A 53,528-nucleotide genomic window follows, 5' to 3' on the forward strand; every position below is an offset into this window, starting at 1 on the left:
ATAAGATGGAACGAGGCTGCTGCTTAAGGTGCCACGATGGAGCAGTGCAAGCCAAATGTTTGTCAGTGTTGGCGTGCCCACCTGCTCTGCTGTGCCTCGCAATAGCATGTGCAGATGTATGTGTGGGTTATCTGACTCTGTAAATGGTATGATTGATTTCCATTACACGAGAGTAGATGTTAAAACTTCATGCTGATTTGTACTCGGCTTTCGCCAAGATAAGCACCAACTAAGACGTAGCTTTACAGTAACCTATGCTTCTCCATCCATTTACGCTTCTTTCCATATGGTGATGTAAATCTCCTTCTGTCTGGTGTTAACACGCGTCAGCACACACAACGGCTGCAACCACAGTGCGGTCCCCCCATGACAACCCTCTGGATTGGCTGAGTAGGGAACATCTCTAGGGTCTTCAAGTGGGCACCTTCCGTCCTCAGTGTTTCATCGACTAGCCCACGACACCTCAAGAGGGCTCGACAGTGACTCTGGCGTCCCAGAGTCACCCCCCTCCGTCCCCCACTCAACTAAGTTCAGTGGCAACGGTTCCGTATGGCATACCACCTACCGCACAACACAATATCTGCCCAACCACCCGTCATTCACGCAATATACACAGGAACGTAATGACTGTAAATACTATACAACCTATACAAATAAACCAACAGACTCTTCAAGTTTTTAAGAATCCTACGAAACCGTAGCATGGCGGCCTGTACACAGCCAGCTAGAATCTTTCCGTCTCAACCACAGCCAGTTGCTGCTCCTTTCTGCTGCTTCAGATAAGTTCTTTACTGTGCGACTCAACTCTTGGCCACTGAATCCAACGTCACTGAGGAACCGGGTTGTAGAGTGTGCCACAAAAACTCAACAACCCGCTTCCACAGGATAAACCTGGACTCTCCATCCTCGCTGTTCTGCTTCAGTGGCCAGATGAGCATGCCGCAGTTTCTTCCTCTCATATGCCTCATCTACCGCATCCTCCCATGGCACTATTTTAACACTGATGAACCAAACACAAACTTCAGTCAGGTGTTTCTCTAGTATGTGGAACCATTGGCATTTTAGCCTATAAATATGTGATATTGTGGATTCTGTCTGTTTTTTGTTTCTTTTTGTATTTGTATTGGTATGTTTTATTGTTTGTGTTTTTTGGTTCCACATGTGTCCAGCTTTGATGATGATGATGATGATGAAATACTTGTGAAATGCAAAGATTAGAAAAAATAAATGAAGGAATAAAAAGGCATATCATCCATTACACCATACACGGAATATCAAAAAACATCTGCTATAGACTTCCTTGCCTCTAAATGCATTAATGTGACAGAATATCATGGCGAGAAATAGAGGGTTTATAGAAGGCAATATTATACCTTCATAATATTGCTCTAGTATAATAGCCTATCCCAATTTCACAATGGAATTTATTTTTAATTATATTAAATTATTTGATTTGAACCTATATTTATCAGTATATAACGCCATCCCTTATGCTACTTTGTCAGCTACCTAGCCCTACAGCTTATTTGAGAGAGAGAGAGAGAGAGAGAGAGAGAGAGAGAGAGAGAGAGAGAGAGAGAGACATTGTGATACACAGTCATGCTAGTTAAGCTCCTTTGAAATTTTAAAATTGAGAGACTTCAACTACAACGTCCATAATCCAATACGCACGCACACGTCATAAAGACGCGCCGACCAGTTTGGTTTGAAGTGCAAATTTGAAACGGTATGTTGTATTCAGTTTATTTCAAAGTCATAATTAGTAGTGTTTTGTCTGATTTTTTTTTCGCAAAGGTGAAAACACAATTAACGAAATGTTGTTATTTAGCGCTATTGCCAGTTTAGCAGTTTGATAATAAGTTGGGAATAGACAACTGGAGTGAACTGAGACCCAAATAACACATGTCATTTGCACGGTGCTTTTTGATATCACTTTTTTTTCCCGTACTTGGTATATTGTGCATTACATTGTATATTTTAGAGCGTTTTAACCACTCCCAGACTGCATAATTATTTGAATATATTTCTTTTTCGTGTAACATTGTTATTGTTATTTAGATATAAACAGGATCCATTATGGCTCTGACAGGAGTGCGTGTAATTGAGCTGGCAGGACTAGCCCCTGCACCCTTTTGTGGGATGATACTTGCGGACTTCGGCGCAAGGGTGATCCGTGTAGATCGGACAAAGGTGTCAATGACTGTAGATACTCAAGCCCGAGGCAAACAATCAGTGGCCTTGAATCTGAAGAGTCCCAAAGCTATCGCAGTTTTGAAAAGACTGTGTGTCCAATCAGATGTGGTTCTGGAGCCTTATCGTAAAGGTCAGTGCCTAGTTAAAAGAAGCAAACATGGATCCACATTTCTTGACACATTGGCATTTTTTTTTTTGCCAATTAATCCTTTTCTAGCTAGACGGCAGTGTGTATTTTATTTCTTGAATGTAAGTTAGTATCTTTTTGATCCTGACACAACAAGATGTATAATAGCATAAAGAGCATATATAGCACGTATATAGAGCATGTCTTTATCTATATTCCTATATTGTAATATAACAAATAAAAAATATATAGGCCCATTTGTTTTATTTAGTGGTTTTTTGTTGTTGTAATTTAGCAGCTTTTTATTTTTTGTACATTTTGTAATCTTAATTATTGTGACAGCTCTGATAAACTGTAATTACAAAATCAACTTAATAATAATGGTTAAACACATCTAAAAATAAATTCAGTAATAATGCGCTTAGTTTTTAATGCAAGCTAGCAAAGAATGTTGTTTCAGAATCATTTTTGTTTGCAAATTAATTTACCATTCACTTATATTATTCTCTAAATAATTTCAGCTGTTTCAATAAAAGCATTGTTGAAAAAATGTGTTCTTGATTTGAATGTGTGATTGCCATTTCTTTCCTGATTTTAAATCCAAACAAGAATAGTCCTCTAAATCCACATTTATTTGCCTTCACGTTTTTTTTCCTTCCGTGCCTTATTTTTAAATCTCTCTGGTATAATTAAGGAGTTATGGAGAAGATGGGATTAGGACCTGAAGACTTGCTAAAAGAGAATCCGCGCCTGATCTACGCTCGACTCACCGGCTATGGTCAGAGCGGATCCTACGCCAAGGCTGCTGGGCATGATATCAACTACCTGTCCTTGTCAGGTAAAGATCACTGTTTAACAGGTGCAAAGGATTCTGGCTAATATTCATTCCCAGAATGCCCTAGGCACAGTGGTTTTGAAGCTGAGGAGATGAGAGAGATGGAGCTTTGTGTAGTCCAAAATGTCTTTGGTGCAAACTTGTACAAGAAGAGTTTAACTTTTGTTTCCTCCTCAATGAGGAACCAGCACTTGTCTGGTTGCAGACTGAAGCCATGGAGCAGTTTGGTAGAGCTGTTATATAATGGCTAAAATCATAATCACAATTGTTTTTGGTCACTATTGTAATCGATATTATTTAACAGAATTAGGAGTGGGTGATATGATCAAAATATAATGTAATTTTTTTATTACCAATTTCAGTACCATAACAAAAACTCATAATAGGCTAATAAAGTCCTTAAACAATTATTGAAGACAAGTAAACAGTCAGTAATACAATAAAAACACAGAAGAAAAGTATAAACAATAGGAAAAATGTAGTCACAAGCGGCAATTATCCTAAGCACAATGGCCCATTAGCGATCCAATTTGAAACTATTTTATGATTGGGTTTTTATAGCAAAGTCCATCTTGAATAGGGTTTGATGAAATGGGTTATAGCAACACAGTTGTCAAAAGGGCTAACTGCCTTTCAAAAGAAATCACTCCCTCTTATTGTTACATTGAAGTGCCCCAATTATGTTTTTTAAAATGTTTCCTACAATGGATTTACTTGAATCAAAGGTCAAAAAACGCTTGAATCTTTTCTAGTGATATACACGTCACATCACCTCATTTCTCAAAGAGTCTAAAAATGGTTCATTTGAAGATTTCATCTCTGTAAAATCCTCCCTCTCGCGAGTGTACTCTGCTCTGATTGGTCAGATGACCCAGTCTGTTGGGATTTACAGTGTTTGAGGGCGGGTCAAAAAGTAGACAATGTTCCTGGGCGGCCATTGAAGACCATAAGGTTTGGGTCATTGTCAAAAGAATGACAATGGAAATTATGCTGTATTAATCTTTTTAAAGATATTTTATATGAATTCTCTTTTTCAATATTTTACATACTTTATCTAAAATGTTTATATTTTATAATATTTTATTTATGATTTTTACCTATTCACATCTTTTATTCTTTTAACATTTAAATAAGACATTAGAATTTAAAGTCGGCATGAAACGGAAGTAGCAATATTCTTTTCTTTCCCTATTGTGATCTATATCTGAGTGAAACGGCTTCTCGAACAAAATGAATGTATGACGGGACTTGATTTTGTCTATCTGGAATTGGATGGTTAGATTGTTGTTGTTGTTGTTTGCTATTGCTATTGCTGTGATCTCATGTCATGTGAGTGACAGGTCCTTCCCTCATGCCCCAACATCGACCGCACCCCCCCCCCCCTTACTTATTTTGCTTAAGTTATATTAATTTTCAAACCTGATGTGCACAGATAAATATTTTAATAAACACAACAGTATTCCATAAGTACTCCATAGTATTCCATAAAAAAAAGAAAAAAGAATTGTCACTTTTGATTTCATGGTAACTTTAAGGAAACTATTGTTATTACATGTTATTACATGACTTATTTCTTGTGTACTGTTGTTCATGCTATCTTTCTTTAAATAAAGGACACTTAAATTGGTATATTATTATTATTGTAGGCTAGAGCATGGCGCTAGCAACACCAAAGGCATGGGTTTGTTTCTCAGGGAATGCATGAACTGATACAATTTAATTGAATTCAATTCAAGTCACTTTGTATCAAAGTGTCTGCCAAATGCAGAAAATGTTACATTAAAGTATAAATGTAATATAATCCTGGCAGCTGCATTTCAATGTTGCGTTCATGCTTTCATGCAAATCAACAGTGCTAGATTTAGATGGTGTCTTGAACCATTGATGTTTCAAACAACAATTATTTTACATCAATGAGCATTGCCACACATGTACTTATAAACGTATTATGCATTTATATTGTGCTTTTTTTATCAACACCAACTACTTTGCATTTCCATGGCACTGCTGTGTTCTTTTCATTCAGGTGCTGTTAATGTGTTGTGAAGGTCTAGAATGGTGCAATTGACGGATCTAGCACAAAGACCAATTTACTGCATAATGCACAAGTTTGTTTACATTTTTACAGTGCCTTGGGTGTCTATGTGCTGTGACCTTATATGTGCTAACAGACAGTACAATACACATTTGTAAGCTTATTATCTGTAATTACAAAGCTTTTCTTGGAAACTGGCCTTCGGTAAGTGTATGCATGTTAAATACATGCTATCACTTAATGCCTGAAGAACAATAATGCCCAATGTTCTTTTATTTTCGTTTTTTCTCTACAATTTTCTTTACAACACTATTCAGGCTTAAATATTAAAAATAGTTTGAAAGCACAGAGGGCTGAAACAAATGCTAGCTTGCAAGAGGCTTAATTGGTGACATTTTTAGCTGACCTTCAACAATGATTTAAAAATAACTTTTACAGTACATTATTTAGCCATTCTTCTATTCTCAGCATGTCTCTGTCCTTCTCTCTGTGTAATAGGGTTACTGTCCATGCTGGGCCGTAGCTCAGAGAAACCATACGCTCCATTGAATTTAGTGGCAGACTTTGCTGGAGGAGGTCTCATGTGTGCATTTGGGATTGTGTTGGCTCTCCTGGAGAGGAGCCGGTCGGGACAAGGCCAGATCATTGATGCCAGCATGGTGAGATACTGCATCTCATCTTAAAATTGGTTTCTACTGATTTTGTTTTTATTAACTTCTCTTTAAAAAAAACAGTAGAACAATTTCCTGTTTCCTACATTCTCTTTTGATTGTTTCCAGGTCCGGCTAGCTAAGATGTGTGCTACTCATTTTAAAGCTAACTAACTATTGGAAAAAGCAGCACTTGTACTGGCTTGCTTTCATTTCAGTCTTGTATTGTTTATTCCTTTACCTCTTCCTCTATCTGTTTTGACCAATCACTACATGGAATGAGGCAATTTCAAAACCTTGCTTATCTTAGCACGACCGACCCATTTTCTGACCAGCCTGTCAATAGTTTTCTGCAATCTGGAATTTCCAATAATTGCTTGGTTTTCTTTTCGAGTTGCTTATACTGGCACTATCTGTTTTCATTGCCACAGCTATGTGTGAATACTGTTAGAGTGGTTATTTTCCAAGTAAGGATATCATGGTCTTGCACGTTCTCCATTGGGTGCTTGAGAGCCTAAATGTTCCTCCAAATCTGTGCACTGTAAATAAATAAAATTTTCTAGCTACTTACCGTATTCACAGATATCATACATTTGAATTTAGACCTGTGGTTGAAACTATGATCTATTTGGCTGCAGAAACCCTTGCAAACCGCTAAAGTATGAACCCTGTGAAGCTCAACCATGAGAACATGGACAAGCTGAGGAAAATGTTTCCTTGTGCATATTTTTACAAAAATAATATAATTGACAGTACAGAGGAAATGTAAAACTGTGAGGGTTTAATAATCAACCACAATGATGGTTTGTTATATATAGTTACTATAAAACTTTAATAATGATTGATTTTGCCCGTATTGTGTTCTTAAGCCAGGGACACACTTGACGACAGTAAGGCCGGTTATGAATGTAATCTGATACTTGCGACTGATTGACTCACTTGCGTCAGTGTTTAAAAACAGTCTGTAAGTGTGTTCAGTTCAGTCTTAGAATGTTTCAGCTACTCGTTAAGTGTGTCCCCGGCATTAGTGTGATTCCATATGAAAGTGTCTCATTGGCTTGTAAAATTCCTAAATCAGCTGTATATATCCACTGGTGATAAGAAAGAGGATCATGATGTAGCTTTGAATGCTAAAAAACATTTATTGGGTCAATATAAAGTTATGTGGTTAGTTAATGTCATGTATCAGTTTAGCAGACACAACAAATTTGTTGGGCAGCAATTACAAATTGTGCTCTTATGACTACAATATAAGGATAATATTACAATATAAGACAGTTTTGTTTGTCAATCAAGTTGGTTCTGAATCCTTTGCAGAATGACTTCGCAAGCAAAATAATAAAGGAGTATATATTTTTATCCAAAGTGACTTTGCATTCAAGGTATACAATTGTATCGAACCCATGAACTTGGTGTTGCTGCCACCATGCTCTACTGTTTGGTCAGAAGGGCTGTAATATTACAATATGTTTTAATATTTATTAATAGCTTCTCTTTAACAATTATAATAATATATTAATAATAATAATATATATAATTATATAATATAATATATAAATATATAATATATAATATAATAATAATAATAATAAGGTGTGTTCTCATATTATCACCTGTCTTGGTTTTTCATGTTGAATAGACTAGTACAAATAAAGTCTAATTATCACTGCCCAAGTCTAATTCACACTTGTTTTGTTGCGCTGAATCTGCGCGTTAACCCAGTTGGTGTTTGTTGGAGCAGTTGGACAAAAAATATTTTAAGGTTTGTTGGCACATTGTTCATTAAAGTCCCCCTGTTTTGTTCACTCTGCACTAGGTTTTCTCTGCTGGAAGATAATGACGATTAACAACTGCTACTCTGCTTGTTAATTAAATTTGACATTTCACTTAGCCCTGAGTACATTTTAATGCATTAGAAGACCTCATCTAGACAATGGAGCTCTGATTCGACTGAGGTTATGTAATTTGCTCTATGACAGTCTGATCTCTGCCACTTTAAGCCCTTAAGGAAATAAACAGTGTAAATATAAAGCTTACTATGTGACAATCCAATATTAAAGAACATTTTACATTAGACATTCAGACCTGGAGCAAAGCTGCAGTGCTAGTGAAGAGGTTCTCATGGTAGCCGTGTGCGCGGTGTAGCTATATGTCAATGTGGGAGCTGTGGTAATGATGATTAGATGTTTGCCTGTTAGGCAGTAAAGATATCTCATGCTCCCGTGAGAGTCACTTTGCCACTCTTTGATAAGACCTGCCGTTTGATACTGACAGCAGCTTTTGGCAACGTTAGTGTTATTAACCTGTTTGGCAAGCTAATACGGTTTCTTAGACTTGCTTGTCAGTTTGGATGTATTATACCCTGTAAAGTGCAAACATTACTCTTTCAATGTTTTTTTTTTATTTAAGTACTCATTGGAAATTTAAGAGGCAGTCTGTGTGTTTCATTAGCATTTCAGAATTGTGTTACGCAACATTTTGTTTGGGGCTACTTACTGTACGCTGTCGGTTAAAATCCCAAATAGTGTTTGACTACTATAATCTTGACATCCAGTAAACAAGCGAGTCGAAGAATGAGAACACAATAACTCATTATTGTTTCACAAAACCAGAGCTAAATATTCCACATTAATATTTCTCTGAACTATATGAAAGAAAGAAGTGTGAAGAAATCGCATTTTGAGTCATAACATAACACATTCAGTACTAGGCCATCCGGCAGTGATCTTCTGGGAGTGTGACTTCTTGGTGGTCAGGTCAATCATGTGCTCAAATAGAAACCCAGATTGTCAACATCTCTTTGAAGGCTGTGTTCACTGGGAAATATATGAAGTATATCCATATTGAAGTCAATCTTGCAAGGTCACAGTCTTTGAAATGCATGTATATTTATTTTATGCATCAATTGGGAGGATTTGACCTATAAAAATGTTCCTTTTCATCTGTAAAAATGTTTTTTTAGAAGACTTGCCACACACCCTTTAACTTCAGCCTTGATGCCAACTTTGTCGATCAAAAGTAATATATTTGTTTAGATCTGAGTGCTATAATTCTTTAAAAGGGTCATATTATACATATTTAACTTATTATTTGTCAGACAGCCATATTCTAGTTTTTCGTGGCCATTTTCACCCTTTCTCTAGAAGTAAACGGCCTGTTTTTTTTACTGCTGCCCATTGAGAAAGGTCCCAATTGCATGTCAAATTAACAGCATGATTTGCTTTCTCTGACATTGTTCGCACAGCCTTTTTTTGGTTATTGTTGTGTCGGATAAATGTTTACCTGCCCCATCCTTTAATTACAGCCTTTGTGAAGACTGTACTACATTGTGACTGCTTCACAAAATCAGTGCTGAAATGTGCCACACAAACTCTTTAAATCAGAAAAGCTTAGGATTTTTTCCAAATTTTGTTTTTTTTACTTCAAAATTGTTGAAAGTCGTGTTTGATTAATTCTGTATAGTGTCATAAAATGTAAAAAAAAGAGAGATTTTAAATGTTACTTTTGGATTGAGAAGGAAATATCTGCAAGTTACATTGTTTTTATTGATGGACATCAGGCTTTATTATGCATTAAAGATCAAATACCATTTTATTACTAATGATATGGCCCCTTTAGAGTCCTACTGTGCCGTAATGTGGAACTCACACTACTGAAAACCTCTATAGAACGGTAGGCTGCTTCACTGTGGCATGCTTGTATTACCAAGCTGTTTAAATCTTCCCCTGTCGTATCATATTTCCATCTTGCTTAATGCATTCATGCATGTAAATATGTGATTATCTGCACAGGTTTTTGCATATGAATTTATTGTAAACTTAATTACGTGACCTTTTGAATATGAATAACTCCTGCATCTCAGCACTCTGTAGCCCTCTGTAATGTTTCCTCATCAATGACCTCTTTGCTTTATGCCAAACATTCTGTTCAGCATGGAAGAATTATGGCAAATAATAATGAAAAGACCTCTCTGGGTTTGTGCAGGTGGAAGGTGCAGCATATGTCGGCTCCTTCATGTGGAAGTCCCGTAGCATCGGCCTGTGGAATCGTCCTCGTGGGGAAAACATGCTGGATAGTGGCGCTCCGTTCTATGATACCTACCGTACTTCTGATGGAAAGTATGTGGCAGTGGGGGCGATTGAGCCTCAGTTCTATGAACAACTTGTTCTGGGTTAGTGTCTTATATTTCCTCTCAGTATGGCCTATACTGTTATTTTCTTGATATGATTGATGTTCTCATGCTCTGAAATGCGATGTGAATGCATGCTGTCTAATTCAGAATAGATTATGTAATTTTAGTAGTTTTGTTCATTGAAAAGTATTATTCCCATGTAAGCCTGCTGGCAGCTAAACTTGCTAAAGAATCTAGCTCTATTTTTTCATATGTATTTGTCTTAATAGCGACTGGCATATTTGTAGACAACCTTAGGAAGAGCTTTTGACATCTTACTGGATGTTGTGCCATGTGGTGTTTAACTCATGCTGCCTGACATGCACCTGGCGACTTCAGTGGCTGGAGCACAAAACACACATAAAATTTGCAAAAGAACTGCACATTATGTTCATAGTAAAAACTTATGTGCAAATAGATAGATATTTTCCCTAGGCATCAGTTTAGCATTTTTTTTACTACTTATTCTACTTATTTTTATTAATTATTTTTAATTTTATAAATTATTATTATTTTAGCTTTTATTTCATATTCTTTTATATTTTATTTATTCTCTTTTCATTTAATACTTATATTATTTTTATCTTGTTTTTGCATTTTATTTTCAATTAGAAATATTCTTTTTTGCATTTTATGTTCTTATTGTTTCTATTATCTCTCTACATCTCTATTTCATTTTATGCATTTTTTATTATTTGTAATCTTTTATTTTCTTATTTTTGTTCTTATTTTTTGCATTTTAGATTTTTTTGTATATTTTTTTTTATTTTATTTTTTACATATAGTATACATCTAGCTGCTTTCAATTCACCTGAAATAAATCTGTAACCTGAAGGATGTCTGAGTACAATTGACATGTTTAACCACAAGATTCCCAGGGTCACATTGGTCTGGCTATATGATTGTCAATTTTGCCCAGGCATACAAAGATTATGGAGAAGCCACAGGATGCTTTATTAGTATGTGCACAGGGATTCACCCCACATCTTGATGACCCAAGTGCAAATGCAGCATACTTAATCTTGCTTTGGAACCACAATGACTCTATTGCCATTCAACCTTCAAAAGAAGAACATTTCCTTATAAGTCACCAACTGTGGCCAGTGTTGTGTTTAATGGATTCTGGAATCATAGTCCTTTGTGATGTCTTTGGTCCTTGTCCTCTAAATTCCTTTATTGATTTCTTTCCACTTTTGTATCTCCTTTGTATCTACTTAACTTTCTTTCACTACAGGTTTGGGCTTGGACGATGCTGACCTGCCCTCACAAATGAGTGTATCTGATTGGCCGCAGCTCAGGCAGACGTTCACCCAGGTGTTTGCCACTAAAACGCAGGCTGATTGGGGTCGGATCTTCGATGGGACAGATGCCTGTGTCACCCCTGTGCTGTCACTGGATGAGGTACTCTCTCATCCCCACAACCAGGCAAGGGGATCGTTCTTCAAGGACTCTCAGGGGGAAATTAGCCCCCGACCTGCACCCGTTCTGTCCCGCTCCCCTGCGGAGGCCTGCCGCTCCCGTGACCCCTTTATCGGAGAGCACACTCGCACTGTGCTGAAGGAGTACGGGTTTGAGCAAGCGCAAATAGAAGAGCTCCTGTCTGCCGGTATCATAGAGTGTAACGAAGCTAAAGCACGCCTATAAACCGAAGAATCTGACTGGAGAATCATTAAACTTTGTGGCCAATGATGCGGCGCTGGAATCTGAGCACTTGAACTCCCTTTCTGTCTTGAGTGAGTGAGTGTGAGGGGGCTTTTCAGAACAAAATGACCCTCTCCCTCGTGAATCACTGGTGCTTCAGTCGAGGTGGACTAAATGATTCTGGGATTTTAAGTTGATATGTCCAACACATCCAACTCTCATTTGTAATTGCTGTAGGGAAGGTCTAGTGGGATTCAATTAAAGTCTATTGCAAATATACTGTAATAACCTCAACATCCCTCTTTGTGTTAGCAGCCACATCCGTAATATGTCTTTTAAAAAGGATATTCGATATCGAATTATTGTTTAAGACTGTTTTGAATTATTAACTGAAGTTTTGGTGAGGGCATTTTAGTAATAGTTGATTAAAATGTTCCACTTTTGGTTGTAAATTGAAAACCTTGACTAATAAGTGCCTTTAGCAAGAATAGCTGAGTGTGTCGTAGACTACTTGACTGACTGAAGTTTTTGCCTTTGAATCTTCCTTATCAAAATGTTTGGCAGAACTGATGACCTAAGATAATGGTATTGGGATAAAACCAATGAATGACCTGGTTTAAGATGAATATTATCTGTTGTCATTATTACATTACTACTATTAAATTTACTTGTATACAAATTTGGGATCGGTAAGATATTGAAAATGTTTTCGAAATAAATCTTTTTGTTCACCAAGGTGCAAGACTGTAAAATCAGTAATATTGTGAAATATTATTAAAATTTAAAATAACTGTATTCTATTTTAGTTCATTTTACAATGTAATTTATTTCTGTGATGGTAAAGCTGAATTTTCTGCATCATTACTCAAGTCTTCAGTGTCACATGATCCTTCAGAAATTATTCTATAATGATCATTTGGTGCTCCAGAAACATTTCTGATTGTTATCAATGCTCAAAACAATTGTCCAGCTTAATGTTTTTGTAGAAACCATGATACATATTTTTCAGGATTCTTTGATGAATAGAAAGTTCGAAACAACAGCATTTATTTGAAATAGCAGTCTTTTGTACAATTATAAAAGTCTTTACTTCATTTAATGCAGTATCCAAAGAACTGCCATTCATTTAATGCATCCTTGCTGAATAAAAGTATTGATTTTTTTTTAAAATCAATAAGACCCCAAACTTTTGAATGGTGGTGTATTTTCAAAAACAGAACGAAATCTTACAGATTAAGGAATGTTTTCTTATGCTTGAAGATTGATGAAATCATGATCAATGTGTAAAACGGTAATTAAAACTTTAAAAGTGTCTGGCTTCAAACAAAGTATATTCTCTTGATAACATTCTGCATCATCTTTTCTCGAGGCAAATCCTATTAGTAAACCAGAGGAAGGAGTTACATAAAAATATTTCCTAACTACTCTAGCCTGAAATCGTTTCTCATTCACATAGAGATATGTGTGGAATGTGGCATTTTAATGCACGTGGCACCATCTGACCGGTTGCTTGTGATCCACAGCTTGACCTCTATAGATTAAGTCCAAGATAGAGTGGATGATGTTCCGTGAGCTCACATGATTGTTGAACAGACTCTGTGAATATCTCATGACACATTTGAGTCAGCAACAGAGGTTAGTCGTGTGAATGGAGAGGGAACATTGCATAGGGTGCTAAGCTTTGATTCGTTGACTATAAATACGTTGCCGCCTTTTTCCAACCCCATTGAAGCCGTCTGCATAGGAATCACATGGTATGTCACTTGATTTACCTAATGGGCAATCCCAGCATGCAAGACCACAAAAATGCTTGTTAAAACTACATTTTTCATAACCTTTATATTTCCACAAACACTCTAATGTTCCCTTTATCTGATAGCCATTTGCTATTACGTTAACTATGTTTTGTTTGTTCTGTCTTGCACTTAACTTCTAACCTCTTGTAACCCACGAGGAAGAGAAGAACATAGCTCATAATCTTTGTCACGTGCTTACAACCAACCAAACCAGCGGCCTTTGGCAACAAAGACGGGGGAGAAAGCAAGGCTTACTTCCTTCATCCCAACAAGATCGCCACCTTCTTTTCTTCCCTGCTCAGCTCACATTGTGAATACTAGTGTTGAGCTTTATCGCTCAGCTATGCAGTAGGAATTAAGAGTTTCAACACAGAACCATGACTCTCCTAACCGAGGACCAGCCTTGCAGGTTCTCTGCACCGGGCACCCCACTCACATCCATGGAGCACTACCCGGTGGACTCGGGACAGAAAGAGGACTATTTGGACAGCATGGAACCGGCTGTTTTTGGAGCGGTGGAGCCTCCCAAGCGCTCAAGAGGAAGGCTTATCATGCATGGCATGGTCATGTTCGGAAGGGAATTCTGCTACGCTGTTGAGGCGGCATTTGTCACGCCGGTGTTGCTGAGCGTGGGACTTCCCAAAAACCTGTACAGCCTGGTGTGGTTCATCAGCCCTATTTTGGGATTTATCCTACAGCCTGTCATTGGCTCGGCAAGCGACTACTGTAGATCACCATGGGGTCGAAGGCGACCGTACATACTCTTACTGGGGATTATGATGTTAGTGGGCCTTACTTTATTTCTAAATGGAGATGCTGTTACATCAGGTAAGTGTTGCTAAAGTAAACATGATGGGTCTGTCTAGAATATCAAACTGGGAGCTACTTGTGTCCAGTAGTTACAATTTGCTGTAATATTAGACAGTGGCAATGTAATTTTAAAAACAGTAAGCAAAGTTGATCTGTTTTCGCTTGACCGTTGAATATGTTGTTAGGTTGGAATGTAAAAAGATGAGAATGAACAGAAGAGAAACAGATATAGGAACAGCAAATGATTTAAAATGCTTTTTTGAAAATGTGACTCAAAATTTGTCTATCCAGAAATTAGACAAAGGGAAATAACACACCATTTTGTACAGCGTTAGGGGTGTCTGTTTTTGTTTATTCCTGTTTACAATATTTCCTATTAAATAATACAAATCTAGAGTTCTAATTATTTAAGAAAAGTGCACTTTTTTATTTTACTAAGCACTTAGGTGTCCTTTAGCTAAATTGAAAATTGAAACAGACTCACACTTTTATTTATTTAGTTTATACATTAATTTATACACTGCAAAAGACTAAAAGAATAGGAACATAACTGAAAAAAACAGTTATTTTTTCATCATTTTTTAATAATGCAATAACTAATTTTTGCCTTCTAATTTATGTCCTGACCTTAAGTTTTAAAATCTATAAGAAGTCATATTTAATTTATTACCATTTAATGTATAATGAGCTTTTGATTAAACTAAGCTTGATGTTGTTTCTCCCCTCCAGCTATACTAGAGGATAGAAATGTTAAAAGGACATGGGCCATCGTGGTCGTTATGTTTGGAGTGGTGATGTTTGACTTTGCTGCGGACTTCATTGACGGACCCATTAAAGCCTATTTGTTTGATGTGTGTTCTCATCAGGATAAGGAGCGAGGTCTTCATTATCATGCCTTACTCACAGGTAAAGAGTAACAATAAATGGTTTGCTTGGCCTTGCTTTGTATGATAAAAATAAAGATAAAAGATAAAAAAATCTTTTAAAAAAATCTTTAAAAAAATCTTAAAAAAAAGATTAAAAAATCAGCAAAACAATCTAGCTTCTAAACGCAAAAAAAATACATTTGTCTCATTAAAAGCTGGTTGTAGTTACCTTGACAGTTCCATAGATGTTCTGAAGCATTATGAATCATGGCATTATGCCAGTTTGAAGTACATATAGCACTTTTTTTAATTAAGTGAGTGCTATTGTGAAGGACTACTGCGTTTATTTTTAGGTTGACTTTCATTTGTGACTTTACTTGGTGTCATGTTTATTTTCATTATAGATTGAAGTAATAAAATGTCATCTAGATGTCATCCACTGCAATGACATTCATAGATTTTTAAGATTTTACATACTGCGCAGCAGCGCATACATACATTTCCAAGTACTTTTTATGGCCACTGTGCATCTGAAACATATATTATATGTCTTATGCCATTTTGAAACATATATTATATGTTTTATGCCAGATCGTTCTATAATATGAATCTGACAGGCAACATTTTTCATAGGAGCGTTTTTTAAATCAGACCCTTGTTTAAAATTGGCTGGCACTATGGCAACAGTCTGTTTCCTCTTTCATCATCTTTAACGTGGTCGTTTGAGTGCTTTGGTGCCATATTGCTGATGTAACTAAACATCTTGCTTTCTGTATGGCAGCAGTAAAGCAAACAGCAAAACTTAAGAAATGCTGCATGTGTCTTATAAACTCTCTGTAAAATCTGTGTTGTTTACTGCTTGAAATCTTAATATCTTTGGAGGAATTTGTTTCTGCATGTTTCATCACAGTCACACATGAACTTGCACGATCTGAATACACGATACTTAGATGACAGTACAAATCTCTTCAGAAAAAAAAGGAAAACAACATATTACTCAGGCTACTAGAGACACGTGAGCTTTCAGTCTTGTGTGGAGAGCATCTACAAGACAAAAGATATCTGTGTTTTTCACTGTTTATTAGGAAGTGTGGAATGTACTGTACACTAAATAATAAATCAAACAAAGTCATTTAATAACCAGGGTGCTGTTGTCTATATAATCGATTTGATGTGTTCTTATACACTAAAATCATCACAGAAAAATAGCTTGTATGAACGTCATGAGGTCTGTTATCCAGTTATAGTAAAGCCTGGTTGTGTCGGTCAGGCACCGAGGGGTCTGTGTGCACTCAGGGTATCCTAATCCAAACAGGCCCAGTCATGTGTTGAGATCATGGGTTGGAGCTGAGGGCTTCAGAGCCACATGACTGGGTCGTTTCTGTGGCTCAGGGGTGTTTGTGTGGAATTGCGCATAACCCTGTGTTGAAATAGAAAACAGAAAGTATTGCCAAATATTACTGTTTTTACTGTATTTTTGATCAAATAAATGCAGCCTTGGTGGTCATAAGACACCGCCAAAATTTGAGTATCCATTGTAACTTTTGGTAGTGTATCTTTTAAAAGAAAATGACTGCTATGTCCTGGCAGAAGGAAGAGGTTAATTTTGAAAAATATACTTTAAATGATTTACAGCCTATTGTATTTTTATGTAAATATATGTATTTTTTTTGTCAGTATCATCGGATATTTATAAATCATTTCTAAAATAAGGGCGTTTCAAAGTCAGTCTTTATCATGAGGGGTTCTTTTCATGTTTCACCAGCTAAACAATGTTGCGTAGGTTCAGATTTTTTTTTTTTAAATGGCACAGCAATGTTATGTCAACCCTGTCACCCCATATAGCAGCCCCACCAGAAAAACACAATAGCTCTTGTTTTTAACATGTGAGATGTGCAAATGGTTATTTTGGTAACATGGTCAGATTTCCTGCTGTTTAGCTTTTAGTCGATGCTTAGTTGCTCAGAAAATCGGGCGTGACCTTTTTTTTCTTCTTTTTTTCTAAGCATTCTGCTGTGCTTCCTTTCAGGTCTGGGTGGAGCCTTTGGATACCTGATTGGAGCCATGGATTGGGGTCACTCTGCTCTTGGATTTGCACTGGGTTCAGAGTACCAAGTTATCTATTTTTTCTCATCTCTAGCCTGGGGCATTTTTCTCACCATGCACCTTTTCAGCATCCCAGAGAAACCCTTGATTAAAGATCACGGTTCGGACTCTTGTCCAACCGCTTCACTGCTCCTGGAAGGCCCTCATCATAATGGCTATGGCGCAGTATCCAAAGATCTGCCACCTCTGCCTGAAATGAGGCAGCGCTCGTTCTCTGCCCTGAGTGAAGCCAATGCAGTCACGCCCAGTGCCAAGCAGCCTAACAGTGAGGTTGGTCATTTGTGTTACTTTAAATCCTTTTCATGTGGCTTTTATTCTTGGCTTTAGTCTGCACCCAATTTCCCTTCACATTTTAATGACCTGTTTCAGACCACGGAGCAACAGCCTTTGTGAGCTGTAATTAGGTTGGGTATTGTTCATGCTCCTCACAGAAACAGTTCCCCGTTTAGTTGATAATGAAAATCAGCACATGCTTTTTTAGTTTATTAAAAATACAACAAATAATGGCGTATTAAAATGTCTTTGCATTGATTTGTTGTACTCATTATGGCCATATGTGTGACTTGATTGTGAAATTCAAAATTTACACCGTTTTCAAAGTTCTCACTATATTTTATTAGTTCATTAAGTGTTAAACCAGTCTCAGGTTTACCATTTAAAATAGTTGCATTATATAGCAGGGATTTTAGACATCTGAATCTCATTATACTGTGAGGTACAAAATCCTGAGACTACTATAATGCTTATACAAGTAAAAGATTATGCTTTTTTGCATTTGCATTAGTAAAAAAATATTTTCAGCCTAACAATTTCAGCAAAATTTTGAACATTGATTAACCATGTAAAATAGTGCTGAATCTTAAATATTTCTTGTTTATTTTATGTAATACTCGCCTCTTAAAAAAAAAACTCCATGGATGGTAAACCACATATTTTTAATTTGGTCTCAGGCTTTTGGACCACAGATTTCAGATGATCATTAATGTCTCAAATCATGTTTCAGATCATCATTGGAATGCTCCTTTAGAATCATGAAATTTGGCATGTTCTTTATAAAACCTCCGTATGTGAAACTTAATCTAGACTGAAATGTGTCATGCCAGTGAGTCACACCAAGTGATCCTTTAATGCAGCTTATCTTTAGATCTGTAAAATGCTTTCCCAGATTTCTACTATGCACTCTACCACCCAAATTTATGCTTTACTAATGGTATATATCTGTATAATCAGAATATAGGGTCAAATATATTTACCCTGTGTTTTAGTTTTATACCCATAACAGCAAAGCTCTTTACTTAACCTTTAAAACACCTCAGACCCCAGAGGGTTAATGTTCATATCAAATTGTTAATGGCACTAAGGTAAAAGGAATTGTACATCTCACTAATCATGTCAGTCTATACTCCAACACAGTCAGAGTCTCGCAACCATTAACCTGCTACAAACCTCACATATCTGCCATCTGTCCCTGAGAAAGAGTTCTATTCCACCAAACCCTGGAAAAATGATGGTCAAAATGTTAGAACATATAGTTTTTGTTAATGTACGGAAGGGATGGGAGGCTTGTTTCACTGGCTGACAGATATTACACTGATAAATGTCTCGAATGAAACACAGAGAGGTAAAAGTACCTCGGGTTCAATTGTATTGAAATTATGGAAGACATCAGGTGCATTTCATGCATGAGTGTGTAAAATTTCATTTTGGTAGATAGTAAAAGCCATGAAGGTTTTTTTAGGTTTTTTTTTTATGTCCATCCCTAAAAATGTCCTGTAAATTAAATATATTAAAATATACGTGTGTGTGTGTGTGTGTGTGTGTGTGTGTGTGTGTGTGTGTGTGTGTGTGTGTGTGTGTGTGTGTGTGTGTGTGTGTATTCATAATTATAATGTATTCAATGCATGTGAATAGTGATGAGTTACTGATTTTAGCCCTTCAGTCTTAATATTAATTACAAGACCAATTCAACAACTCTGTTCATAAGAGGAATCATTTAGTTGTTTCTCCCCATTGGCCAACCAATATATTTTTTTCCATCAGCATTTGAGTTTTGGCATCAAAAGGAATTTAAGAATTTTTTTCTTCACAAAGATCACCTCTTGACTAGAGATATCACATTAATAAGCAGCCCTTTGTGGTTATGGAAATCTTTTATTCAATTCTTAATAACATTGTCTTGAGCAAGTCACACCGATATAAGGGTTTCTATGATTCGTAAATGTTGTCTGGTAAGTGTTGTTGGCTTTGAGCTTTTGAACCTTTCAGAAGACATTATTGACCTGTGTGCATAACTGTGTTTCAGGGACAGAAGAGGTTGAGCCTGAAATCTCTGCTGTCAGCTATGATCAGCATGCCCAGCCATTACCGCTGTCTATGTGTGACTCATCTGTTGGGATGGACAGCCTTCCTGTGCAACATGCTTTTCTTCACTGACTTTATGGGGCAGGTGAGGGAATGAGTTTTATTTTTATTTTTATGGAATTTGATTTTCCCAGTCGTGCTTAGTTTGCACATCCCTATCTTTAAAGGGAGGGATCAGTACAGCCATAAAATACATATGCTGACACTCCTAATGTTAGCGCATTACAGTCCAGCCTTCAAATGAAACCCCTGGCCTATACTGAATGCAGTCAAGCATAAAACTGAGTTTCACTTTTGTGATTGGGGGGGCACCTACCGACAGACCGGGGGTTATAACGTAATAAATAATAATAATAATAAAGGAATTAAAGGATTAAAAGGGATTTAAGGGAATAAATAAATAAGAATGGTAAAAGAAGTTCTAGTTCTAATTGTAGTTATGAAGTAATCAATTGAAACTATTTGAAAATAAAATTTTATTTTAAAATGTGCACGTTCACTCTTATTCGTATGTCTAACATGTCGCAAACGTTTCTTGTCTTGTCACATTTATGTATGAATTGCATGCATATTTTAAATTCAAAACAGCCAAATTTAATATAAAGGTGATTAGTTTGCATCATTAGATTGCATCACTATTACTGTTGGTCGCTTGATATTTCTATCATAAAACAGTTGTCTAATATTTGCATACACTTACATCTTTTCACAAACTCTCGTTGCGTTAAAACAGTAAGGCCCCGCCGCCTTTGATTTGTTTGGTCATCTCGATCATTTTGACATTGATGAGTGCTGTTCGACTACTGAGGTAGAAGCAGCCTTAAAAATGTAACTTTTAAAACTTTTTGTCATTCTACACTAAAATGATAAGATAATACAAATAAAATGAGAAAATATGAATTTTATTATTATTATTATTTTTTTTCATAGCTCAGACAAAATCATTGGCTCTGGTCGAACTACCACCGCTTGAAACATTCTTGGATGTAAAGTTATTTTGGTTTTGTTTTAAAATCACTTATATTCTTGAATTTTTTGTTTGTTTTCACAATTTGAAGAGTAGTTACATTACAGTTCAAATGTTTGGGGTTGGTAAGATTTTGTAATATTTTTGAAAGAAGTCTTTAATGCTCATCAAGGCTGCATTTATTTGAGTAAAAATACAGTAAAAACAGTAATACCGGTATTGTGAAATATTATTACAACTTAATAACTCTGGTTATGTGATGTATTCACGACGTGATGAACAAAGCAAGCTCTATTTTCAGCATCCTTTTTCCAGTCTTCAGTGTCACACGATTCCTCAGAAATCATTCTAATATGCTGATTTGGCACTCAAGATATTTCTAATTATTATCAATGTTGAAAAGTGTTTTGTTGCTTAATATGTTTGTGGAAACCATGATACATTTTCCCTCAGGAGTCTTTGAGAATTAGATAGTTAAAAAGAACAGCATTAATTTGAAATATAAATCTTTTGTAGCTGAGTGTGCTGAGGAATAACCAAAAATGTGTTGGAATGCGTGTCCAAATGAATGAATTCACTAAAATTATTCAGTTTATGAAAATTAGTATTTTCAAAAAGAAATGTGAGAGAAATGCTAGAAATAATCAGACAGTTATATATTTTATTAATAGATATTGGTTCTTTTAACTTGTTTTTTTGTGTATATGACTATATTAAATGCTACTAAAATTAAGTAGCTAAGTAGGTTGTCAAAACAAAAACAAAAAACAAAAAAAAAATACTTCATATCTCCTAAACGTTATCATCAAATCTCTAACCAAGTACATAGCCATCATTCAGAAGTATGGGGGACAGAAATGTCAAATGTAATAAATTTGATCTCTTATCTCTTACTTTTAACTGGCTAAGAAATCAAATACACTGCTGAACAATATACAATAACTTTTATTCTATAATATTACATTTTTACCTTTGTTGTCCTAATGACAAATTTATGATTGGTTTGTGTGCTACAAACACTTGTGCATTAAGCCATCATGGATTTTATGAAAAAAATAATTTTTTTATTATAAAATAAGGTAGAAAATATATTTCTGTTTCTATACCATAATAAAGATTGTGTGTTTATTGTTAAGTTCCATCAGTCAAAATTTGTTTTATTCAGCTACAGTGATAGCTGGATGCCTTTGTCCATATAAGGGATTTCCTGGAACGTCATAAATACCTCTATCAGTCCGTTTTGGACTTTCTGCACGATGACTATCTCCGGCTTTAAGTTTGAATAAAAAACATTACATGAGAGTGTTTAACACTCCATAATATTCACATCGCCTTTTGGATAAGAATAAAACTTCAGGTCATACTTTTAAAATTTAAACCTAGATTTATTCTCATTGGCCCATTGGTCTCAATTTATTGAATTGAGATAAATTAGTAAATCTCCTTGTAGGCAGCTGAAGTGTAAAGAAAGTTGTACTGCTGACCTCAACAAAGTGGTAAATGTTCAGGGCTAGGACAGCTGATGCAGTGGATATACTAATATGATTAGATGTGATAGCGGTAACAAAAGCTTGATAAAATTAAGAAAATGCTTCCATCTTTGAGAGGTGATGGTCATTAAAGGAACTAGATGAAATCTATGACCTGAATGAGTTTGAAAGAAAAGTGTATTTTTTAAAGGTGAGCATTATAACTCTCTCAGTTGCCTTAACTAACCCACACAGATCACAGCAGAGCAGAGAATGTTGAGGAGTCCCTTTTATTTGCCATGTCATGTCTAAATGGAAAAAAGCCTTGTGATGTGCAGGTTCACTTAAGTAGCATAATGGAAAAAGAGACACTTCTCAAGCTCTGGATTTAAGTGTTTTTCCCCATTTGACCAATGGCTGATGGATCGGCTAAGATGTGATGATGTCACATGCTTTATCCTATGTAACATCCCTGGGATCTGTGTATCCATCTTTAGATTGTATATAAGGGGAACCCATATGCTGAACACAATTCCACCTCCTATGCGACGTATGAGAGAGGGGTTGAAGTGGGCTGCTGGGGCCTGTGTATCAACGCTGTCTCCTCTGCACTCTATTCATGTGAGTAATATTAAACTATAACTCAACAGTTCATTCTTCTTGACTTTATTAGACATGCAGTCTCTTAATGCATCCAGACAAAAGAAGACTGTTCAATTACAGTCACATAATGCATGGCCCTACCAAGTCAGTCAGGGGTTGAAATTGTACAATACACTTTTTCTGAGTGTCTGAGAGAAAAACAGTCTCTTTCAACATTCTGTCATTCTAATTAATGCTGGAAGTCATATGTTATTGAAAAGGCCATTTCAGAGGGCTTTATCAGTCAAGACATTTTATCAGTGACATGAATGAGTTGGATCAGTTAATGTGTCTTTGCTATCCATCCAATTCACCATTTGTTCTATATTAAAGGCCATTGATTCAGCCTCCTAAAATGATTTCCATATGTGTCCATCCAGATGTGCAGAGGCTGCTCCTGCCATATATTGGCCTGAAGGGATTGTACTTCCTTGGCTACTTTGTGTTTGGTTTGGGAACCGGTTTGATCGGCCTATTTCCAAACATTATAGCTACGCTGACGCTGTGTAGTGTGTTTGGAGTCATGTCCAGCACTCTCTACACCATCCCATTCAACCTCATCTCAGAGTACCACAAGGCGGAAGAGGTCAGTTTCAGAGTGTTACATCAGGTCAAAAACAAACAAATCAGCAGTTTTATATTCATAAACAAGAAAATATAAATTCTTGGTCAAAACAAATCGGAACCGATTTGGTGGTCTTTTTATGGTCTTAATCACAAATCACGGGTCAGGAAGTTAGCAAGAATTACACAAATGTTGTAGATAAAGTAACTTGGCACAGAATAGTCCAACTTGCCAACAGCTTTTTACAGGAAGGAGAGTATGTGTTCCACTTAATGTTAATGGCTTCAAACAGTTCAGGAGTGGTTGAAAAATGTCTCCCAGTTCATTTGAGTTTAATGTGAGACCAAATATTCACTATAGGATTCAAATCTGGACTCTGACATTCTGGCTTCCCGTTCGCCACCTCAGAGTCGTACAGCTGCCTTATGAAAAATCAGGCGTCTTAGAACGTCAGTAGAGAAAGGCATATTCTCCATCATAACATTATAATATACACTCACCTAAAGGATTATTAGGAACACCATACTAATACTGTGTTTGACCCCCTTTCGCCTTCAGAACTGCCTTAATTCTACGTGGCATTGTGGCATTCAACAAGGTGCTGAAAGCATTCTTTAGAAATGTTGGCCCATATTGATAGGATAGCATCTTGCAGTCGATGGAGATTTGTGAGATGCACATCCAGGGCACAAAGCTCCCATTCCATCACATCCCAAAGATGCTCTATTGGGTTGAGATCTGGTGACTGTGGGGGCCATTTTAGTACAGTGAACTCATTTTCATGTTCAAGAAACCAATTTGAAATGATTCAAGCTTTGTGATATGGTGCATTATCCTGCTGGAAGTAGCCATCAGAGGATGGGTACATGGTGGCCATAAAGGGATGGACATGGTCATAAACAATGCTCAGGTAGGCCGTGGCATTTAAACAATGCCCAATTGGCACTAAGGGGCCTAAAGTGTGCCAAGAAAACATCCCCCACACCATTTCACTACCACCACCACCAGCCTGCACAGCAGTAACAAGGCATGATGGATCCATGTTCTCATTCTGTTTACGCCAAATTCTGACTCTACCATCTGAATGTCTCAACAGAAATCGAGACTCATCAGACCAGGCAACATTTTTCCAGTCTTCAACTGTCCAATTTTGGTGAGCTCTTGCAAATTGTAGCCTCTTTTTCCTATTTGTAGTGGAGATGAGTGGTACCCAGTGGGGTCTTCTGCTGTTGTAGCCCATCCGCCTCAAGGTTGTGCGTGTTGTGGCTTCACAAATGCATTGCTGCATACCTCAGTTGTAATGAGTGGTTATTTCAGTCAAAGTTGCTCTTCTATCAGCTTGAATCAGTCAGCCCATTCTCCTCTGACCTCTAGCATCAACAAGGCATTTTCACCCACAGGACTGCCGCATACTGGATGTTTTTCCCTTTTCACACCATTCTTTGTAAACCCTAGAAATGGTTGTGCGTGGAAATCCCAGTAACTGAGCAGATTGTGAAATACTCAGACGGCCCGTCTGGCACCAATAACCATGCCACGCTCAAAATTGCTTAAATCACCTTTCTTTCCCATTCTGACATTCAGTTTGGAGTTCAGGAGATTGTTTTGACCAGGACCACACCCCTAAATGCATTGAAGCAACTGCCATGTGATTGGTTGATTAGATAATTGCATTAATGAGAAATTGAACAGGTGTTCCTAATAATCCTTTAGGTGAGTGTACATCAGATACATAATTCAACCACTATATTGCTAATTGTACCCGAATTTTCATATCAGCAGAAAAATATTTCTGAAGGATCAAATGTGACACCGAAGAATGGAGTAATGGTTGCTGAAAAGCTTTGCCATTACAGGGATAAAGTACTGTACATTTTAAAATATATTTAAATAGTCAATAATTATTTTACATTGTAAAACATTTGTGGTTGTGTCTTTAAAAAAAGTCTTATTAGTTTTTTGTAATTTCACATAATGCAAAGACTAGTCATTATCACAAAATAAACCTGATTGTAATCAGGACACTTATGTGAAGAGGGTGGGTCATTTATCATCCTCGAGTGGTTCATTTTGTGATTAAAAACCATCTTACTGGACATTATTCTCCTTATTACATGGCTACAAACAAGTAAATGCATAAAACTGTATTGACTTAATTGATATTGATTAAAATTGAAATTATTTTATCAGATTAAACATAAGATGAGCAGTCAGTTATACAGCCTTGCCCTAGACAACAGTGCTTATTTACAAATGCTGCGATTTGACCTAATCAATACATTGTTCAATAAATGTTGATGTAAGGCAAAATTTTTACTAAGAACATTTCTAAATTCAAGATCGAGTTCTTAGTTTAGAACATTGATTTTTACTTTCCAAATCAAATATGGATTTGTTTAGTCTCTATCTAAAATCCCTGGGATGTCTGAAGCATTAACGAAGTCACAAGGAAACAGAAAACTTAATTACAAATCGAAGTCCCTTTCTGGAACTCCGACTGAATTATAATCGAGATATTGATTAAACCCTGCTAAAATGTAACTTTGATTTTGCTTCTTGGCTGTCACTTGCACTTGAATTGTTCTCATTGTTATATGTTTGTTCACAGAGGTCAAAATTGTGCACATGAACATGCTTTCTTAGAACCGTCAAAAAGCAAACACAATGCTCTCTGCAAGGCTTCCTGATCTGTAGATCCACAATGTCCTGCTCATTATAAATGACTTCAGATCTTCAGATGATCTTCATCCTTTTTGGAATGCTGTATAGACATTTTCTGATCTTTAATGTCCATGTGTAATATTTTATTAACGATTCTAGCCCTTCTCTCATGCAAAGCCTCTCTCCTGTCATAGGAGCGAAGAAAATTGAGTAGTGATGAACCAGCTTTTGAGAGCCGTGGGACTGGCATGGACTGCGCAGCTCTTACCTGCATGGTGCAGCTGGCTCAGGTCATAGTGGGAGCTGGACTGGGAGCCCTGGTCAATCTAGCAGGCAGTGTGATTGTGGTGGTGCTCTCTGCCTCAACAGTGTCCCTAATTGGCTGTCTCTTTATTGCGCTCTTTATGTGATGTATAAGACTCTTATAAATAACCTTTCTCTATTTTATGGTCCGTCTCCTCTATTCACTGAGAACGAGCAGGAAAAAGTAAAGAAAAAGGTACATTTTGTGGGTACTGAGCCAGACTCAAGTCAAGTCTTTCTCTTTCCACTCCAATTTACATGCCACACTCACAAATAACAGCCTTCATCAGTGAAGTAGAAAGAAAGATTATATGTACTCGAATAAGAGTTGACAAAATTGCAAAATTTTGATGTTTTATGCAATTTCATTATTTAAGGTAAAATGTTTTTACTTTAAAAAACCAATGAGCATTAACATGTCCATTGTCAAACCCCAATAAATATTCACTTTTTATGCAAAACAATAACTGGATTAAGAAATGCTAACATTTTAGATTATCAATTGACTTTATTTCAGTAATAATCAGTTTATTGTTGGCAGAGAGTTGTACCTCAGATGTAAACCGTTTCACTTGTAATTATTTTATGTATGCCTTTTTATATACATTTAATTAGGACAAACATCTTTATGCATGTGGTGTCATTTTTTTTATCTGATGACAAAGTTGGACAAATCAATAAAATCAAATGCAAATAACTAATCAGATTTACACAGTTACACTTATAATGAAAACACAGCATTCACTGAATCTTTACTCTGCTAAAAAAACATCAACCAAAATAGTTAGCTGGTCTCAGCAGTCTTCTCACCTGGTCAGGCTAGTATATTGGCTGGTTATAGATGTTCGGAGGATCTTTTTTCATACCAATAAACTCAACACATTACTGGTGGATGTAAGATGTTTATCAGCAGGGTAATGGTTTGCTTGTCCAAAAGTACATATTGTGCCATGCTGTTAGGCAAATATAAATCGGATATTGTTGACAAATTCATGGTGAAAAACAATGCAAATTCATATTTCTTTGTTAACCAACTAATACATTATTAAAGTAGGCTATATAGATCCATATATTGTGCTCTGTGGATAGACTAAAGTATTAAAATTATTTTTACAACACTTTTGCTCTTTGTGTTTTCACAGTTCCAGTGTGAAATAAAACTCGGAATGGATTTAGCCTACAGCCTGTAATTAAGAACCATTTTGAATCTCCTCCACTTCTAAAAAATATTCCAAAACGGCTTTTAGTCTGCGCGTTGGTTTTTTGAGGGCAGAGAAAAACAGCCTACAAGCTAATTAATTAACTTATTCGCCATTTTGTTTGAGTCTGAAAACTTACTCAACATAACTTCTCTTTATGTGCTGTTAGGCAGAAGGTCGTTCCTGCCGTTATAGATGACCGTTCCCGGAGGATAGAAAATAAGCGCGGGCTCCGCGGGAGTGCGAGGAACCAGCGCGGGACCGTGTTCATCCTGCTCGGGCTTCGTGGAGGCGGTAAACGGTCTCATGTTCGTCACAGAAGGCGATGTAATTTGCCAAAACAGCTTTTTCAATGCCTTTCTGAATTCCCTTCTCATCAAACAGTACAGAATAGGATTGAGACAGCTGTTTGAATGTGCCAAACAGACTGTGACTGGAAAGATATACACATGTGTGGTGTAATACTCGTAACTGAAGTGCACTACATTGAGTTTTATTAAGATACCCCACGCGGTTAACGCCTGATTCGGCAGCCAGCACAGGAAAAAAGACAAAACGACAATAGTTACAGATTTGGTCACTTTGGATCGCCTCTTATTGCTGGAGGTGTTCGCATTTTTGTTAGTTATGAAGCGCAAGAGAAGCAAGTAACAGATAGTGATTATTCCGAGCGGAATGAGGAACCCCAGAAATACTTTTTGCGCGTGGTATAAACCTAGCCAAAATTGCGCGTCTCCGCTCCTGTCGGGAAATTTCACCAGACACAGTTCCTCATCGGAAACCGTTGCGGTCGTTGAAAATATCGCGTTTGGCAGAGCGGCACCAACCGCTGCTATCCAGATGATGATAGTCATCCATTGCGCGGAGAAACGCAGCCGGCGCCTCCTACTTTTTAACGCCGAAGCCACTGAGCAGTATCTCGCGACGCTCATAGCCGTGAGGAAAAACACGCTGGCGTACATGTTCGTAGCCGTGACATAAGACACTATCTTACACATAGCCTTCCCAAACAACCAAGTGAAATCCATGGCGTTCTCCACAGCCCAAAAGGGAAGCGTCAAAACAAACTGAAAGTCTGTGACCGCCAAACTGGTCACAAAGAGGTTGATGCAAGACTTTTTCCATGCTTGTTTTGATTTCATGAGATAGAGGACAAGGATGTTTCCGATTAAACCCAGAGCGCACACAACCGAGTAAATGACAGAGATCATTATTCTAAGGACCGCAGATCCATCTCCCATATAGTCGGGTTTATCCAAATCGGCGAGATCCTGTAAGTCACTCCACGAAAGATTAGTCCTGTTGACCATGAAGCTCGCGTTGTATTCACTTAACGGGAGACTTCCAGACGCGTACTCGGTGCGCTGGTCTTGCATCTTAGGAATCTTCTGCATTGCTGTTGTTCAGTGCACTTTTTCCATCCTGTTCGAGTTACTCATCCCTGAATCTTGCCATTCCATCTTCTCCCGTCTCCACTGTCTGATATTTTTCCGTAGACAACGTCTTTGCGCACACCTTGCAACGGTGGTATTTAAGACCATGGGGGCATTTAACCGCATTTAAGTGATGTTTATCGGTGTTCGTAGCTTCACGCGCACTGACAGCTCGGTGCGTTTTTATAGAGCCAAGTGTCAATGGATTGGATGGCGTGCGCTTTTACGCATCACAGGCATTGGTGATCCCTGTGATGCGGTTCTCTGTTCAATAGTGTGGAATTTTATATATTCTGCAATATAAAAATTGCTTTATTTAAAACTTCAACTTTATTTAGTCGATTTTATTTGGTTATGAATTGATGCACTGTATTGTCTTTTAAAGTAGCCTTAAGCACATAGAGGATATGGGGCTAGTTGTCACATGGCGAAATTGTCTAATTGTCTTGAGTAAAAAAAATCAGTTACATGTGCTGGTTCAAAATTGGTTTTATCAGTGGCTAGTTGCATAAAATAGCCATTTTGTTGAGACTGTTTTAGTCTGATCAACTGCAGTTAGTCAATGGGTGATCAGTCTTACTTTTGCATTCATATTAACCTTCATCAATCTACTTTGTTAATGTAACTGACATAAAAAGTTATGACCATTATGAAATACATTCGATGGCCAATTTATAAGTCTAAGCAGTGTATGCAGCGGCCACTGTTTTTAAACTTTCAATACCATTTCACAAGTTCACCCCCCCCCCCCCCCCCCTTGTAAGTGTATTTAGGACTAGAAGTGAGGAGATGGGGTGGTGGAGGGATGCTGTTAAACTGTCAACGAACGGAGGTAGCCTAAGTTCGCTGTATAAACCTCTTGTTGATTGAGTTGATTAGCAGAGTGTGCTCAAATTATATCTAGTTTGATTGTGTGAGTGTGCTCCACGTGTCTTTAGTTTAATGTTCTGAACGTGCTCCTCCCGAACTTTGTTAATAAAACATCATTTTAAAAAAAAAAGGGGGAAAAAGCAGTTAAACAAGTGAATATATATTTTTAAAACCACACTGGCATACTTTCAGGAAAGTGTAATGAGGGATTGTAGCTATAGGATAAAATTATTACAAATGTATTTTTCTTAAAGTCCCCGTGACCCGGAAGTTGCAAACGACTTTTCTCCAGTGTTGTGACGTATTTCCAAGTGAAACGGAATATTGAACAGAGGGCAGGGGGTGCTTCTCAATATCCCTCCTCGTCTCCTCGCTCCTCTGTCCTCCATCCTATGACCCGGAAACCAATCAAGCACAGCCATCTTGAAGGACATCTCAATTCTCTAATTGCACCGTGAGGAGTCGAGGATCGAGGAGTGAGGAGGCTTTTAGAGGAGTCATGAGCGAGGATACACAGCTGTATCCTATGCGGAAGTGTTTTATTGACTAAACGTGACGCACGTATACTGTACAATTTCCTCCCCCTTCACATCGGTGACAATAATTTGAATTTCTACTTTACCCTTGCTGTTTTTATAAACCACACATCTCACATATTTCAACAGGGTATCTTGCTTTATTATTATTCATAATGAATTTCTTAAATAAACACACTTCAACAACATAAGGGCAGATCCTTTGAGTGCTGCTGATGACGCTATGAAGTGACGCTCGAGTGATCAAGTATTCCAATGTATAAAAAAGCTTTCATTCGATTCCTCCATCCTCATTTTCTTTCCTTGCGTCCTTCCCTCACATCCTACAGGGGGAGGAGCTGAGGCGCTAGGAAAGGAAGCGAGGAAAGGAAACGAGGATGCACAAATAAGAAATGTGAAGCACCCAGGGTTTTACTTTTTCCTCCTCAATGGGTGCTTCTCAATATCCCTCCTCGTCTCCTCGTTCCTCTGTCCTCCATCCTATGACCCGGAAACTGATCGAGCGCAGCCATCTTGAAGGACATCTCAATTCTCTAATTGCACCGTGAGGAGTCGAGGATCGAGGAGTGAGGAGGCTTCCAGAGCCTTCCACCCGTGTATCCTATGCGGAAGAGTTTTATCGACTAAACGTGACGCACGTGTCAATTCTCCTCCCCCTTCACATGGATCACAATCATTTTAATTTATTCTTTACCTTTGCAGTTTATATAAACTACATATCTCAAATATTTCAACAAGGTATCTTGCTTTATTGTTATTTCTTATGAAATTCTCAAATAAACATACTTCAACAACATGAGGGCAGATCCTTTGAGTGCTGCTGATGATGCAGTGAAGTGACGCTCGAGTGATCAAGTATTCCAATGTATAAAAAAGCTTTCATTCGATTCCTCCGTCATCGTTTTCTTTCCTTGCAGCCTTCCCTCGTATCCTACAGGGGGTGGAGCTGAGACGCTAGGAAAGGAAGCGAGGAAAGGAAACGAGGATGCACAAAATAAGAAATGAGAAGCACCCTCCATCTCTGCTCATAGCAGACTAACGGTTTGAGGGGAGTGGTAAAGCGTTTTCAACCCAAGCCGTCAAACTGACGTCATCAGAAAAGGAAAGCCCTTCCAGACCGGAAGTAACTTTTCAGATTTTGATTAAAGATTACCACGGCAAAAAAAAAAAAAAAAAAAAAATCTGTGTATTAACTTGCACAGATTAATTGTTCACCACAAGACGCGCTATATGCGCCATATGCGCTAAAAAGTCAATAGGGTCAATTTTGATTTCATGTCGACTTTAATTTCATAATTAAAAAAAAATGTTGTCGTAAGTTGTCATATTTTAAACGTTGTAAATACAATTATTATTTAAATAAACATTTAATGTTTAATTTTTGTATTAATGACTCTAAATATATTGATCAAAACAATGAATTTTATATATTTGATTATTTGTGAATGTTTTTTCAATTTCACTAATAATAGAATATCCAGCCCGATCTCACGGCAATTCGTACCAATTTTACGAGGTGGCTAATTCATACGAATTCATACGACCTCACTCGTACGAATTAGTGCGATTTTTGCTAAATCGTACATATTTTACGAGTTGCCCAATTCGTATGAATTTGTACGAATGACCTACCCCTGACCCCGCCCCTAAACCTACCCATCACTTGGGTTTAGACAAATCGTACAAATTCGTACGAGTGAGGTCGTACGAATTCATACGAATTAGCCACTTTTTAATCACTCGTACAAATTCGTACAAATTGGTCGTGAGATAGCATGTTCCCATTGTGACAACATGCCCCACTATTATGACCACATTTCTTTTTTAAAATAAGGGGGGTTCAATGAACTGCATTTTCCCCCGGTTAATTTAGTGTAATTATGCTTTTTTTTGGAAACCAAAAAATTAAGGTACACATAAATTGACTTAAACTTACCCAAAGATACGTATATTCACTAAAATGTTACCGTTTACCACTAGCCCCTGTTTCCACAATATCTTCTGCTTTGTGTCCTCTGGACAGAAAATATACAGATTTGCATATAAAGTGTTTTTGTTTTTGAAATGATACCTTTTTAGTGTGATATAGAGGTCAGTTATCGCTTGGTAGACAGGCTGAATATTCTCACTCATTCTCACACCGTTTTTTAGTGATTAAACAATTTTTATGTTCTTCGATAATGGCATATTGATCATATTTGCATTGACAGATGAGAGCCCAAGCTAGCCAAATTTGACCACTTTGACATTATGTTTTCCGTGACAGTTCTAGTAGCACCAGGCTCCTTTAAATGTTTATCATGTTGCCTTCTGCTATAAAATGCTGGAGGGATGTTTCAGGTCAGCTGCTGTATCAGGTCAAATCTAATAAAGTGATCTCTGCCCCTCTCCAAATCCTCATCATCAGCTTGTGAAGGTGCACGAAAACAGTTTAATGAAGCTCTGAGGTGTCTGTGGAATTTATTATTTGTGTGAATAAATGCAGTAAATGTGTTTGGGTTTAAAACTAAAACTTTAAAACTAAATTTTACTTACCATTTTTTTCTTTAAAAAAAAAAAAAGACAATCCTCAAGTAAATTGATCTGTTTGAAGCAGCATATATTCCAAGGTATAGATTGTTAATGCAGACCTGAGATGTTCCACTGCAGGGTTTCTGTAATCTCTCATTGCTTAACAGAGTCAATGTCGTTAATCATTTTGTGCTCTAGTTATGGGACTCCAACAGCTTTCTAACGCAGCTCACCTAGCAAAACAGTTTCTTGGCAACCATGTTACGTCAACTATTGTCACAACTTCAAAGGTCATTTCGAATCAGTCTCTTGCTATCATAGAGCAGGTTCAATTTCTTACTTTGGTTGCCAGTGGCAGAGCTTGCCTTTTCACGGTGTAGTTGCAAGTGAGAAGTGTTTCTCCAGAAATTGGATAAAATAAATTAAATTGGAACATGGCCCAATATTCATCATTATGTATTTATTTTTCATAATAATGCAATACAGTAATTTAATATAATTTTTTAATAAATGTTTTATTTATTTTTTATAAAAATTTAAAACATAACTAATTAAAGCCCCACTATAGTGGGCATTCGTATTTTCCTCTGGCAGGTACTGTAATTATATACGTTTTATTTATTCATTATTATTATTATTATTATTATTATTATTATTATGTGGGTGCAGGGCATCTATGGAACCAATTAAAGCTCTAGTTCTAGGCATTCACATTTTTCTCAGGTGCTGTAGCGTAGCAGCAAGGATAACCGGTATTGCAGTTATGCATATGAAAAAAAATTCTTGGTTAGTAGAGGTTTGTAGGTACCCTCAAACAAGGTCAGCTAAAACATTTCCTTTTTTCTACCCTGAATCTGGAAACTAGGAATAAGCGAAATGTGGGAATAAGATCTGACAAATCTAATTCTTCTGACATTCTAAAATCAATTCAAAATTGAAACAAATGCTTATTATTAGGGGGGTTATTGACTCGAGCAGTACATAAACATTGCACTTGACAGGAATTCTATTAATCTGAGTGCATATCTAGAATGTCAATCAGAGATCAGTCAATTTAGTCTCTACAGCAGCTAGGTTTTATGTGTGTGCTCTTATAAATAATTCATCAGACCTCCAGACAAGGGAACATGGACATCTGAGGGTGGAGCACAACTCTCAGCTCATGTTTTCAAAGTGAAACACAAGCCTATTTCTGTTGTGCTGTGCCTGTGGGTTCAAACCTAGGTCGGACATTTTAGGTGTGAGTCTTCGGTGAAAATTTCCTGATTTGACTATACGAAGACCAAAACAAACATCTATTGCTGAAAATTTCATTAAACATGACAAGCTCAACTTGAGTGAGAAGGAAACAAAATGTCATGCTGCATGACAGAGTGTTATGCTTAAAAATGCTTCAAATGCAATATCGTGTCCACAGTTTTTTTTAGATCAACAAACTGTATATGAAGGAAAAGATGCATGAAATTATCATACGATTTTTTTAATCCATAAATTGTCTTAATTTATGCATACAATTTAAACTACCATATGTCAAATCGGCTAGTTCAGGGAAAGTGTTGAAACTTTCCCAGGGAGTCATGCACCTATTTCTTTTCTTCTGGGGGCAACAATGATGGTCCTCTTAGTGCCCTAGGCAAGATAAGACATGACTGAACAAAAAGATTTCAAAAGTTTCAAGATCAACATGCCGATTTTAGACACTCTGCAAGATTTGGGGAAATTGTCATATTGCGATTATTGAGGTCAATATTCCAATTGGAATAAAATAAACAAAAGGTTTCATGAGTCAACTTGCTTGGTTCTCAAGGAAAATGCACACACAGATTATTGATAATGCGGAAATGTGTATTTCTCAACTCAAACTAGCAACAACAACTAAATGCATAGTCTTTTCAAAATAAAATAATGAGAAGTGTTTCTCCAGAAATTGGATAAAATAAATTAAATTGGAACATGGCCCGATTTCATAATTTTGTATTTATTTTTCATAATAATGCAATACAATAATTTAATATAATTTTTTAATAAATGTTTTATTTTTTTTATAAAAAAATGTATTGCGGTAAAAATTATTATTGAGGTCAATATTGCAATAAAATAAACAAAATGGTTTCATTTGAGAATAAAATCAGATTTGCCAGCATTCTAAACGTATAGCCTATTTGTTCAACAGGTGAGTAAATCAGATATACTGAAACTCTGAATTTCTATGAAAATGTTTGCAGGTTAGCCTGAAATTTATAAAAGAAGAAGTAATACATGGCATAAAGAACTGTGAAAAAGAAAAGTAAATAGAGGTGAGGTGGAAGTTGTTGCTGTGTCATTGTGACATTCTACTTAGCATTTCTTTCTTTCTTTGCTAGAACAAAAAACAACTAATTTACTATTGTTTGGTCTCTTTTATTTCTGAGTAAACATTTCACCGCAAACAGTTCTAGATAGGTTTGGACACATAGACAGAAATACTTTTAAAAATGTCTCTGTGTTTTTTGTACAGGCATTCGAAACAACATTCGGTGCCTTTGACTTTCTTTATACGGATAAAAAACTAATGAAATATTCATTAAAATTTTTTCTTTTGTGTTCCACAGAAGGAAGAAAGTCATGGAGGTTTGGAATGACATGAAGGTGACAGAACCATTTTTGTCTCAGGAGCCATGAAATTATTATTATTATTATTTTTTATTTTTTTTTAACAAAGGTCCATAATCCAGATCACTCTCACTATAGGCCATTTTCTCAAGCATCCTCTTAAAAAAATCACTTTAGGTTCAGTACATAAATATACAAACAAATAGATGCACAAGTTCTTTTTGAGAGATCTCATGGAATAGCCTCTTAATTAAAGGCTGTCATGCCAAAGACATGAATTAGATAAAGCCTCTCGGATTTTCTCAACCATGAATAAATACGCTGAAGGTGCTTGAAATCTGTAATTGTGCCTTCAAGAACAAGAATTCCTTGATGAAAATGACACTGAAAGGTTTGCATCAAGGGCATTTATTTGAAGCTGCCTGTTATCCAGACCTACTCTGCCAAGGCATGTGTGCTGGAGTGTGTCCATTCATACAGATCTGAACAAGGAATCATGCTAACAACAGATCTTCCATTCTCAAGGATCTCTTTATGACTTCAGAAGAAAATCATTGAGAGTTTATGAATGGAGAACTTGCATAGACACATTTAAAAAATAATAAATGTAGGGTATGGACCAATCAGACACATACTAATTATTCATTATATACAAAGGTTTATGAAACTCCTCACACAGCCCAAATGAACAAACACAAGGGCAGAAACAGTGTCATGTTACAGGGCATGACAAGGAGATTTTACGACCTCCGAGGAATGTGGCCACATACTCAAGAGAGAGACTATGAAACAGAAACCCTCTTTAAAACAGACTTTGCTGCATTAATCATAGACTAACTGATCTATAAATGAACATGCATAAAACTGTGAAAGAAACAGTGTAAATGGTTTACTGTCTCGTGTACTATTAGGTATATATTATGGTATGTATCCTGGTATACAACCAACTAACGATCAATGTAACCTCACCTGTATCATGCCTCCTACCTAATTAATCCTCATTTAATGACTCACACTTTGATGTACATCACCTTCTTCTAGAATGCAGTGGGGATGTGTTATAGCTATTTTAGCATTAATGAAGGTATAATCATGCTAGGGACAAAGATCCGTAAATCAACTAAGAGCCACTTTCCCTCTCAGACATGTCACCTTTCTGATTGGTCGAGTTCAACCCTTAGGGGAGGATCTTCTCCAGGCCTTATTAGAGACAGTCCACATGTGACCTACCTCTCTTAGTACTTTCATCCAGCCGCAACACTGTTCTGGTGATACTGGGGAGCCCCCTCCCCCTCCACGGGGGCCCCAGGGCCCAGCAGGCCTCGATTCCAACCAGATATGGGCTCAGGCAGGAGAGAGATGACTCTCTCTCACAAAGAACCAAGGACAATCTCAAAAGTTTTGGAACAAAGACTCCAACCAACAACGACTCCAATCACCCATCCTTCCGACTTCCTCACTTCTCCTGGGTGCTCGGCATGGCCTCAACAGAGTCCCAGGCCTTGACCAAACCCGCGATGCGTTCCTGGAGAAAGAGAACGCTCAACCAACTTCCACTTGACACTGCCGGAACCATCAACGACTTCAATTTTCAACAACTTCAAGAATTGTTCCCATTACAAATGCAAGTATTCAATTCAATGAAATGTGAAAATGAAATTCTGATGGTTCTTCTCATAGACCCTCTTCCTGTTTCCAATTTCATCCTATCACTAACCTATTTATGTATTCATGTGTGTATGTTGTTTAGTTTATTTATATTCATATAAATATCTATATTTAGTTAATAAAACTTGTACATAATATGTATTTGGTTCTGTTTTGTTTGCAATACAAGTCACTTTACGATCACGGTTTTTGCTACTGGCTCAAAGTACTGTATAGGCGAAGAAATAATTATTCTTCTGTGGCCAGGGAAAATACCCTTTTCTTAGAATAAATTAATAATCAAAAGAGTTCGTTGGAAGAACTGATTAATTGATTGTAATATTAATTCAGCCACATCAAGTTAATCCAATTAACTGACCCAAATATTTATAATTAATAATAACAAGATATTATTGATTATTAATATTTCCAAAAAGCTGAGTTCCTTACATAAACTATATCTACTCAATAAAATTGTGGCAACATATTACACGCAATATTATATAAAAAAAGTATACCTCAAGCGTACTTTGGAGGCCGGGATAGTGGAGATTCAGTGCATACAGTAGTGCATACACAGGAACACTGTCAAGGCCTGTAAGAACTTTCACCCCCTTGTCCAATGGGCTGTAAAGCTCCTTACTTTGTTGTTGAAGCTCCAATGGTCACAATTACTGCCATCACAAGCCGATCAATTCTTGTCTGTTCTTTGTTGTCCTGCAACATTAAACAGCAGTGAGATTCAAAACCTAAGAAATATTGATCAAAAGAGAAAATCTGAAACTTAATTTGTTTGAGCAGTGTTGTAAGATACAGATAAAGTCCAGTCAATTATATTATGGCCTCTTGAGGAAGTAACCAACAATAAATTTGATTTAAATTCGCACTTCTGGTATATTGAAATTATGTTCCCTTTCGTTGTCACTCCGAGTTACGTCGGATGACGACGAATGGGGTTTCGCTTAGAACGCCTATCGACTTCGAGTATTACAAAACGAGCCAATGGCAAAGAAATGCCATGGCTCTGCGGAATTTGCATAGCGTATCTCCGCCTTACCTCGTGGGTATAAAAGGAGGACGCCGGCAACAGGCAGATATGTTTTCGCTTCGGAGTCAAGAGTATTTCTTCACTCCACAGTCATCTCTGACTTCGCTCTACGAGACGAGCTTCTCTCTGCGGTGTTGGTGTGACGGCGATCTGCAGCGAGCTCACAGTGCCTGCTGATCTGTGCAGTGATCTGCCAGTGTGTGTGTGTGTCTCCCTGTGTGCTTCAACAACGCGGAGTTTTTTTCTCCTCTCATAAAAGAGCTCGCACGTGGCACGTCTTTTTAAAGACGGCTCGCCCGTGCATTTCTGGTTGCAGCGGACTGGTATCGGACTCTGATGGGCACGAGCGCTGTCTAGTGTGTTTGGGCTTTGATCATGCTTGAACAGCGCTCGTGGGTGACTCATGTTCTCGCTGGGAACGTGATCATCACGTCATATATAGGTCGAGACTCGGTGAACTTGCAAGAGTGAGAGTCCCCTCATCCACCCCCCGATCTTCGGCTGGTGGCCAGGGTGACCTGAGGGTTACGGTCTGGATCAAGGCGCCGACTATGTGTCCGCGACCCCAGCCCCCCTCTTCAATGACGGTGCCCGCTAGTGAACTGCTGATTCCCGCGAGTCTACCCTCTGGTGGCCCGCGTGTTTCAGTTGAAGCTACAGAGGAAGATGCCATGTCTGTTGCAGCATCACTAGGTTGGTTTGAGTCTTCTGGAAGTGAGGGCTCGTCACAGCTGCCACCTTCCGGTGTGCATACGGCTGTGCCTGAGTCTGATCCGGAGATGACGACCATGCTTTCCTGGGACGATGGGTTTTGGGTAAGGCCGCCGACCCTCGTCCACGGCAAACCCCAATACCTCTCTTCCCGGACGTGCATGATGAGATCTCGAAGTCCAAGAAGACCCCCTTGTCTTCTCGGGACCGCTCGCTGATCTCATCCGTCTTTCCTCCCCTCGATGGGGCCGCTGCCCATGGGTACACTGGGGTCCCCCCGGCTGAACGCTCTGTTGCGATGCTATGTGTCCTCAGAGTGCTTCTTCTCGGCGCAATCCTAAGCACCCACCCGTGGCCTGTAGTTTTTTGTCTACGCTTGTGGCGAGATCCTATAGCGCCACGGGACTGGCAGCCGCCTCACTGCATGCCATGGTCATTCTGCTGGTCCACCTGACCCAGATGCTCATGGACCTGCACAAGGGCGGGACTGACCCAGGGCTCTTCACTGAGCTGCGCGCCGCCACTGACCTTGCTCTCTGAGCGACGAAAGTGGCCGTACGCTCCCTGGGTCAGGTGATGCTCACCATTCTGTGGCTGATCCTGTCTGATGTATTGCATGTCGCGCGGACCCGTCTGTCCGACATTCCCATATCCCAGGTCGGCCTCTTCGGCGGCGCGGTTGAGGGCTTGCCCAACAGCTCTCAGCCGCCCATGAGCAGACAGAGGTTGATTCTGTCCCGACGGCCCCGCCGTCCGCTCAGATCCCTCGGTCTGCCCACAGCTGAAGGCGCCCTCCCGCGGCTCCCACCCCGCCCGTTCACGGGCCGGCTCTGGGGGCCGCGGTCGGACGCCACAGTCCTCTCCAGCCCCGCACCACCCCAACACGCCGGGTTAAGCGGCGCTCTTGAGATGGGCTCCTCAGAGATGGGACTCAGTTCTTTCCAGGAGTTGGTAGCAGGACCACTCCTTTCCCCGGGGGAGGGCCGGGGAAGAATCCTTATTCTCCAAAGAGCTGACTCTCCCGTCTCTGAGCACAGAGTTCTCGGACATCACAGAGCGCCGCCCACAAGCCGTGCTCTCCTCGTCCCCCTCTGTCCCAGAGGTGGTTGACACGGCGTGCCGTCCACGGACCGCTTCGTCCCTGTCCCCCTCTGTCGCCAGACCACTGGCAGAGCAGGCCCCCGCGGGACGACCAGCCTGGTCCTCCCTGGCCCCCTCTGCCAGGGCGCGGTTGCTAACTGTGCCCCCACATCGGGCCGCTATGCCGTCCACGTCTGGGCCAGTTACTCCGCTTCGCTGCCCCTCCGGGGGGACGCCTGTGGTTCGCATGAACCAGCTGGTTCAGTTCCTGGGAGCCTGGTTAGAGCTTCCCCGTCTGTCCCGCTGGGTCGCGTGGACCATCAGGCTCGGCTATGCGATTCAGTTCGCACAGTCTCCTCCCCAAGCTTGGGGAGTCCGCTCCACTTTTGTCGGTGGCTATGCCCCCATCAGGAGAGCAGAGATTGCCACCCTGCTGGCGAAGGGTGCAATCGAGACTGTCCCTCCAGCCGAGATGAGGTCCAACTTCTACAGCCCCTACTTCATTGTCCCCAAGAAAACCGGTGGGTTACGGCCAATCCTGGACTTGCGCGTGCTGAACCGCACCCTTCACAGGATGCCGTTCAAGATGCTCAAACGCATTTTCGAATGCATACGGCCCAGGATTGGTTTGCAGCGATCGACCTGAAGGACGCCTACTTCATGTCTCTATTCTCCTTGACACAGACCGTTCCTTCGGTTTTCTTTCGAGGGGCAGGCATCCAGTACCCGGTCTCCTCGCATCTTCACGAAGGTCGTCGAGGCTGCCCTTGTTACTCTTCGGGAACACAGGGTTCACATCCTGAGTTATATCGACGACTGGCTGATCATAGCTCACTCTCGAGTTCAGGTTGCGAGCACAGGGACCTAGTGTTTTGGCACCTAGCTCGTCTGGGCCTTCGGGTCAACTGGGAGAAGAGCAAACTTTGCCCCGTGCAGAGAATCTCTTTTCTCGGTATGGATATCGACTCGGTGGGCATGGCAACACGGCACCCTCCGAGTAACAGTTACTCCGACCTGCCGTCAGACCTTCACCCCGTGGTCGAAGATGCCTCCTCCACGGCCTGGGGTGCCATGTGCAATGGACGTGCTGCCGCGGGCTCCTTGACAGGACCCCGTCGCCTCTGGCATGTCAATTGCCTCGGGTTGCTGGCCGTACATCTTGCTTTGCGTCGCTTCCGGGCCGTGCTCAAGAACCAAAACGTACTAGTCCGCTCAGACAATACCGCCACGGTAGCGTACATCAACCATCAAGGTGGTCTACTCTCCCGTCGTATGTCGCAACTCACTCGCCACCTCCCCATACGGAGTCAGAAGCATCTGAGGTCGCTTCGTGCCATTTATATCCCCGGAGCCCTGAACTGTGCAGCCTACGAGCTCTCACAGCTTCAGCCACTCCCTGGAGAATGGCGACTCCATCCCCAGTCGGTCCAGCTGATTTGGGACCAGTTCGGGGACGCACAGATAGATCTGTTTGCCTCCTACGACTAGACCCATTGCGCCCAGTGTTATTCCCTGACCGAGGGCACGCTCGACACGGATGCTCTGGCGCACAGCTGGCCGCAGGGCCGCAAGTATGCGTTCCCCCAGTGAGCCTTCTTGCCCAGACCTTGCGCAAGGTCAGGGAGGATGAGGAGCAGGTCATTCTGGTCACGCCGTACTGGCCCGCCCGGACCTGGTTCTCCGAACTAGTACTCCTCGCGACAGCACCTCCCTGGCCGATCCCTCTGAGGAAGAACCTTCTTCCTCAGGGACGGGGCAACCTATGGCACCCTCGTCCCGATCTCTGGAACCTCCACGTGTGGCTCCTCGATGGGACGAGGCAGGTTTGAGTACCCTACCACCAGCGGTGGTGGCTACCATCACTTCCGCTAGGGCGTCGTCCACGTGACACGTCTATGTGTTGAAGTGGAACCTCTTCGTCAGCTGGTGCTCTTCTCACCGAGAAGACCCCGGAGATGCTCGATCAGCGTTGTGCTTTCCTTCCTTCAACAGGGGCTGGAGCGAAGGCTGTCTCCCTCCACCCTGAAGGTCTACGTTGCCGCTATTCCCGCACACCATGACCTCATCGAAGGTAAGTCGGTGGGGAAGCACGACCTGGTTATCAGGTACCTGAGAGGAGCGAGGAGACTAAATCCACCTCGCCCTCCTCTCGTTCCCTCTTCGGACCTCTCAGTGGTTCTAACTGCCCTCAAGAGTGCTCCATTTGAGCCCCTGCAATCAGTCGAGCTTAAATTCCTGTCTATGAAGACAGTGCTCCTGGTTGCACTGGCCTCCATCAAGAGGGTAGGGGACCTGCACGCATTCTCCGTTGACGAAGCGTGCCTGGAGTTCGGGCCGGCTTACTCTCACGTGATCCTGAGACCCCGGCCTGGATACGTGCCCAAGGTTCCTACCACTCCCTTCCGGGACCAGGTGGTGAACCTGCAAGCGCTGCCCCTGGAGGAGGCAGACCCAGCCTTGCACTGCTCTGTCCAGTACGCGCTCTCCGCGCCTATGCAGACAGGACGCAGTGTTTCAGGACCTCAGACCAGCTCTTTGTCTGTTATGGTGGGAAGCTGAAGGGAAAGGCTCTCTCAAAGCAAAGGTTGTCTCACTGGATAGTGGACGCAATTGCTTTGGCATACCAGCAGCAAGGTCGACCGTGCCCCCTTGGTGTGACTGACCACTCCCCCCTGAGTGTGGCATCCTCTTGGGCTCTAGCGCATGGCGCCTCGCTAACAGACATCTGCAGAGCTGCAGGCTGGGCGACACCTAACACATTCGCCAGATTCTATAATCTCCGGGTGGAGCCAGTGTCCTCTCGTGTACTCGCTTCAACCAGCTAGTACCGGACCCGCTCAGGTGTCTTCGCTTGCTCGCCATTCCACTCCACGGACTGGATACGTGCGATATTCTCCTCAGGTGAGCTTCCCCGAAAGCCCTGAGCTCCTCCAGCACTCCTGACGTCGGCGCCAGTGTCTATTGCCTGCGCGTCGGCTAGGTGCCTCCCGTGTGCATGGTCCCTCCTCTGAGCGACCCCCACATGTGTATTTCCACTGTAAGCCTCTTTGAGCATGTGTCTTTCCATTGGCAAGCCACCTTGCCACCCCTGGGGTTGAAATATTCAACCTGCGGCTGGACACCCCAGTGTTCTCCATATGTCTCCTTCGGGTCATATGTGTATTCTCTAAGTCCCCCCCTCTGGGTTGGCAGTAATTGCATATTTCCCCTAAACTTTGGGATATGCTCCCCAGTGTACCTTGGTATTCCTGTGCTAAATAGGAGTCCTTCGTCCATGCCAGTCTCACGACAGGGATCTCAGATTTACGCAGGGCACTGGAAGACAGCTGAGAAGGGGGCGTGATTAGACTGGTAACCCCATTCGTCGTCATCCGACGTAACTCGGAGTGACAACGAAATGGAACGTCTCGGTTACGTATGTAACCCTCGTTCCCTGAGTAGGGAACGGAGACGTTACGTCTTCCTGCCACTTTCCGCTGTACCTCGGGGATCGCCTGAGCTCAGTCTTGGCTCCTCAGCGAAGAAACATATCTGCCTGTTGCCGGCGTCCTGCTTTTATACCCACGAGGTAAGGCGGACATACGCTATGCAAATTCCGCAGACCCATGGCATTTCTTTGCCATTGGCTCGTTTTGTAATACTCGAAGTCGATAGGCGTTCTAAGCGAAACCCCATTCGTCGTCATCCGACGTAACGTCTTCGTTCCCTACTCAAAGAACGAGGGTTACATACGTAACCGAGACGTTTTGCATACGTTGAATTATTTGATGAGGTCTCCTGCATGCCCCAGGAATTCTATTATGGAGCGGATGACCACTTCTCTTGTCAAATCAACAGAACACTGATCATCTGAAAAGAAATAAAACACGAATTAATGATATCTCCTCCTCGTAGAGGTTTCTTTAATTTAGTGGTGTAAAATAGGGATACCTTGACGTGTGCGGGAGAGCAGTCCGCGTTTTAAAGGAACATGGACAACACAAATGAAGACACGCCACTGAGGTTTCAGATGGCTGGTGTTGTAATTTGTAATGTTGTAAGAGGTCACCCCTTGTAGTTGCTTTATACCTTATGACACGGCCCTCCTATATGGGGAGGCTGCAGACCTGGCAGTATAAGCCCCTGTTGTTCCTGATGCGTCCAGTAGGGGGATACACTGCGAAATAACATAATTAAATCGACGCTCGAAACGTACACATTCATAACCGTCGTAGACTTTGAATAATTTTGTGTTTTTTGTTAATTTAAATATAAATGTTTCAGTGTAGATCTGCCCTACGGATTAAAATATATGTAGATATTCAGTTGGGCTACCCTCTCTTCACTCAGCCTACAGAAGACTTTTTGTTTCTGTGAATTAAAAAATTAATAATACACATAGTTGGATCAGATGACAAGTAATGATATATGACCTACTGTAGAATAGGTTTAGGGAAATATGTTGTTGTGAATTTATATAAAGTTACATTTAGATATTAACCATATTTAGCCCATTAGACCTAGTACCGCGTAATCATATGTATCCTCGATGAAATACCTGCTTTACTATTCTCTATTGGTTGTCATACAGCTACAAAACAGTGTCCTGCATAGAATTTTATGAAGACAAACACAGTTTGTCTCTTTTCTAAAATTCCAAGGGCCATTTAGAAGAAAGACAATATTGTTGTTCACGGGAAAAAAAAAATTAACACCATTTATGAATTATGATGGCTTGCCACTGTTCTTTAACTGTTTTTCTATCCTCCTGTAAAAGTGCTCCTGCTCACTGATAAAAAAATTTAAACATTCAAAAAATTTAAAAGGACATCCATGTTGAATTTGATCTTGTCACTGTGTGTATGTGGGTGTGCTGCCCAGAATTGATGTCAGTTGAGTGTGGATTGCATCAATTTGCTTCTGATCTTCAAACTACAACGGCACAGGCACTGTCTTGGTGGAACACTTTTGGAAAAAATGTCAAGCCACTTTGATTTCTTTTGGCCACTGATGATGGACTTTCAGAGAAAATTGAAAATGACGTTAAAAACATGTATGTCTCTGTAAGTTATTTATTTACTAGACAAGCTATTGGTTTGGAATGCAGTTAAAAAAATGTATGGGTGTTAATAGTTTATACAAGTTTAGAGAGAGAGAGAGAGAGAGAGATTTTAATTTCCCTTAAGTAGCTAAAGCAAACACACACCTTTATGAGATCTATGTAAAGACAGAGTAGGCTATGATAAAACCCTCATTAAAGGATTAGTTCACCTCAAAATGAAAATTTCCTAATAATTTACTAACCCCAATGCCATCCAAGATATCCATGTCTTTCTTTCCTCAGTAGAAGAGAAATTAAGTTTTTTGAGGAAAACATTTCTGGATTTTTCTTCGAATAATGGACTTCAATGGCAACCACTGTTTTGAAGTCCAAATCAATGCAGTTTCAAAGGTCTTTGAAGTGCTTCAACGGACTGTGCACGATCGCAGCTGAGGAAGCAGGTCTTATCTAGCGAAATGATAGGTCATATTAAATATATATATATATATATATACTTTTTAACTACAATTGTTCAGATTGAGCTGATCTTCAACGCGCCGGGAACTACGTCATCACGTTGAAAGGTCAGGCTCGATGTCGCCGGGGTCGGCGGAAGTACTGCCCTACTGTTTACAAAGTGCGAAGGAGGATAGTTCAAATTGTATTGGTCGCTCAACTCCAGCAAATTCAGCTGTCAGACACGTATGGAATTATTTTTGTCTAAAAAAAATGAACGTAAATTTATAAAACTGAACCTAACTTTATAAAACGTACTCGGTTACCTAACGTAACCTCCGTTCTCTCTAGAAGAGGGAACGAGTATTGCGTAAGTATAGCTTACGCTACGGGAAAGATTCATCTTTTCGAGATATTGAAGCCAAAACATTATCCTTAATTTTTGTATCCATTGTCAACGCAGTGCCGCAGCTAGCAGACCTTGAGCAGGCTGTCTAGCGTGCTCATAGGCTGCCCTGCGGGAACTGCTGCAGCCTGCCACTGAGCCCGACGTCACGTCACGTCCAATGAACGGCGCTCGCGCCTTCACAGCGTCGAAGCCCGCCAGAATGGGCGTGGCTTAGCGTATATATGTGACAGAAGCTGGAGAAGGATGCAATAGCAAAAACGCTTTATTTGTATTGGTAAGTATATGAACAACACGGTCAGGCACACAACAAGGGAAACAACACAGCTGGTCAGAATGGTGGATTGGACGGATACCAGCGCAGATGGTGGGTGACACAGGGACCTCGGTGGACAACCAGTGAAGAATCTCCAGTGAGGTGCTTCCAGTCCAGTGATGAATCTCCAGTGAGGTGCTCAGTCCCGTGATGAATCTCCAGTGAGGTACTCAGTAATCCGTGGAAGTGCAAGGGAAACTCGAAGAAACACGACGACGACACAAGGGAAATCCACAGGAGGAAGAACAGCTCAGGAACAGGAACACACCGGGAAGAACAACGATCTGACAACATAAGACACCAGTTACTGAACATATAAAGGAAAAAACTGATTGAAGCCAGCTGGCGCTGCTGATCATCGCTGATCAGTGACCGCGCCCACAATTAACGCACACACACACAACAGCACGCAAGACGAGAGAGAGACAATGAATTCATACACCGTGACAATATAAGCAGGCTCGGAGGCTGAATTCTCTGGTTTTCATCGACTGAAGCGAAAAAACGCTCGTGGCTCAAGCACGGCAGGTTACGCAATACTCGTTCCCTCTTCTAGAGAGAACCGAGGTTACGTTAGTTAACCGAGTACATTCTCTTACGAGATATTCTCTCGTTTGCTACGGGAACCCCTTGTCAACGCTGTGCGCCCCAGCATCCACTTATGAGGCCCAGAAAGATACGGGGATCCCAGATCAGCGGGAATAAGCGCATGTATAAGCACTTACAGGGAATACAGAGCGGCGATGCCGGTCAATGTATAAGCATATAGCACATAACCTGATACAGTGCAGCTCAACCAGAAGAGCTAGTCACATGAGAGTAGTTTGCGCACGATAGTACCTGGGCAGAACTGACCTCTCACTTAGACTGATAGTAGTTTCGCCTGCAGGGCGGGAACTTCCAGATTGTAGAATCTGACAAAGGTGGACAGGGAGGCCCAGCCCGCCGCCACACATATGCAATGGATAGAAATTCCACTGGACCATGCCCACGAAGAGGCTACGCCTCTGCTGGAATGAGCCCTGACGCCCAAGGGGCATTGCAGACCTTTTGCTGTATAAGCAGCTGCAATCGCATCTATTATCCATCTGGATAGACTGTGTTTCGATGCGGCGAGACCTTTGGTGCGCCCACCAAAGCTGCTTGGCAAGGCCTGAAAGGGGCGGAGCGCGTAATGTAAACTCTCAGCGCCCTGACTGGGTAGAGGAGATTAACATCACTCTCGCCATCGGATGCTGGCAGAGCCGATAGCGAAATGACCTGTGCTCTGAACGGTGTGCCAATCACTTTAGGAACATAGCGATGTCTAGGTTTGAGGATGACTTTTGAGTCATTCGGGCCAAACTCGAGACATGCGGCGCTAACAGACAGCGCGTGTAAATCCCCCACACGTTTGACTGACGACAGAGCGATCAGAAAAACGGTTTTAAGTGATAAGTATTTTAGATCCGCAGAGTCTAAAGGTTCAAAGGGGTATGCTTTCAGGGCCTCGAGGACCAAAGAAAGATCCCACATAGGAACTGAAGGGGGGCGCGGGGGATTCATCCTCCTGGCTCCTCTGAGGAAGCGGATGTTGAGCTCGTTCCTGCCTATCGACTGGCCGCGCGTCGATTCTGAGAACGCTGCGACGGCTGCCACATAGACTTTGAGCGTGGAGGGGGACCTTCCCTTTTCCAATAGCTCTTGAAGGAAACTGAGCAACTGCAGAACCCCACATTTCAGTGGTTCCAGATTTTTGTCAGCGCACCATTTAGAGACACAGACCATTTAGACGCGTAGAGCCTTCTGGTAGAAGGAGCTCTAGACTGCGTGATAGTGTTCATTACTGCGTCTGGCAGGGCAACGGGTAACCGTTGGTCAGCCATACGTGCAGAGACCAGCGCTCTGGTTGGGGATGCCAGATCGAGCCGCGAGCTTGAGAGAGATCTGCTCTTACCGGAATTGGCCACGGGGCTGTCTGTTTCAGCCGCGTCAGTTCCGGAAACCAAGTCTGGTTCTCCCAGCGCGGGGCTATGAGGAGCACTGATAGGCGCGTTTCCCTGATTCTCTTGATCACCTGTGGTAAAAGAGATACTGGGCGAAAGCATATAGTGGGTGGCTGGGCCAGGTCTGGGCCAGCGCGTCCTCGTTCTTTGAAAAGAACTTTGGCCAGTGAGCGTTGACCTGACTTCCGCTTTGCCGAAAAGGCGCCATAGCAACTGGACTGTTTGAGGGTGTAGGGACCATTCCCCCGGGGAAACATTGTTCCTGGACAGTCTGTCTGGGCAGTCGTTCAGTTGGCCTGGCACATGCGCCGCTCTCAGCGAGCGAAGGTGGTGCTGAGACCAAACGAGGAGGCGTTCTGCCAGATTGCAGAGATTTCTGGATCTGACACCGCCCTGGCGGTTCACGTAGGACACCACAGACATGTTGTCTGAGCGGACTAGAACATGGTGGTCCTGTATAAACGGGAGGAAACACTTCAGCGCATTCTCGACCGCTATCATTTCCAGACAGTTTATATGGAGGAGTTTTTCCCGGTCTGACCACAGGTCAAAGACTGGTCTGCCCTCGAAGAGCGCGCCCCAACCCGTGTTGGACGCGTCTGTCGAGATGACCTTCCGGTATGAGACCGTCCCCATAACCACTCCCCGCTGGTACCAGTCGGCCACTAACCAGGCCTGCAGAGCTGTGATACAGCTCTGAGTCACTCTGATCCGGGCACAGCCTGACTTCCAAGCTCGGTGAGGCAGACGAGCGGCCAGCCAGCGTTGTAGCAGGCGCATACGTAGCAAACCCAGCTGAAGTACCACAGCGGCTGAAGCCATGTAACCCAGCATCTTCTGGAATGTTTTCAGAGGGGCGGTGCTGTCCTTCTGGAAAGACGCGCTGAGTTGACAAGCGGTGAGTTGACAAGCTGAGTTGAGACTCTGAGTTGACACGCGCTGAGTTGACAAGCGGGCCGTCATAGCCACCGAGTCCAGTTCTATTCCTAAAAAGGAAATTGACTGACTGGGCATTAATGAGCTCTTGGTCCAGTTGACCGTGAGACCCAGGCTTGCCAGGTGACTGAGGAGCACATCTCTGTGAGACAGTATTTCTGACTCTGATTGTGCTAGAACCAGCCAATCGTCCAGATAGTTCATAATTCGAATGCCCTGATTTCTCAAGGGGGCGAGTGCCGTGTCCATGCACTTCGTGAATGTGCGGGGTGCTAAGGACAGACCGAACGGCAGGACGATGTACTGATAAACCTGTCCGTCGAAGGCGAATCTCAAGCATGGCCTGTTACAGGGTATTATCTGAATCTGAAAATAGGCATCTTTCAGATCGAGAGATATATACCAGTCTCTCGGGCGAACGTGCGCGAGGAGTTGTCTGGTTGTAATCATTTTGAACGGTCTTATTATAAGAGCTTTGTTCAAATGTCTCAGATCTAGTATGGGTCTGAGTCCCCCGTCCTTCTTGGGCACGAGAAAATAACGGCTGTAAAAGCCTGACTTGCTCAGAGAAGGCGGCACCGGTTCTATGGCCCCTTTGACATGTGGACACATCTCCTGCAGTTAACACTCGAGCGGCATTTGCCAGCTTTATGAGAGTGGGCTCTGCGGGTGACACGGGGAGTGCTGTGTTTGTGTGTAGGGGTGAGCACTGTGGTGTGGGCACTTTTTCTACACTTAAAACACTGTCGGCGTGAGCCGGATAACCAGACATTATGCTCTTTCTGAGATTTCTCTGGTTCGCCGTAAAAACGGCAGTTGTGTGCAGGCGAGCGGGTTGTGTTACCGACTCGTTGGCTGCTAAATAACTCACTGCAGTAGCCTGTGTTAAGGGGACTGACAGGGCGAAAAGCTTTGACGGTGGTCCGGCCGCGGCGAGACCCAAAGAGACCCAGGGCCAAAGAGACCAGAGTGGGAGAGAGGAGCGTCGAGGAAGGCAGCCCGCTCAGACTCTCTCATGTCAGCCAACGTTAACCATAAGTGTCTTTCTGTGACAGTCAGCGAGGCCATGCACCGTCCTAGGGCATGCATCTATTTCCACTTGGGAGAACGACGCGGAGATAGAGGATTGGAGCCTCGCGGAGAATGGAGCACTCCACGATTTCCAAAGCTCAGAGTGCAGCTCTGGGTGGAAGGGTGCAGGCCTGGCAGCGGACGCTCGACGCTCGGTGACTCTGGAGAAAGCAGCCGTCGAGTCTGTTGTGCGCGGGCTCCTTGGGCGGCGACCACTCGAGCCCGAGGCGGTCAACGGCCTGTGAGAGGAGGCGCATCAACTCAGCGTCCACTCCGCTGCGGGCCCTGCCGGATTCCTGGGTCGTGGAGGCGGCAGAGTGCTGAGAACTCGACCATGCCTCACTATCAGAAGCCAGGATAGAAAAGCTGTCCATAGCGGCGGGTCCTTCCACCTCATCGTCAGACGCGGGGGCAGAGTGGGCCGTAGCCGGCGGCTGCGCGTCGGTGAAGGGCAGCGGAGAAGGCGAGGCTCGAGGGAGGAACTCCGGCGAGCGTGTCGCAGCGGCCGCAGGCTCCGGAGGTCTTTGGGAACGGCGCTTCTTCCTGCGCGGTCCCACAAAGTGACAGCTTCAGTTTTGCAAGCTTCGAGTCGAGCCCGCAGGGTCGACATCGGAAGCTCTTCACAGTGCTCACATCCTCCGGTAGAAAGGGCAAGAGCAGCATGGTCCGGTCCCAGGCAGAGAGCGCAGATAACGTGGCGGTCTCCGACGCTGAGAGGGGCTCTGCACGAGCCACAAGTGGAGCGAGGCATCTTGAAAAAGACGTCTTGCGCTCTTTTAGATAGAATAGAAAGGATACGTCGCCGGATAGCGTAGCTGGCACGGAAGGCTGAAGGTGGCGAAGATAGCCGGCTTCCTCAGGCACTGTCCTTAGCTGGCTTGTCGCTGTTTCGACGGCGGCGGCGGCTTCTTTAGATCCAGCGATGCAAAGAGCTCGTTGAAGAGATGAAAATCAGAGAATTCAGACTCCGAGCCTGCTTATATACGCTAAGCCACGCCCATTCTGGCGGGCTTCGACGCTGTGATGGCGCGAGCGCCCTTCACTGGACGTGACGTCACGTCGGGCTCAGTGGTAGGCTGCAGCATTTCCCGCAGGGCAGCCTATGACACTGGCTTAACACTGACCTACTCTGATTGGATAGGGCGCGTTTGATGGACAGGTGCTCTCTGACTTGGAAGTACAGGTACAGACGTCACTCAGTGGCGCGCATTGGAAAGCTCTCGCAGTGATTTGTATGTTACGTAAATACACGCGGATGCAAGTTGCAAGTAAAAAATGATCTCTTTATTAGCACAAGCACAAGATAGTCCAGAAGCCAAGGGCAGCAGGAGAGCGTGACGAAGGGACCTCGATGGGCTAATCCTGGGTGCCACGTGAAGATAATGGTGCGGTGAATCCCAGAGTGAAGTGCGACGAGGAGAACTCAGCGACAGGTCAGGAACAAAGTCCAGCGGCACACCAACTTAGGGCAGATGAGAGAACACACGAGGAACACTGGAACAGGAAACAACATGAGAGAAGGCACCAAACAACGATCTGATAAACACAAGACGAAAGACAAGCCATTAAATAGGCTGACAGATTGAATGCAGCTGGCGCTGATGAGGGAATCAGGTAATCAGCGGTAACACCCACACAAAACAATCAGCACGCACATACACACACACGCAAGACAAGGAGAAGATCGTGGATTAACCAACCGTGACATTGTATGCAATACGTCGTGCTTTTTATTACTAAATATGTATAAAAATACTTTACCTTCGATCGTCTCAGTCTGTAAAGATGAGCTCTCAGGAGAGACACGGAGCAGCATCATCTTCCTACTCCGCTTGTCCTTCAAGGCAGCTTGAAGTAGTTCGTGTTACTGAATTAACCAATAACATCGATAAAAGTTTTATTCATGTAGGTCTACAGTGTGCAACAGTTCTGGCTTTATTTTACACTGTGCATTGCAAACTTGTGAATGACAATAATAACCCGCAACGAACTGTTGCACACTGTACATGAATAAAACCTTATTTACCAATAGGTAGGCTACTTGTTAGGGAGAGTCCAAACCTTCTTCCATGAAATATTTCCCACAAATGTGTTCCATTTTGTAGCAACAAGAGGAGTGGAAACACAATCATTGAGATAGAGAAAACGAATATCTCTATAATTTTTTAATGTAGATTTAAAACATATTCTGCCTAGTGCCTACATAGCTACGTGTCTGCCGGGTCTGGGAGAGGCAATTCAGAACTTGTCAAAAAAACTGTTATTGCCCTTAATGACACCATTAGGGATAGCACCAAATACAGTGGCAAACTGTTTTGGAGTAACAGGAATATTATAATGAGAGAGAAATTCTTGATTACGTTCATTTTTTTGAGACAAAGTTAATTCCATAGACACGAGTGGAACTTTAGATGAAACTAAAAAAAATTGCTTTTTGGCAGCAAACACGCTAGATGGGTTTGTTGCAGACAAGAATAAAAAGTACCCAATGTGTACAATTTAATATACTGTTGGATCTTTAATGGCATCGTGGATTCTATCAAATATCAACAGATAAAAAATCTAAACCTTCTGCTAGAAATCTTATAATGGGCCGTGGTTGGATCTTCCATCATGACAACGGTCCAAAACAAACATCAAAATCAATACAAAAATGGGTAACTAAACTAATTATTTTTACTTCAATGAAAGGTTAGATTTTTGCACATTTTTTAAATTAAAGATCAAAAGATAAACAATGCAAATTTATTTTTTAGAGCCATTTTTGATCATATTTACAGGGGTGCCATTAATTCTGAACACAACTGTATGTTCAAGTGCATGCGAGTGCTGGAAATGGCATGCTCACTGTTCAAAGGCAGCACTAATTTTCAAACCCAATTTCCCAAACTTTATGAGCAACACCCAAGTTCAGATGTACGGAGCCAACACATCATGTGTATATAGGACACAAATTAAGAGTCCATTCAAGAATAAGTAATTAATTCATGAGTCCCGTATCTTATGATAGAATCTGTGCAACACACTTTATCTGAAAGGCACTCATTGATTGTTAGCTTTCTCAATGAGATCAGACTCAGCTGCAGCCCTGCAGCGCCGACACACGTTTCAGGACACACAATCCAGACCACACGTTTCAGGCCGGAAGTGTACCATATATGATTTGGTTCATATTAAAAATGTTAAATCACAGTAGGCGGTTATTTCCTGTGGTATTGAAAATCAATACATTTCAATATAGCCTATCATATCAAAGTAGTATTGTGTCAACACTATAGACCTTATGCACCAGAGAAACGTGGGCGCCGTCATCTTTAGAATATTGTCTTTGAACTTCCGTTTTTGCTCTGTATTATTTCTATGGCACTGCTGTCCAGGAGTAATTAGCTGGTGAAGTGGATTTACTTATTGTAGAGTTAACAAAAGTTATCATGAGCATTGCAATGTTTATCATAAGCATTGTAAAGCAGATGTCTTAACAAATGTCGACCGGGATTTTTTTTACGAGCAGTT

The 53,528-nt window shown here is 41.0% G+C and overlaps 3 protein-coding genes and 1 long non-coding RNA gene across 5 annotated transcripts; 2 read left to right on the plus strand and 2 right to left on the minus strand.

Annotated features, from left to right (window-relative positions):
- Positions 1 to 1,599: 1,599 nt before the first annotated feature.
- amacr (alpha-methylacyl-CoA racemase) lies at positions 1,600 to 12,447 on the plus strand. 2 transcript variants are annotated; one of them, XM_077232858.1, is made up of 6 exons: positions 1,600 to 1,726; positions 2,059 to 2,323; positions 3,015 to 3,158; positions 5,689 to 5,849; positions 9,825 to 10,011; positions 11,246 to 12,447. In XM_077232858.1, exons 2-6 carry the CDS (start codon positions 2,077 to 2,079, stop codon positions 11,653 to 11,655), a joined length of 1,149 nt encoding a protein of 382 aa, XP_077088973.1. In that variant the 5' UTR covers positions 1,600 to 1,726; positions 2,059 to 2,076; the 3' UTR covers positions 11,656 to 12,447. The 2 variants fall into 2 exon arrangements, with proteins under 2 accessions (XP_077088973.1, XP_077088974.1); XM_077232859.1 differs by having other exon boundaries at positions 1,658 to 1,726; positions 2,090 to 2,323.
- A 1,296-nt stretch (positions 12,448 to 13,743) lies between these two features.
- Positions 13,744 to 26,899, plus strand: slc45a2 (solute carrier family 45 member 2). Its single transcript, XM_077232860.1, has 7 exons — positions 13,744 to 14,276; positions 14,988 to 15,164; positions 17,154 to 17,500; positions 19,533 to 19,676; positions 22,525 to 22,648; positions 23,050 to 23,255; positions 26,090 to 26,899. The coding sequence occupies exons 1-7, from the start codon at positions 13,826 to 13,828 to the stop codon at positions 26,303 to 26,305; spliced, it is 1,665 nt and encodes a 554-aa protein (XP_077088975.1). The 5' UTR covers positions 13,744 to 13,825; the 3' UTR covers positions 26,306 to 26,899.
- A 564-nt stretch (positions 26,900 to 27,463) lies between these two features.
- rxfp3 (relaxin family peptide receptor 3) lies at positions 27,464 to 28,968 on the minus strand. Its single transcript, XM_077232687.1, has one exon. The coding sequence runs from the start codon at positions 28,789 to 28,791 to the stop codon at positions 27,553 to 27,555; it is 1,239 nt and encodes a 412-aa protein (XP_077088802.1). The 5' UTR covers positions 28,792 to 28,968; the 3' UTR covers positions 27,464 to 27,552.
- An 8,499-nt stretch (positions 28,969 to 37,467) lies between these two features.
- On the minus strand, positions 37,468 to 43,912 carry LOC143740687 (uncharacterized). The gene is made up of 3 exons (XR_013204875.1): positions 43,756 to 43,912; positions 43,580 to 43,674; positions 37,468 to 37,703 (listed from the first exon to the last, which is right to left on the minus strand). It is a non-coding gene; the product is annotated as an uncharacterized LOC143740687 (long non-coding RNA).
- Between the last annotated feature and the right edge of the window lie 9,616 nt (positions 43,913 to 53,528).

Source organism: Siphateles boraxobius, unplaced genomic scaffold (genome assembly GCF_051911475.1).
Source record: "Siphateles boraxobius isolate OS27281-9 unplaced genomic scaffold, OSU_SipBor_1 18, whole genome shotgun sequence".
NCBI lineage: Eukaryota > Metazoa > Chordata > Actinopteri > Cypriniformes > Leuciscidae > Siphateles > Siphateles boraxobius.

Coding starts and splice junctions, on each gene's coding strand:
- amacr (XM_077232858.1), top strand. CDS start 2,077: ATGGCTCTGACAGGAGTGCGTGTAATTGAGCTGGCAGGACTAGCCCCT. Junction 3,159..5,688: donor CAACTACCTGTCCTTGTCAG/GTAAAGATCACT, acceptor TCTGTGTAATAG/GGTTACTGTCCATGCTGGGC. Junction 5,850..9,824: donor AGATCATTGATGCCAGCATG/GTGAGATACTGC, acceptor GGGTTTGTGCAG/GTGGAAGGTGCAGCATATGT.
- slc45a2 (XM_077232860.1), top strand. CDS start 13,826: ATGACTCTCCTAACCGAGGACCAGCCTTGCAGGTTCTCTGCACCGGGC. Junction 15,165..17,153: donor TTATCATGCCTTACTCACAG/GTAAAGAGTAAC, acceptor GCTTCCTTTCAG/GTCTGGGTGGAGCCTTTGGA. Junction 19,677..22,524: donor TCACTGACTTTATGGGGCAG/GTGAGGGAATGA, acceptor ATCCATCTTTAG/ATTGTATATAAGGGGAACCC.
- rxfp3 (XM_077232687.1), bottom strand. CDS start 28,791: ATGCAGAAGATTCCTAAGATGCAAGACCAGCGCACCGAGTACGCGTCT.